At 48.5% G+C, this 71578-nt stretch overlaps 2 protein-coding genes and 1 long non-coding RNA gene across 3 annotated transcripts; 2 read left to right on the top strand and 1 right to left on the bottom strand.

Moving 5' to 3' along the window:
• The first annotated feature begins 7677 nt into the window (after positions 1-7677).
• Positions 7678-15067, top strand: LOC149353931 (uncharacterized). The gene is made up of 4 exons (XR_016289613.1): positions 7678-7968; positions 9229-9336; positions 12639-12686; positions 14955-15067. It is a non-coding gene; the product is annotated as an uncharacterized LOC149353931 (long non-coding RNA).
• Positions 15068-18261: 3194 nt separating this feature from the next.
• LOC149353932 (uncharacterized) lies at positions 18262-24142 on the top strand. The gene is made up of 3 exons (XM_089575884.1): positions 18262-18354; positions 18945-19853; positions 24122-24142. The coding sequence occupies exons 1-3, from the start codon at positions 18262-18264 to the stop codon at positions 24140-24142; spliced, it is 1023 nt and encodes a 340-aa protein (XP_089432010.1).
• Positions 24143-35418: 11276 nt separating this feature from the next.
• On the bottom strand, positions 35419-36771 carry LOC149353933 (uncharacterized). Its single transcript, XM_089575885.1, has one exon. The coding sequence runs from the start codon at positions 36769-36771 to the stop codon at positions 35419-35421; it is 1353 nt and encodes a 450-aa protein (XP_089432011.1).
• Positions 36772-71578: the final 34807 nt, after the last annotated feature.

Below are 71578 nucleotides of genomic sequence, written 5' to 3' on the forward strand. Positions count from 1 at the left end.
TCGTGTTGGGTGTTGCCTGTTGTCGGTCGGTTCTTGGCAACATGCAGAATGATCAACGACCGATGCTGAGAAGCAAGCTCTTCCGAAGGACCGAGCGAAGCTGCTCCAGTCACCTGGGCGGCAAGGCGGCGGAGCATTGATCTTGTCCTGACGAGCGGGACCTGTTCACGGAAAGGAGCCTGGAGCTACCTGCGGCTGAACACCGGACGAGAACTTGGAGGAGCCTGGCGTACGAGAGCGCCCCGCATCCGAGATACGCGGAAGTAGCTCGTCTTCGTGGCGCATTGTCTGGCAACGGTGGTGCTGTTGTACTTTTGCCCACATTCCGCTGGCCTCTCTGGAAACCAGCGCCGCGCGCTCGCCGTCGCGCAAAGCAAGCCCTGACTCTCATCCGACTTGTCGCTGCTTGCAGCGTGAATCATCTCGCCTCGCCGGCGCCCGGCGCGGACCCTTCCTCCTTCCCCTCCTCTCAGTCGGTTCGAACTCCTAAGACGCTTCGCCGGCCGCCCGTTCCAGTCTGCAAGCCTTCAACGGCCGGGCGCCTCTCGACCATTCGTCTAATTTGAACGGTAGCCAGTGCCGTGACCTGATTGGAGAATTTGAACTGCTGGCTGCGGCAACGGACACCGGCGGCTATAAAAACGGAGCCGCGCTGAACCCGAGCAGCAGACGGGCAGCAGGAGAGCCATCACGCCGTTGCTACGCTCGCCGTCGGGCGCCGCCCTTGTTCCGTGTGCTAGCCCGTGGTGCTCTTGGCCCTTGTATCTACCATGTAAAAGCCCTCGTACATATTGTACATAAACTTCATTTGACTCACCGTCGCCTCGACCGTTTCTTGGCTCGGAGACCCAGACCCAACAACACCCAATGCCAGCTAAGTTACACCAGTGGTACCCTAGACTATTCTCTCCGCCATGCCTACACTGTGGAGAGGTAGCCAACCTCTATCACATGGTGTGGGCATGCCAATTTAATCCAATAGTTGACCCATTCCAAACCCCTCAGAGGAGCAGTGGGAGGCTATTCTCGTCAGCGATGTTCCTGACCGTCAGCACTGGCTGATGGGGAGGGCGAGCGCAGCAGCAATAACCAGTGGACTACCGGACTAAGTGGCCCACCCACATTTTCTACGAAAATTCAGTAAATAAATACGTTTTTCAATCAATAAATGCCTCCCTTCTACCAACACCTGCTACGGCATATGGAGAGCCATCATGGGGTATTCTTCTCAGGAAATAAAAGGATTTGTGGCGTCTATTGGAAAAGAAGGCCTTAGTGTGACACAGATGTAGCAATCCAACAGTCTCTGATATCAAGAAGCATGCGGGATGTTTGTGGTATTCATAAATACCACAGATAAGAAAATATTCCCATCTTTCTTGATCTCGTTGAAGAACAGAAAAATTGAAAAAGAAATCCGCTATGGTTATTGGTTTCAATGACATTTAGCTTCCGTCATGTATGTCATAACGAGCCCCTCTTTTCCCTTCCCTTGCGTGCTCTATTTCTCCTGTGGCTGTTTGATTTTTGCTCTCCGGAATGCTCGATTTTGTTCACTTTGCGCTCATTTTGACTTCCATCTTCAAGGCCGGTGCATACCTTTGGTTCAGAAATTTTGCGCACTGCCCGGAATGTGGTGATTGGTGTTCTGTGCACATACTTCGAGAGCCACAATTGCTTTTGCTGAGCCCGCGATAAGCCAGAACCGTATCAACTCGATGTGCGCGAACTCTGACGTCTTTTTCTTAGCTGGTTTGCGGCTCCTTCCGCGTGTAGTGCGGTGGAGAAGGACTCCACCTCGACAATCGCGTCGGGCTGGTCATCGCCGCAGAGCCAACATAGGCGTCAGAGAAATTCGACAGACTTTTCCTTTTGCCATACTTATTAAGCCGATTTTAAAAATGCGAATGAGGAACATTAAATTCAGCCTGCCTATTACTGATTCCCTATTACTGTTGCTGAGAGTTGCCTATTAGTGATGGGAGCACTGCAGTGCGAGATGCGTGTGTTGTGCGGGTATAAATCACAGGTCAGTGTTGCCGTTGGTAGAAATGCTTGTGATAGCTTGCCTAATCTATAAGCAGTACGTGGTTGCATATTTGTTTGGCAAGCCGAAGCGCTAAGGAACCGAGCAAATGTATACTCTTTGCCAAACGTAATCAGGCTTCGCGGTTTGCTTCTCAGTCGCGTATCAAAACTATTATGCCAGTTCTCAAGCTCTAAATATCTGTATGGTAAGTAGAACACCTGTCCTCTCTTTAAAAGAACTTTTGGCTTTTAGGGAAGACGTCAGGGCTCCACTATACGAATGAGAAGCAAACCATACAGCCTGGTTACTTTTGTCAAAGATTGTACATATCTTCTCGCTTCTCGCGCTGCCGCCGCTGCCGTTTGCATGTGCGAGTGAGTGCGGCGCTCCCCTGCACTACCTAGCATGCATACGAAGAGGCCCATCTGTCCACTCCACGAGCGGTGAGCATTCCCATGCGGCGAGCCGTTTTCACCATCTTAAATGTAGTGCACACCGCCTCTCTCGTCGTGTGTGGCGACGGCTGAGCGGAGGCCGTCCGGTCACTGGCTCGATTGTTTGGCTGACGCTAGCCTCGAACATGACCAGGATTCTGGTTCATGCGCCCCTAGTTCTCAAATCTGCCACCACGCGCCGCGTGAAGTTGAGCTCCTCGTTCTCATCTTTCATTCCTCCTTCCTGGTTTGGGAGAGATGCCTTCACATTCCCCCATTGTCCACTTTGTGTGTACTCCCCTCACGTGAACCCAGCTTTTCGGGGCCCCGGCTGAGATTCTCTTTATTCTTTTGTCACCCAGCGTATTCAAGGCGCGCTGATTGTGTGGCTCCCCTATTCGCTCCCTTCTTTGCTGGGGTGAAAGAAAAGAAGCCGGACTGTGGCTAGTGCGGTGTAGACATGCCGACTTCGTCGAGAAATTGGGGGTGGTTTGGCCCTGCTAACTACGAAATATTTTTCGAAAACAAGTTTTTGCATGTGGACACTAGCGCCGCGTACCTGTTTTCTTTCCTTTCGTGACTTTGGCAGAGATAAAAGTTGTTGAAGACGACGAGGTGCAAAGCACAGCGTGAGAGTGTGTTGAAATTTAAAATTTAGCACGCGGCGTGATCGGCTTCTCCGAGAGCATAGTGCTCTCGTGTACAGGCCAGGGAGACTGATCTGTTTGCACCGCCGCGGGTTTCGAACTCAGTCGCGGCAATATTTCTTTTGTTTGTTTGTTCATTTATTTACATAACTACGTTACAGCGCTGCTATGTCACTGCGGACGCTATGTTGAAGTTGCTATGTTCTGGGCACAAACTTACATTTATAGCAAGAGCTTGCTCGGGATTTACACACCGGAACAGTGCTTTCGTACTAATAATGCAAGTATGCATACGAGACAAGAAATACCCAAAAGTTTCAAAAGCCGTTCAGAACTTCGAGACAAGGAGAATGCCAAAGCGGCTGATAAAGACAACCTTGTTGCTGCGACAACCAGACAGTCGCGCCCTAAAAGCCCGGCATTTGCTCTCATTAGCACCATCGACAACTTCTCTAAAGTATGAAGAACAAAGTAAATGCGCATGTACATTCCGAGAGAAAGTGTATCACTAAAAATTAAGAGCCTGCAAAGCTGTTAGATGAACAGTGCATCAAACAAAAAATGGAACCTAAGAAACTTAAGAACCACGCAAACGGATTGCTTTGAGTCGTAGAAAATTGAGGTAGTCTAAACGCCCAGTTTTCTCCCTAATTGTGTTCAGCACATGTTCTACGTGGTACGAATGATTTTATGTATTTACGAAATTATTTCCATAACAGTTATTTGGATTTTTCTGTGAGGAAATAATTTCTGCAGATCACTGTCATATCGACTGATCAGAAACACATGTCGTAAGCTTAAAGCCCAGTTACAGCGTGAACACCTCAATGTACATGAAGTAGTGCGGTCTGCAGGCACGTATGGAAAAAAAATTTTTTCGAGAGTGGCCGGGGTTAAATTTTGAGCTATTGAGGAGGGGCGGGGGGGGGCTTCGATAGGTGCCTTGTGGGCAGTTAAAAATATAACACTGCCCTGTCCGCACCGCCTAAAGTACGACGAGCTTCAATCAAGACGCAGAGGAAGGACCGATTACCTATAGCAGGGCAGATGTTACCCCATGCTATACCCGCCTTCGCACAACTGTTAATGAACAAACTAGTGGCCGCATAAGCATTAGTGAAAACACGGCATTGAGAAATTCGCTTCACTTTTTTTTCTTTTTGCTCGAAGAGGCTGCAGTCATATGGGTCCGTCAGTGTACGCTGATCTCGTATGGTGACCGGATACATGCAGCAGGACATGCGGCGAATTTGGGGTATTTCACACCTACGTATAAACTCAGTCACCATGTTCTTTTGATTTTTCCGAAACGGAGAAACACAATATGCATCGCGCCCGTTTCCTGCATCCGTGCAGAATTATGGATATAGCTATACTAAAACGTCCCTATTGAAAAAACTCTGCGTGAGTTTGCACGAGAACAGTGATTTTTGTACGATCACGTTCATTTTGCACACGAATGCGCAGAAATGTGCGTTACCTGTACGCATTCTGTGCGTCCTGTGTGTACATATGCGCGTACTGTGAGCTGATAGACGTTCACGCACACTCTTTGCGTGTAAGAAATCGTGGACTCTCGTGGAGAACTCTCTGTACGTGGACATCTGCGTGCTGAGAGGGGGCTTGCCGAAGCTGTGCGTGCTTATGTGCATACTGAGCAAGCTCAGTGAGGCTGCGTGTGGCCATGTGTGCGTTTGCTTGCTTAGTAGCAACTTGTCGAGGCTGTAAAGGCCCATTTAGGGTGAAAGCAAACAAAGTTCGAGCATTCAGTTAATGATTACTTCTCAATAATGAGCAATAAGCTCACGTTTTGCTTTTTTATAATTTTCGTCTTGGCGTAAGTACCCATTAATCATTTTCAACTTCAGCAAACAAATAACCAAAAAATATTTTAGTGCAAAATGGTTCCCTTCGATACTGCAGGGACCTGTACATGACAACATGCACACTGAGCAAGAACTTGTCAACATTGCAAGTTCATTGTAAAATAATGTAAAAAACAAGCTGCTAATGACTCTTACAGCATCCTTCAGTTCTTCCTTTAACCAATTCTGAAAGTTACAGATATCTTATAGATGCATGATGAAAGCCATCCAGAGCACTTATGTCGTTGCCCGTCATGCAGACAGCCATATTTCGAAATCAGAAGCAACACAACCATTTGTTGCTTGCACTCGAAAGGAGTCAATCAATGGAATAACTCTGAAAGGGCAACAGTGTTTGTTAGGTGCAACAAACAAGCTTGGGGATATAATCAGGTTCAATCAAACATGACGTGCAGAAAGCGAATTGTGAGCTGTAACAGGAATGTTACGAGGCAATTTCCAAAACCATTTCCAAAGCAATTTCCAAAGTCATTAGCATAAATTTACATACAAGTAAAAGGCCATGTAAGCCTACACGAAAAGACAGTTTTGAATTCACAGTTGGTGTCAAAAGTTCAGAAATTAGTGCCCTCTCTCAATTTCAGTGACAAATCACAGATCGATTAATTAATTCCCAGTATGGCTCCAGAACAAATCCAACGAATCTCAAATGTGCGAAGTATATATACCACACATGTTGCCTGATTAGCACCAGCATTGCATGATGCATGACGAAGTATCACACTCTTCATTCTTCTTCAATCTGTTTTGAAATTTGCACTACCACAAAGACCATCTGGATGGACTATGATTCCATCATATTGCTGAGAGTCACATTTGGAGACCAAGAGCAACACAACAGTGTGCTGCACATGAGTGGATATAATGCACTGGGACAACTGTGCACAGTAATGAACGCTTGTAAGGCGTCAAGTATTTGCTTGGGGAATGTAATCGAGTTCAGTCATGTTTCATGTGTAGAAAGGAAGATAAAAGTTGTAGCAGAACTATGAAATCCAACATCCAATACTGAACTTCCCCAGGTGATCTACACACACATAAAAAGCACGAAAGGATAAGCTCAGCGGTACTGTTAAGTTTGATGCTCTTTGAGGTTTGACTTGCGCGTCTGTATGCAACCATCAGATACCATCTTGAAGTTACCAGAATGCCCAAAACAACTTTGTTGAACTGTTGTACTCTAAACTGAAATACTTTTCCTTAAAACATTTTTTTTTGCGACATGCTGTGTAGCTAATTATAAAATAAAGAAAAGAAGCTGATAAAATTTTCTCATCTCAAGCGTACTGATAAGTACACAAATCTGAGTGCTTTCAAGAGAGGTGACGCACCCGGTATTCAGTGTCCAGAAGCATACATAATGCTGCAGAATCCTATAGCAAGAAAATTTCTTTTAGTTGACAGATGGCTATGTCTGGTTACAAAGTCAATACCAAGTAAGGCGCATATCCTAACCTGCAATTACATGAAGCTGCACGTGCTTCATAGGCTGTAACTCCGCCAATAACTGCTACATATTTCCCACCTCTAGCACGAGTGCGGAATCAATATACAGCATGGAAACAGCAGTTTTGTTGCTTTAGCTTCTTTACTATGCTGTTTAGGCAAGAGACGAGTTGAAATATTTGCATGGGCAGTTCTCGATTGAAGTAACGTAAAAAACATCCGCACTCCTTTCTGCTGAAGCGACTGGTGGACCACTTTTGCATGTCGCATCTCGTATGACTTGCTAAGGGTCCAGACTGACACACGCACTTCGTCAAACCTTCACACAAAACACTCTTCGCTTTTGCTATAAGCTCCGGCCACAGGCAGTAAGTGTCCCGTCACCGTTCACATCGCAAAAGAAGGCAGCGCTCGCAGGCGGTCAGTTTGAGCTGACAGCGACAGGCGTTGCAGGCACACCGCCGACTAAGTTTCCAAGGAAGCCACACTGTAGAAGGGCGCCGTCTTGTAATCGAAACACACCACAGAAACAATGGCCACTGTCGCTGCTTATGAGCCAGGCATTTTTGCAACGAAGTTAGCAGTGCAATAGGCCGAAAGGTTCGACTCATCAAACGACGTCACCGCACTGCTGACCTCATTATCGTTGTCGACCAGACATCCATAGCACATATGCCCCGACGGATCGCTTAATTGGGAGCTGCTACTACTCTTGGATGAGAGCGCGCCCACCGGCAGCACACACCGGTAATCCTTCTTCTTTTGCGATTCCAGCACAGTAACAGCGGCGCGCAAGACCACCCAGCAGCAGCACGAGAAAACAAGCGAAGCTCACGGCGGTGATCTCAGAAACCATGCAGCATGTCGCAACGTTGGCATGTCGGATAGGCTTTGGATTTGACGAGCTAGACCATGCCCACTCACTCACGCACGCACGCACGCACGAATGTACCGACACGCATATTAATGCGTCCATGCGTCACAAATTTCTCAAGTTTTTAATGCTAATATGTGCATAAGAACTTAATTATTTTTGTAACGAAAGTTTCATTTGGTTTTAGTCCTTTGCTATCGCACTGCCCAAAAGCATAGAGCCCGAAAGAGACGACCTGGAGGATTGCCTGGAGGCGATGCCTTTATAAACGGGCCGAAGGAAGCCGGAACTGGCCGAAGCGCTAGCCAACGAACGCAGCGTCTGGGGAGGGACAGCATGGCGGTCAGCGTTGCTACGTTTTTCGTGGTCCTTTGTGGTGCCGAGGGCATGAACCATCGCTGGCATGAGCATTTGTCACTCTTCCGATATGTGATGTGCCGACAGCAGTGAAATTCGCTGGTGCGATGTACGAAAACGTGGTAAGGTGCTGAGTAAACCTGTGTTTATAGCGTGCGTCAGCGGGCTCGACGGATAGCGCGTCGTCCTTTGCGCGCCTTCACTGGAAACGCTATGCTGACGGTGGGGCTCATTTCCTCCATGGCGGAGCAGCTGGTGGGAGACCACTACCCGGGTGACATCTCGCATCTTGGGGGTAAGTTAATTTTCTTCGAACCTGTTCATTATTTCAAAGCCTTTGCGCACAACTGGCCACGTCAACACAGCTAGTACAGAGACGCGAAGACGCAGTGCCTATCGCGGCAGCACGCAGCGCTGAAAGGTTGTTTGCTGGCGGCACACGGGCATGAATGCGCGTGTAGTGTCAGTGGTCACACGGTCATGGTCAGTATGCCATGCAAATATGCACAGCTGATCCGATCGCGGGGTGCACGATATCGGCGCCGTACTGCCGCCGTACTGCCATTCATCTCTCGCCGAGAATGGAATATGTGCCCACTAATAGATCTTCGGCCCGGGCTTTACATTCTCGCCGCATGTTACGCTGTAATTGAAGTAACAGCGCTCGAGCAGTTTAACTACGTAGACTGCGATTCAGCTGTATGCGTTAGGATTGAGCTTCCTCCTCTTTCACTTGTATTTCACTTGTACTTTTATAAATTGTGTATTTAAGGTACGAAGCTCCATATGATCCAGCTGCGTTCGTACTTATAGCCGAGCCAGTGTAGTCGAGCCTTGAATAGCAGAACGGTGAGATAAAAACAAATTGCTCTGAAGTTTTCGCCTCTATTTTGGCATTCGCTTTTTCATACTTTGGCTCGGAGCTGAAATGGTACAAACAACTGCAAAATGCACACAGGTGCCCTAGCTCCATTTGCCCTAAATCCCGAAGTTGCAGTGAAATTTAAGGGTAATTGAGCCTTTAATATGTACGAAGAATAAACTTGATTGTTTCATGATTATAACCAATGGCGCAAATAAATCTGACTTTGACTTAAATATGCTGAGGTACCTCTCCAATACCTTATTTGATGTTAAAGGAAAAAGTGTGATTTTTCTGCAATTGGCACTATTAATTCATCATACCTGTGAGAATGTGAAATCAGTGCTAATCATGCCAGATTTCAAATTGAGGGACGCATGCAAAATTTGAAGCAAACCAGCCTTCTACTGAAAATATCGTTCTGCGGTGGGTCTGTTCTTTTGAATGGTGGCATGTATTGTAGAAACGATGCTGGATATCGATATGCAAGTGATGTCTCGTCTGAGGCTAGCTTGTGAATGACTGCCGTGGTTATGAATTTCTTGTTGCCTGGCCCACTTCGAAATGTGGTTAAACAGTTGTGTTCCATTCTGCGACCGGCTCCTTTTTGTGCCTTGCATTTTGCCTTACATGCTTGATTCTAGTCCATTTTTTGCACTGTGCTGCTGTTAAATGTGTCTTTTTACCTTGCAGCAATCTCCACATAGCTTTACCAGCAATGCCTCTTCCAAGCTGTCCAGTATAGCTGTGCCAGCCTTTCACTTGGTGCTAGGATGCCCAGCAAGCAAGCAGGCTTTTGAGGTAAACACTGAAGACATCTTCCGACACAAGTAGCTTTTATTTTCCTAGTCCACTGCTACTTGTGTGACCCCTCGTTATGTTGATTTTGGCAAGTTAGGTTGCCTATTAAGGGCTCTCTTTTGTTTTTCACCTGCTGCTGTGGCCTACTGCATTGGTGTTCGGCTACTGAGCCGAACACCAATGGTGGTGGCTTCGTTTCGACAAGGCGAAATGCATATTTGCTCGTGTGTTATGCAATGTCAGTGCATGTTAAAGAATCTTTGGTGGTCGAAATTTATGCACAGCCCTCCTCTATGAATGGAGCTATTGTTCAACTTTGAGGCATTAAAGGGACACTGATGGCAAGCTGAAGTTGACCTGTGATGATGAAGTTCCGCATCCTAACCACAAAGACGACACTTTTTCTGAAAGTGGAGCTTTATAAGCCAGAGAAAGCAAAACATACAATTTTCATCAGCACCGGCTGATTTCGGAAGTAAATTGCGATCGCTGACTCCGTTTTTTTTTGGCACAGATTCCAGAGGCTAGGCTGAACTGCCATTCACCTCAGAACGGTTATCATGGAGTCCTTTGTGTAGACTTCATGAGTTCAAATCGAGTGGCGGGAAAATTTTTAAATGTAATTTTTGCGCCAATCATTGTGTTGATGGCCTTTGCGCTGCTGTTAAAAACCGGGATAGCAGTATGGTATCCCATAAAACTAGGTTCAGGAGTTGCAGGAAAGTGGTTTATCACATTCCGCTAGCTTGTGCAAGAAACTACTTCAGGAATATGTGCAGGTGTCTTTAATGTGTTCCTGAGTGAGCACTAACTCGTTAGGGGGAAGGCAGCTTCTAATCTGGCACAACAGTGCCAATGTCGTGAGTGTAAATCATAAGATGACCCATCAGTGTGTACGCCTGATTTCTGTGACACTTCAGTGGTGTATAGAAGTGGTAAACAAATCTGTAAGGTATTTGATGCATATCTCCAAGGCAACGGCTGTATGAATAGCGAAGCCATTAGTCAATCTTCAACAGAAAGAATTTTCTCTTTTAGATGACGTGCTTTTATACCAGTGACAGTTATTTGTTGTCCTGCCTTTCGCTGGTGTGGGTCATGTGTGGCGCATCTTCATGCGAGCCTTCTTTTCCTTTACAAAAAATTCAGTTGATAGTCCAACCTGTTTTCTTCTCTTTTCCTGTGTTGCATCTTTTGGCTGGTTTTAAATCTGTAACTGAGCTCAGACCGTGATAATTACAGCCGGAAGACAGGGCTACTAAATGTGAGCTTGGCATACATGCGTACTGTATGTGTGAAAGTGCAGTTTACAATATTCAGAAATGCTTGACAGCCTGACAAGAATCTAAAATTTTGTTGGAATTCCTATTTGTTCTCTGTTCAAGTGTCGAGAGTTTTTCCGCTTCATCGTGTGATTAGAGCCACTTTGGTACTTAAGCTAAAATCTTTTTCTTTAGCCTGCATGTTTCTCACTTTTGGGACAGAAACGTGGAGGCTAATGAAGAGAGTTCAGCTTAAAAGAGTATAGACACCTAATCTTGGTGGCATGTTTTCTTCTCTATAGGGATGCGGAAGACACTACTATGCATGAATCACAATCTGGTATTCGCGTGAGACCGCTAAATAATTTATAATCAACTTTTTCTGCCATCCTGTTTCGGTGAACAATTTGACTATGGCTATGACATCAAAGAAAGGTTATAGGTCACGTGAGGCGTGGAAAAACTGCACTTATAATCGCTGCTTCATCATTTTAATTCGCTACAGCGCTGACGCCAGCATTCCTTAAGAGCCAGAAGTACCAATTGTATTGCAGTTTTTCATGCCTCACATGACCAATAACCTCGCTTTGACGTCACAGCCATCATTCAGCTGTCGAAACCGAAACAAATACAGCAGGAGAAAGAAATTTGATTATAAATTATTTAGCGGTCATAGGAGGATGCCATGTGGTAATCCGTGTATAATACTTTATGCCTTATTACAAAGAAAAAAACACGTGCCAAACGATAAGGACAGCAAAGTGAGCTATGGAAAGAAAAATGATAAGTCTAACATTAAGAGACCAAAAGGGGGCGGAGTGGGTGAGGGAACAAACGCGGGTTAATGACATGCTACTTGAAATTAAGAGGAAGAAATGGGCCTGGGCGGGGCTTGTAATGGGAAGGCAACATAACCGCTGGTCCTTAAGGGTAATGGAGTGGATTCCAAAAGAATGCAAGCATAGCAGGGGGCGGCAGAAAGTTAGATGGGCGGATGAGATTAAGAAGTTCGCGGGGATATGGTGGCCACACCTAGCAAAGGACAGGGTTAATGTGGAGACATGGGTGAGTCCTTTGCCCGGCAGTGGGCCTAGTCAGGCTGATGATGATGGTATGTGTCGCACCTGCTGCTTCGTGCTATCAGCTGGCCCATGCTTGGCCGACCAGACTAGCCAAATTTGTGATGTGGGTTTTCTATTGCACCTGCATTTGTGTACACAGAGGACTTGAATGGTAGCAGGCGATGCTGTGCATGTGTTCACGCCACAGCACACATGACCCACACTGAAAGCTTCTCTGCCTTTAGTAAGACAGCTGCATCAGTCTGGGGCATAACGTATCCCAGTGCTAGAGTATGAGTAAATTGCTCTGGAATTTTAATCTGGTATCAGGTAGCATAGCGCAAAAGAAGGCTAGCGCGGCTGCCTAATATTCTCTTGTGCAGCTGTGTTGGATTTTCAGTGCCTGTTAGTGTAATCCGTGAAAGTTCACTGTAACCCATTCGTTTCGATGTAAGTTAGGAAGTCCTTAGAGCCCTGTACTTTTTAATGATAATAACAAGGTAATGCAGTAATTCAATTGTACCTGTTCTCTTTCAACACAGTAAAGTGCTGCTGGGTCGAGATCACAGTTTTACTTTGTAGGTGTGCTCAGGCTGTCATCATCATCAGCAGCAGCAGCAGCAGCAGCCTGACTACACCCACTGCAGGGCAAAGCCTCTCCCATGTCTCTCCAATTAACCCTGTCCTTTGCCACTTGCGGCCACTGTATCCCCACAAACTTCTTAATCTCATCCACCCACCATTTTTTCCTGTGTGTGTGTCTTTTCGCCATTCTGAAATTCTATCATACAAATGGATTGATGCATGTAGTGTCAGGTGCGTAATGTGATACCACCAGCTCACCCCAAGCTGTGCTCAGATTTGCCTCATTGCTGCAGGAGCAATAAGGCAGGCTGAGGCTGAGTGGTGCAAAAACATGATTTTTCAAGAATGTCTTTGTGGAAATTGCAATTAATCATGTGAATTTGCTTTCATTTAGGAGCTGCACACAAGCTGTGCGCCTTTCCATGCTGATCATGCTGGCCAGGTACGCTTATGGTTACATTACTAGGTTGTTTTCATAATGGCAGTTGTGGATTTCTGTGTGGTTTTAAAACATAAATTGTATAAGTATTTGGCCTGCCACAAACGTATAGTGGTGCATTCAAGGCCAGTGTTGCAAAGGGATGTTTTGATTGCTGCAAGAACTTGAAGGCCCCTGTGTGGTCACTGTGGAAGGCCCCCTCCCTACTTAGGAATTACTATTTGGGTTACTCAGTCAATTGGCAGAGGAATAGTGTATAGAGATAAGGGATGGAAGAATGCTTCCAACTAAAGAAAAAAATCCAGCAAGCAGTCATAGAAGCAGAAGTACAAAAATGGCAAGGCTTTCTCTAATTTACATAGAATCTTTTTCACTTAGACTTCTTATTGCATACAACGGCTGATGCTTGGCTTACACACATATTTTCTTTAGGTATGCAGTAGGTCTCACATTCTTGTGTGATATGGTCACGGTGCCAAAAAATGATGGTGGTGTTAGAAAACTCGGAATATAGAGGAATTTTATTGCTGACCTTATGGAGAACTATGGTAGCTGTGCAGTCGTTATAAATATCTTCCAATATTTTCACATAACACTCTTCTACACCCTGATTCCACAATGCCTGCATGACAGCTGTGGTTCCACCGAGTCAATTTCTGTCTGGTAGTCAATGAAGGCTATATATTGGGGTTGGTTATATTCTGCCCATTTCTCTATCACCTGATTGATTGCATGAATGTGGTCTCTTGTTGAGTATCCTTTACGAAAGCCTGCCTGATCATTTGGTTGATTGAATTCGAAGGTTGTCCTGACTCTATTAGTGATTACCTTAGTAAATACCTTGTAGACAATGGATAGTAAGCTGATCGGTCTGTAAATCTTCAAGTCCTTGACATCTTCTTTCTTATGAATTAAAATAATGTTCGCATTCTTCCAAGCTCCTGATACGCTCGTGGTCACGAGGCAAGCGTGTACAGGGTGGCTAGTTTCTCTAGCACAATCTCTCCTCCGTCCTTCAACAAATCTGCTGTTACCTGATCCTCACCAGCTGCTTTACCCCTTTGCATTGCTCCTGAGGCTTTCTTTACTTCCTCCCTCGTTACGGGCGGGATGTCCCATTGCTATGCTCTACTGCCTCTCTCCGTAACGTTCTGGTTACATTCACTACTGTAGAGATTTGTGCAGAACTCTTCGGCTACTTTAACTATCTTATCCATATTGCTTATGACATTGCCCTCTTTGTCTTTTAGCGCATACATCTGGTTTTTACCTGTGATTAGTTTTCTCTTCACTGATTTTAGGCTACCTCCATGCTTTAGAGCATGCTAGGTTTTCTCCATGTTAAACTTTCTTATGTTGGCTACCTTGCACTTATAAATAACTTCGATAGCTCTCCTAGTTCTATTCTATCTCTGAAGTTAGACGTCCTCATGCTTTGGCGTTTCTTCATCAGACCTTTCGTCTCCTGAGATACCTTGCAGGTATCCTCTCGAATGATCTGACCACCTACTTCTGCAGCACGCTCCAATGAATTTAAATATGTATTTAAAGATAACAGTTGAGGTGGGAGATTGAGCTTTGAGATTTGCACTTCAACTCGGGAGTTATGCCACTGCTACACAGAATACTTGATCGCCGTAGAGATATTTCATCATCTCGCACCAAGCTGCTGTGGCGCCACTGTCACAGTTGATAATTTTGCTGGGAAGCTGTTGTAGCGCTCACACAGTTTTGAAAAGGTGGTATTCATTGTTTTTGTGCTATTGGCAACAGTGATAATATGCTTGCTGCAGTGTTTTGTGGCTAGCCTTCTTTTTTTTAGTGAAATAAGTTGTAAATTTCATGTTGAGTATTCTTTCAGCGATTAAATTGCTTTGATTTTATTGCTTAGTGTATAGTTGCGAGTGCTCCATGTCTGAGTGCAAATTTCTACCACTGAAAAGCCTTCAAAATCTTAATAGATGTCCACACTGTTCTAGGGACTCAGTGGCTATTGGAAATGCCCATTTAGCTGTATTCAAGTGCCACTGAGTTAATAGCCATTTGAAAGCCTTCAAAATGCCTGTGTGACACGGTTATTAGATTTTGTGCAGGTTTGATGCTGAGCAGTCTGCGTGCTTGAGTCGGGTTTTCCAGTGTCTGTATTTCAAACCTGAAACTTTTCGAAATCATCGTTAGTTCATTAATGGAAGAAGTACTTGTGCCCTTTTCTGGAATTTCCAGAAAACAGATTAACTGAATTTTTTTGCATATACTCCTACCTTTTTGCAGGTGCTGCATAGTGAGAACCTGTATCAAGACGCCAACCTGCTGGACTTGGAGAAACTGAAGAAATTGTTTAGCCACTGTGTGGCACCCATCATGAGGGATGTGGCATTAATAAAGCCGGTTAAGGTGACCTTATCTATGTCCTTTTGCAAGCATGCTACACACATGAGAGCCATCCCACGAAGCACCGTTTCTGCAGAGCTTGTTATCTCACAACATGAATGCTGAATGAGGCAGTGACAGACAGATGAGGAGGCCTTAATGCAGTACATTAGCGTACCGTGTTGAGCAGTGATGTAGGAGCCTTGCAGCCATGGAAGGTATTATCGGCATCATGATGGTAACTCCATTAGACACTGTCTAGTGCTCTGTGAGCCAGACTCGCCTCTTGAACATTCTGGGACTCACCCTTGGCTCTCGGACATTCTGGAAGCCTCACCCGGCTTGCGCATATTACGTGAGGATGTCTCCTGCTGTACGAGCCTTACGCGGCTTGCGCAGTTATGTGAGAGATGTCTCGCGTTTGCGAGCTTGCTCAGCTTGCGCAAATTATGTGAAATATGTCTCGCGTTCTGCGACCTCGTTCAATCGTCGCATTTTGCGTGGCAATAAACACGCAAAGATAGGCACGCAGAATTCACGCTCAATATTTTCAATAGGGGTGTATCCATCTTCATAAGATTTGCCGTTGCATATATGATAGTTTGATGCGCTTACATAGGAATAGCGCTTGCATTCACGGAGCTTTTTGTTGACACACTGCGCTGCCTTTTGTGTGTGTGTGCGCACACACGGACGCACACGCGCACACACACACACACACACACACACACACGCACACCTAACAGTTGACATGGGCCTAAGAGCTAGGCCACTGATAGGCCTCCACCAGCACTGGTGGAGCCTTACCAGCGGTTAGAAGGTGGATCGGCGCTCGCTCGCTCTCTGAGCGAGCGAGCGCGTCGAGACCGGCCGTGCTATGCTTTGGTTGTTTGCTTTGAGAGGTTGAGTCGTGCCACATGAATGCGTACTTTAATCAAAAGTGCTCCCATCGGAGTGAGGCTAAACCATGGGCTGCTGCATAAAGTGCGACAAGAGAGCGCGCCCGGGGTGTATAGAGGAGATTACAAGGACTCTTTCGCGTGATAGGTACATTTTTTTATTAAGCGCGTACAGTGACCACATGGGCATAAGTGACACTTATATTGCGTACGCATTAACAATACAAAAGTAATGAAACTTCCAGGGACAGTCATTCAAGCAGTGAAATGCGTAATCCCCGACGCTCATACTTAGAGCTCACTCACGAATACCTGCATGTGGCTCTTACTCTGTGCATTAAAAATATTAAAATCGTGTATTAATCACTACATTTCAACACTCATGTTGTTGGCCTCGATAGCAGTCAGCTTTTCGAAACTTCTGTCGATGTGGTGAAAATGCAGTTCGAATGCGCTGAGTGAGCAAGTGTTGCAGTATAATAAGCGGCAACACCTGATGCTGCGCTTCATGCTTGTTTCACTGACTCAATGTGCGCGGTACGTGATTTATCCAATGTAACAATTAGTAGTGTGGTAGTTAACATTTTTTCTAGGTTGGTGAAGTGCCTCCGATGGTTATTCGTTCACCGTCGATAAGGGCTTTACCACTGCTGCAAGCAATGCTAGCTTTGGAAAATATGCCAGTGGTGTACGCAAACTATAAAGAGCTAAAGAAGACTTCAGAGAACGGCATGCTGGGAACTATTCCGAAGCGTTTCCCGTCTGTTCGGCAAGAAACTACGCCTTTACCCCGAGCAGCACTCAAGAGTCAAACCTTAGTTAAATGTTGTTGATTATGATTTAAATTTCTTGAGAAATGAAGAGAAGTTATTTTTAGATAACACGACGTTTAAAGCTGACTGGGTTTCTCACTGCGCGGCGGCTTGGCGCTCCACCCCGCCCGCTTGTGCAGTGGGCCGCTCGCGCGATTCATTACCGAGAGGACGCTACATGCGCGCGGCCCTGAATATGCAGTGAATTTACCCGTGACGGATGCGAAGACGTGCAACAATACCTAGGCGCTCGCATGCGAGTGGCGCGAACATGTAATTTTTATTTTCATTTTGCATATGTTTTGCAAAGCTACCTCTGCCTTTTTTCTCTGTCGCTCTGCTACGTACTTCTGGCTATCATCTCCCTTTGCATTTAATTCCACCGGCGGCAGCTCCAGTGTTTGAGGTCATCATCATAATCATCATCATCAGCCTGACTACACCCACTGCAGGGAAAAAGTATTAGATAGTGCTGCCAGGTGTCCCCGGGCGGCGCCTAGAGGACGAAGAAGTGAGGGACTCGCGTGCTGTCGGAGCTGGGGCCAATCCCCCGCCGTGAGTATGTGCCATTCAGCCCGAGGACATCATCATCATCATCATCATCGACTCTGCTTCTCTGTTTGCAGCCTGTGCCTAACCTTTTTGATTAAGGACCCATCTGTGACATTTGTGGTGGAGTGCGCTGGGTACATCGCCCTGGAATATGCCGCACATCCCTCCTAACACCGAGGACCCCAGACCTCTCCCTATCGACACGCCAGTGCATCGGGTCAGTCGCTGCAATCTAGGACTGTCCGCTGAGCATGGGCCGTTGGAGACTACCTCGGCACCTGGCCGGCTGCCTCCTGAGCTCAGGCCATTTGACATTACCTCGGCGCCTGCCCCTAACCATTCATGCAAGGCTCCGCGTACTACACCCTCCACAACCCACGGGTACCAAAATCCTTTCACGGGACTCAGCTGGAGGACGTGGACGATTGGCTCCTCCAGTTTGAACGTGTCGCCGCATTTAACCAGTGGGATGACGCCGCCAAACTGAGGAACGTTTTCTTCAGCTTGGAGGACGGTGCTCGTACGTGGTACGAAAACTGTAAGGACGCTCTTTTGTCATGGCATGAGTTCCGACGTCAATTGCTCGCCGCGTACGTCAGCGCTGATCGTCGGGAGCGAGCTGAACGCGCCCTGCAGTCCCGCATACAGATGCCCAACGAAACGGTTACCATGTACGTCGAAGACATGACGCGTCTCTTCCGACGGGCTGACCCAGCCATGTCGGAAGCCAAAAAGCTGCACCACCTAATCCGTGGTGTGAAAGAACAGCTTTTCGCCGGCCTCGTGCTCAGCCCCCCAAGCACTGTTGCCGAGTTTCTAGCAGAGGCTGTCACGATAGAGCAGGTCCTCCGGCAGCGTTCCACCGCGTACAACCGGCCAGTCCTTGCTGCTTCTGTTACGGAGTCTCTCCCGGCGTTCAACACCAATACCGACTACCTCCGCGACATGATCCGCTCTGTCGTCCGTGAGGAGCTGCAGAAGATCTGTGGTACGTCGCAGCCCACGGCCAGCTCTCTTATGGGCGTTATCCGCGCCGAGGTGCCGCAGGCTATCAGGCCTCAGTTACTACGAGGCGAACCACAGCCAGTACAGCCAGATTACTACCGCCCGACGTACGCTGAAGCTCTGCGACGCCCTGCCCTGAATCCAGCGGCATTTAAACAGCCGATCCAGACGAACTACTGCCGCCCGACGTATGCTGACGCTTTACGACGCCTTGCCCCAAATGCAACGGCGTTTGTTCAAGCCCATCACAACGTCCCGCTACCCTCCGTGCAGCCAGTGCAGCACAACCCGAGTGACCGACGATCCCTGCGCAGAGCGGACGTCTGGCGTGGCCCTGACCGACGACCTTTGTGTTTCCATTGTGGGGAGCCCGGTCACCTGTTCCGCCGGTGCCCATATCGTGAACTTGGCCTGCAGGGTTTTTCCTCCGATGCGCCAAGACCCCGATTTGGTCAACGGCCCCCTGCGATTGAAGAGTACGTGACACAGCAACCTATGTGGTCCATGGCGCGCCGTAAGTCCCGATCAGCGTCCCCTCTCCGGTCATCATTTCCACCGAATCCGCACAACTTTTCGCGAGCGACAGCGGACCGCTCGCCCAGTCCTCGCCGGGAAAACTGAAGACAGCGACCTCCGGGGGCGTGGTCGCTGGATATCGATGCTGTAAGGACCACCTGACGACGCCGACATCCGATGATAGAGCTTTGTCGACGTCGACGACAGCAGGTGAACTAAAGGAGCGATTCTCACTCGACATACCCGTGCTTCTCGACGGTCACAGCATTAGCGCGTTGGTGGACACAGGAGCTGAGTTTTCAATTATTAGCGGCAAATTGGCAGCGCTTCTGAAGAAAGTTACGACTCCCTGCTCTGGCGTGCAGATCCGGACGGCAGGGGGCCATATCATTACTCCGCTTGGACAGTGCACGGCTAGGGTCCAGATCACCGACTCGACGTTCATAGTTAGCTGCCAGGTGCTCCGCAACTGTTCTCGTGACCTGATTTTGGGCGTAGATTTTCTCCGTGAGAATGGTGCCATTATCGACCTGCGGAACAGAACGGTTACGTTTTCTAGAGCGAAAGCCGACGACGCCTCCGGCGTTCGCCAACGCAGCTCCGCCCTTCGTATTTCCATTGAGACTGTTTTGATCCCGCCGCGCGCCAGTGTTTTTGCAAGCGTCGAATGCGATGATGGGCTACCTGATGGACCTGCTGTCGCTGAGGGCAACCTTTCCCTGCTGTTGACACACGACATTTGCTCGGCCCGAAGCCTTGTCCACATCCATAACGGCCGGTCGGAACTCCTAATTCCTAATTTTACGAACGAACCACGTCGCCTTTTCCGAGCTACTACCATCGCGTGGGCTGATCAATTGGCCGATGTTACTGAGTGCTTTGCGTCCGTGGCCATGGTACATCAGGACACGTCCCTGGATCGCATCGATATTAGCTCCGGGCTCTCAGCGACTCAACAGCGCGACCTACGTGCCCTCCTGCTCCAATACAAAACCTGCTTCGCATCCTTCTCGAAAGTGCGGCAGACGGCGGTCACGAAGCATCGAATCATCCTTCCGATGATGCTCGCCCCATACGACAGCAGCCGTACCGCATTTCCCCGAAGGAACGCGACGCCATCCAAACGCAGTAAAGGAGATGCTTACAGACGGCATTATTCAGCCTTCTAAGAGCCCGTGGTCATCGCCTGTTGTTCTGGTAAAGAAGAAGGATGGGACATTGCGCTTTTGCGTTGATTACCGTAAGCTGAACGCCGTAACGAAAAAGGACGTCTACCCGCTGCCTCGCATCGACGACTCACTCGGCAGACTTCGCCGCGCCAAGTATTTTTCGTCGATCGACCTAAAGAGCGGATATTGGCAGATTGAGGTTGATGAACGAGACCGCGAAAAAACTGCATTCATAACACCCGACGGCCTATATGAATTTAAGGTGTTGCCCTTCGGCCTTTGCTAAGCGCCGGCGACGTTTCAGCGCGTGGTGGACTCTGTCCTGGCTGGCCTCAAATGGCAAACCTGTCTAGTTTACTTAGATGACGTGGTGGTGTTTTCAGAAGCCTTAGACCCAACACCTTGAACGCCTTCGGAACGTGCTGAATGCCCTGCGATAGGCCGACTTGACCCTTAAACCCGAGAACTGCCACTTTGGCTACAAAGAGCTCAAGTTTCTCGGCCATGTTGTGAGCGCCGACGGTGTAAAACCCGATCCCGAGAAAACTGCCGCTGTAGCCGACGTTCCCCGTCCTACTACAAAGAAAGCGCTCAAGCGCTTCTCGGGTTTGTGCGCCTACTACCGCCGTTTCCTCGAAGACTTCTCCAACATATCGCTGAACCACTGACCTGTTTAACGCGTGAAGATACTGTTCGTCTGGACTGCCGCGCAACAGGTTGCTTTCACAGAGCTGCGACGACGGCTGCACACTACCCCTGTGCTTGCCCACTTTGATGAAGAGGCTGCTACCGAGATACACACCGACGCTGGCAACATTGGGCTTGGTGCCGTCCTCGTTCAACATCAAGAAGGCGTGGAACGTGTGATTGCGTAAGCGAGTCGCACACTCTCGCCCACCGAAATCAACTACTCCACCTCAGAAAAGGAGTGCCTCGCTGTCATCTGGGCCACGACGAAATTTCGGCCTTATATCTACGGTCGCGATTTCAAAGTTGTCACAGACCACCATTCCTTGTGCTGGCTGACCTCGACCCTTTTCCCGCCACTTTCCTCTTTTTGCATTCGCAATGGCGTACTCTACAAGAAAAACTCAAGCAACGGTGACCGGACCTACCTCCTAGTCGTGCCATCAGACCTTCGCGACGACATCCTTTCCGCGTGTCAGGATGAGCCCACCTCTGGCCACTTGGGATTTGCACGCACGCTCACTCGAGTGCGTCAGGCCTATTATTAGCCTAAACTTGCAGCGACCATTCACCGCTACGCCAGAGGTTGCCGTGAGTGCCAGCGTCGTAAGTCGCCACCGCTAAAGCCTGCAGGTTTTCTCCATCCAATTGATCCACCTCGCGCACCTTTTGACCAAGTCGGCATTGATCTCCTGGGCGCGTTCCCTGTATCATCTTCTGGCAATAAGTGGATCATAGTGGTGACTGATTATTTGACGCGGTATGCGGAAACCAAGGCGGTGCCGCGCAGTACATCCTCTGAAATCGCGCATTTCTTCATGCACCACATCGTTTTACGACACGGCGCCCCGTCCTCCGTAATCACCGATAGGGGCACTGCGTTTACAGCGCAGCTCCTGCACGAGGTGTTCCAGCTGAGTCACACGACCCACCGCAAGACTACTGCATACCACCCGCAGTCAAACGGGCTCACCGAGCGCCTCAACAGAACCTTAGCGGACATGCTCGCAATGTACGTCGACGTACAGCACAGGACCTGGGACGAGATCCTCCCATACGTGACGTTTGCCTATGACACGGCGATTCAGGAAACGACCCGGTTAACGCCGTTTCGCCTCGTCTACGGGCGTGACGTGCAAACAATGCTCGACGCCATGCTTCCGTGCACCCCTGCCGACCAAGCACTCACGTCAGACGCCGAGGAGTTTACCCAGCACGCAGAGTAAGCCCGGCAACTGGCCCGTATGCACATCCGACGACAGCAGGCCACGGATGCACAACGCTACAACCAACGAGATCGACACGTAGAGTACCACCCCGACGACAAATTGTGGGTATGGACCCCAGTCCGTCGCCCAGGACTGTCGGAGAAGCTCCTGAGAGCTAGTTTGGACCGTACAGAGTGCTGCGCCGCATCACGGATGTGACGTATGAGGTCCTCCCCGATGGCACTTTGCCGAGCTTGCGCCGTCGACCTCAGCCCGAGGTCGTGCACGTACTGCGCATGAAGCCTTACTTTACGCAGTAACGGGCGTCGCCTCTTCCGCGTTTTCTTTTTATTTGTGCTGCAGCTGCTGAGCGGCACGTGACCGTTTGTTTACTTGCTTACTTCCTCCCGTTCGCTCAAAGTGCGTCCTCGTTTTTGCGTACTTTTTGGGGGGGAGGGGGAATAATGACGCCAGGTGTCCCCGGGCGGCGCCTAGAGGACGAAGTGAGGGACTCGCGTGCTGTTAGAGCTGGGACTCTGCTTCTCTGTTTGCCGCCTGTGTCTAGCCTTTTTGATTAAGGACCCATCTGTGACAATAGCAATCACCGTGGCCGGCAACATTTTTAATTTCGTTATTGTGTTTTTGTCAGCTGTTGTTGCCTCTGGCAAACCACTACCACTACTAATACTTCTTCAAGGAGGGACTGCAGGGGAGTTGCAGGTTCTTTTTTAGCCCACAAAAGCGGGTTAAGAAGAGAAGAGGGAGCCATTTCCAGGGAACGATTAACATTCTCCCGCGACTTTTAAATCTGCCAGGGCAGCAGCTTGGGCATGTTGGTTACTCATTTCTGATGGAACAGCGCAAAAACCGGTGTCCCGGTGTTTTACTCTGTTCCATCAGAAAAAAAAACAATTTTTAACTGTGCCATGACTTAGGGCCGTTTCACATGCATGCGATTCTCGCCTGCATGTGACTGGGGAGGGCCGTCGGTCTATCCGCAGACGGCCTGCGACCAAGTCAAGTTCCATCCGGTTGGAATTCAGTCGCAGCGTCGGTGTGTTCGCTCTGCGACTGACCAATGGGCAGCGCCGAGAAGGCGCGTGACGTGACGTTACGTGGGAGCTGTTGCCACGCCCAAGGCCGGTCTCGAGGCGCGCGAGCGAGAGAGCGCGCGCGTCGAGACCGGCCGCGGCAACCGCTGCCACGTGACGTCACGTAACGCGCCGTCTCGGCGTGGGGTCACGTGGGAGCTGTTCCCGCGGCCTAAGCAAAACTGTTTGTTCTAATCAAAACATACGAAATATTGCCTTGCATCTAAAAACGCGCTGGTCATAGCATCAACACATTCCGTGCAGCGTTTCTGTCGCGTTTAATCGTGGGTTGCCTATGCGAACATCGAGCAACCTTGCGTGTCCCTCCGACCGAATTCGCTGGGTACGCGTTGCATGTGAAGGCACTGCGCGAAAATCGCACTGCGGCGTCACCGACTAGGCCGACTATTTTCGTTCTAGTCGCAGCATGTGAAACGGCCCTTAAGCAGGAGCCTCCTGCGCAAGTTTGGCTCGGACTCGAGCACAACGGTTCTGTTGAAGTCAGTCCTGTTGACAAACGCCTCGAAGGGCTAGGCCTCCGCGCTTCGCTGTCCATTCATTTGTTTGTCGTAAGCATTGTGCTGCTTCACCTTTACCTCATATTTCACAGCCTACGACACCAAGCACTTGATGCAAGGTATTACATACCACGCCTTAGGCCTTTTCTTTAGGATGACTGTCTTTGGGACGGTGGAGGAGGCGTGCGATAATGGTGGCCTGCTTGTGTGCAGTTTACATCCCTTCCTTTTGGAGAATACTGGCCTAGGTTTCGCTGAATTCGTCTTAATCAAACCTTGCTTGCATTTCACTGTACCCTTCGGAAATGAATTTTTGGCAGTGTTCTTCCCCCAAAGGCTACAAGAACAAGACGCCCTGTTCGCAACATCAAACCCTACTGTAAAAAAGTTCTATGATGCAATATACTCATAGAGGCTTCATCATAGAATATCGTGCAAATTTTATGATATACAATTTGTATGACACTCTATGACATCTCTATGATGACTGTATGATTTTACAGAAATGTATGACATTTCTATGATAATTGTCTATGATTTTTATGATAAGGATATGATATTTGTATGACAAACTGTATGAGTTTATTGCATCATACAACTTTTTCCAGCAGGGAACTGATGAAGACGGGTGAGGTGTAGTATCATGAAGGGCGAAGTATTGATGTGACTCATGTGAGCTGTTGCATAGGTAGGGAGAAATTGGTGTTATTTTTTAAGAGCGGTTATTTTGCAATGGGGATCCGTTGTGGGTGGTAAGGGGGCGGGAGAGAAAATGACAGTAGGGGGGCCCTGTTGTGCCTTTGCCTGCCTTTCTTTTTTCCCCCTTTTACTTTTCCTCGTGTCGTAGAGCGCAGACCGTGGTTGCTTCTGGAGTGCGCTGTTTTTCTGCTCCCTACAGTGAAACAGAACGGAGTCGGCGCCTCTGCGAAAACGGCACGGAAAGGTCTCATATAGGAACGCACTCTTGTCTCTAGGCTGTCATAAAAAAAAAAAAACTTCCAACCCCTATTGTGTCAGTCCTGGCGAAGGGTCACTACATGCGCGAAAGAAATCGCCCAAAAATGACATCAGAGCTTTTGCAGAAGATCAGTTACATTCTTTAATGTCTTCCACCAGCCTAAGGACTCCCACCAGCTTTGTTAAAAGCAGAGCGCGTGGTACGAAGAGTTGCACAAAAACAAATTTCGGACGATTTAGCGCGGTTACTCCACATGCGCAGGTGCGCCCGCACCTCGGTTTTCACTGCGGTTACGGTGTTCGAATTCATTGCGCACGGATGCCGTTGATGAAGAAAACATATCCAAAACACAGCGCAAGAGACTGGTAGTTTAGGATGCGGGATGCTCGGTTGCGGCGATGTAGTTGTCTAAAATTGATCTGTTCGCGCTGGCCCGGGTTCGAAACCCACTCTTGCCCGTAAAACATTTTCGATTATTTAAGTTCAGGTGAAGCAGGCTTCAGAGATACAGACAGACCACGTCGAAATCGAGAATTCAAGTCTTAGTGCCGCACCAAAAAATGCGACCCCGTCAGCTGGCTGTTGTTTTACCAGTTTGTGGAGGTGGCGGTTGATAAAAAAACGGCCGCTCGATGGAACCGCATCACCGAGTGGCCGTAGTTCTCGTCTGCTCAATTACTGAAAAATACGGTACGCTGAAAGGCTTTTCCTAGAGCCTTTACTTAGTTCCTTCTCATGAAACGTGCGTGCACTGTGTTATTATGGCTTGTGTGCAGTATCAAATAAAACAAACCATTGTGAACGGACGAGACCTTTCAGCGGCCACGTAATTGGTGAAAGCTTCAAATACCGCGTGTTCTCGCCTTGTGTGGCTAGAAACCAGTCGAATGTAGCAAACTTTCCGTTTCTCCAGAGATCATCTGGCGACGACAAAGCGTCGAAGCTCCAGTGTCACTATATCAAAAACAAAAAGAAAACGCTCAAAGTAGAACACAAAAATCACAGTACGTGGTTACCACTGTAGAACGCGAGATTTCATGGGATGAAAATCGTATTTCTTATTGCCATTTATTTTCATATTGCTTTCAATACGCATGGCGTTACTATTCTTTCACTCGTGATGTAACTGTGCTCGTACGTTTCAGACGTCAACGCCAACACCGACGATGCACAACCAAGAAACATGCCTTCAACAGCTGTCGATGTTAATACGTCGCAGAGCGTGCACTGAGAATGCAGACAACGAAGGCAGCTCCTTGGAAGATACGCGCTTTCGCTGTGGGTCGCTTGGCGGCCTTGATGTCCGCTGACGCACCCTAGCATACTCTCGACGTGCCTCTATTAATTGTGTCTGAAGTGAATTGACAACTTGCAGAATTGCAGGAAAACTTATTTACATGAAGGTCTCTTGAAACCAAGAACCCTCGTTCACAGACCGCGTTTCCACTTCCTGCTCGGCTGGCTCAAGTGGTTAGCGCGAAGGGGGATGAGTCAGTAGCCCTCCATTGTATCGTTCTTGGAAAAAGGTGAGGGGGGCTGCTCCCTAATATGCCGGAATCTGAAGCCTCGACGTACAGCTCCAGTTACTGTAGCTCCAGCTATCGAGATAGTGTAAAAAAAGTTGCGAAAGGTTACCATGATGGTCAAATGTTTAGGAGAATCCCCAAAGGTGGAGTAGATTTGTAATAAGGGAGTAATTACTCATTGGCATCCACCCGAGCGCAGCCATACGGCTACAAAGGAAAGCTATACAGCTTTCTCAGAAACTGATGTGTTCCATGATGTCCATGATGTCCATGATGTGTTCTCTTGACAAGTACCTGTCCCGACCCGCTCCTCACATCCTTTCAAGAACTTGTCTTATATTGAAAAACGGACATCTCCCCCCTCATTTTTCGAACGAGAATGTTCGGTTGAAAAATAGTTGAGGGCACTCCATATTCTGCAAGTGTGCTCCAAGGGCCCTTCTTTGGCGTACGCGCCCAAGGTGGGCGCTCTTGGAATACCACAGAACGGGTATAAGCATGCGCACTACAGGAGACGTCACCGGACCACCACCGGAACGCACGGGCGCTCGCGCATGCGTAGGAAGCGGGGTCCGGTTTACGACATTCGGGGGACAGCGGGGCTCTCGACGACTCTTTTCTTTATGGCTTGAAGCTCTTTCAGGTTCCCAGAACTTTTCGCAGTTCGAGTTGCCCTTCAGAGCACCCAACCTCTTTTCTTCACGACTCGAAATTACTTCCGTCGGCTTGAGAGCGGCAGCCAGCCAGCACGAAGAACATGGAGGTGCATGCCCTTTTTCGGCGCCCGTTCGGCGTACGCCGTCGCTGTACTGCTTGCAGCATCGGTTCATGTTTGGTATACTTCGGTATGCCAGGCACTCGGGCAAGTGGTTTGTCAGCGGAACGTTTTATCATAGCCGTTCTAGAAGCCGCGCAGCAGCTGCGTTAAAGTGTGGAAGTTAAGCTGAAAAGATCTGGCTCCCGTGAGAAAGTCGGAAAGAGGCAAACACATTGCGTTAGAGCTGCGCTGGCTGGACTGTACAGAACAAAGACCCACACGTACTGGTAGTACACGAATCTGTGTAGGTCGGTTTATTGAAGTGAGCGCAGTTCTAACATTTCAATCGCACCAACTAACCCTGTTACAAGTAGAGATGCCGTGTTTTCGGTATCCGTTAAACTCCGAAAAATGACCCCCATGGCATTTTGATATGAATGCTGGAAAACCAATAAACACTGATTTTGAGCTGTCCTTGAATAAAAGAATCCCAGTTTCAAGTGAAGAAATGTACTCTACTTTTTTTTTCTCTAGTTCACCCGGAACACAGCCGCACTGAACTGTCCTTGGTACCATTCCTTTCAATCGAAACCAAATTCTGTTGTCGCATTCCTTTGTCTTCTCTTTACCAGCGTGACGGTTTTCAAGTGTGTAGGTCAGGCATAAGTTTCCTGTAACGAAGAACGCAACAGGACACGAGAGTACTCAGGACAAGCTCCCCACCCGACAAAATCTTCTGCTCTTTCCGCTTAGCAGTTCTTACAGGTTCCACTGGAATACGGCGGGATTTTCACATTGCCTGCACGTCTCTCTCATTGCCAGTTTCGCAACTTGCCACTGTGGTTTCCCTGAGAGCTGGTGCTTTTTTTTTAGCGTTCATTCATGATCTAGGTTTCTGGAGAGGAATCAAACAAAAGGTGAAAAGCTCGAGAGCCTGCTAGCAGTACTCGCTATCCCCGAAGACATTACTGTATATATAGTTTTTGTGAAGTGTAATCACGTGGTATAGAACATCGAAGCAATAAACACAGCAATGAAATCCTTAGAATCAGAGGAGGCAGTTGTCTGCCGCGTGTACTCAAACCTGGTTCACCTAGCGTGCACCTTCACTGGTCAGTACCTTCCTGAATGGTCAGCGTTTGATGCGAAGACCGATATATTCGTTACTCGACAAGCTATGAAGTCCGCGAGAAATATATGCGCAGCTTCCGCGAAAACTCACTTGATAGCGGTGACTTCTGGCATCAAGTGCAAGTTGTGTACCCGTCCATAGAGCAGGAATTGATAACAAAGAAGTCTTTAATGGATTAGTTTCGCCTGTTGTGAGCTCTGCAGACCACCCGTCTGTGAAAGAGGGACCTCAGAATAACCGCTGTTCAAAATGATATCTGCTGACGTTTGCTTCTACAGCTTATGGAGAGCGCGCTGTAAAGAATGGCCGGTCTTGTTAAAAGCATCTCTTGATTTTCTTGCCATCCCCCCATCAAGCGCAAATGTAAAACGTGTGCTTTCTGACCGCATTCCTCCGATGGCTGACAAATCTCTCAATGTACGTGTCCATTTTTTTTTCACTACGTGTAAATAGAACAATTTATGCTCTTTAAAGCCTTATAGTTCCATTAGGAGAAAATCCGGCGCCGTGCGTTCGTCGTTCCAAGTATTTGCGTGTGTATGTACAGACACTACAGACAATCCAAGCGATGCCATCACTGGCAGAGGCTCAATGCGGTGGCAGTATTCCCAACTACATTCGCGCCAAAATTTTGAATAACCTTACGTCGTACAGCGTTCCGTTGCTGTCATAGCATTTCTCTTTTATTTTTGCTCGTTTGGGCATTAATTCATTCGGTAGGGTGTTTGGTATGTGTTTAATAAAAAAATTCAGGTGCGTTATATTTTCTCCAGTAATTACACAGCCGCTTTACAACACCTATCCCGATAAATGCCGGTTTCTCTCCGGCATTGAAAGTAGAAAGCGAAAAACATCGAACCAAAGACAAAAAATAAACGCCATATAACCTCCAAATGGAAAAAAAAGAAATACAGTCTAGCCCGTTTATAACGAAGCCACTTTTAGCGAAATAGCGGTTATAACGAAGGGATTTCAATTTCCCATTCCCATTTTTGCATTTTCAATACATTTTGGGTCCGGTTTTAACGAAGCAAATAAGAGCGCGTCAGCGGATATAACGAAGAGATTTAATACCAACCGAAAAATAATCTGCCAATCAACACATTTTTGCGTCCTTGAGGCGTTTTTTTCCGCGAAAATAAGAGCAAAATTCGGCTGACGGCGTCCTTTCGTGGCGTCGTCTGTTCTCCTGCGGAGCGAAAGGTTGCTTCACTGCATCGCATGGCACTCCGGTCTCGTGTTGCGCCGTCCTTGAACGGCGTCACGGCGTAGAGCACGCCGCGCAGGGGAAAAATGTGAAAAAGAACAGAGACGATTTTTTTTTTCGTAGACGTCGCAGAGAGCGGCCGTCTTGGCCAATTGCGGTTCTCTATTTCTCCTTGTGCCTGCGGGTCTAAGCCACATGGACTTCGTTTTCGCCGACAAAGACCTTGTTGCCACCGAGGACTTGACGACTGAAGAAGTTGCCGGGAGTGTCATGGAAGAGACCTTGGCGGAGAACGCCTCCGACAGCGAATGCGACGATGCTAGTTGTGCCCCTAAGCCGGTCACCTCCGCAGCGGCCATCGCAGCTGTTGACAGACTACCGATGTACCTCGGGAGTCCGGAGTTCGACCAGATCTTTGGTTTGCAGTTGGATGGTATGGAAGCCGCAATCCTGAAGTCCGCACTCGCGAAACGTGTTCAGGGGACGCTGGACGACTTCTTTCAGCGGCAATAAATCGGTATGCCGATGTTTCCTTTTTTTTTCGTAGTCCGCATATTACGAAATAGCGGATATAGCGAAGCGATTTCCGATTCCCGCCGACTTCGTTATAACAGGCTTAGACTGTACTGAAAACATGGAAACCTAGGTTTTTTAGTGAAACGCCTTAGCAACGAAATAAAGCACCCAAGCGCTTTCCAAGAGGCGCTATATGGTGCTTGTGTCATTATTCCAGAGGACGAGGCAAGCACAAGGGCCCCTGCCTCATTCCAGATAGACGCAATTGCAGGCCAAATCTATTCAGGGTGTTTCACGGAACTTGAACCAAAGATTAAAAAAAAAGGTTGCTGCGTAGCTAGGTGAAACCAACAACATGTTGCTTATTGTGTGACGCTCCTCAGAGTATTTCTTATTTTCGCTTAATTAGTTACTTATTTAAGATCAATTATAGATAATTTTAACGTTTACTATAAGGGAAAATGCATTTTGTTAAGTTGTACAGGGCGTTACGAAAGAACCAATCCAGTTTTTTGTAGCAACGTAAATGGGCCTTTTTTCGAGTTTTCATGGAATTCTCGCTAAATATAAAAGAGAAAAACACTTCATTGAGCTCTTACGCTACTGCATTGTAGCGCTGCCAAGCGCGTTCTGACTGAAGCGTGCGCGCTCACCTTCTGGAAGTGTGCAGCCGACGCCGCTCTTAGCATAATCTTGAAAGTGCGATCAGCACATTCTTCCAGCATGAAAAGCGCACGGCGTGATCTGCCAATTGCGATAGGGCTTTTATGAGACATCGCGCAGGCAAACCAAAAAATGAAGTGAAAGTAGTGAAGTCGTGTTTTCCAGGGTAGTCTTCGTTTTTTTTTTGTGGTTCATAATTTTGCAGCCCGTCGAACTACGCCCCGGCCGCTTAATTGGGCACGGTGAGCGCACACGCTTCGTTCATTCAGAGCTGGCTTGCAACGCGACAGTACGATAGCGCAAGACAGAAAACACGTGGTGTTTTCATATTTCGCGGGCTTTATTAAAATAACTTGAAGAAAGGACCACGTAGAAGACACGCTCCTACAAAAAAATTTGATCGGTTCTTTCGTAACGCTCCACTAGAACTTGAAAAAAAGCACGTTAACCTAAAGTGAATGTTTAAAATTTAGCATAATTAATCTTACCTAATTAACTAATTGATCGGAATTTATAAAATACTCTTAGGAGGACCATACGACGGGAAACACTATGTCAGTGGTTTCACGTAGCTCTGGAACTACATTTTTTTTATCCTTGGTTTAATTTACGTTAATCACATACTATACTTTTTTTCAAGAGCCGATAATCTGAGAAGCTGAGAAAGTCAAAATTGTCGAATAGAACTCAAGAATCGTAATCAGCAAATTCCGCTGAAAGGAGGCCTTCCGTCAAATGCCGTCTACCGGGTTTCACTATCGTCGTGTTTAATCTGCCTAATCCTCAGCAATCCCATTTAACGTGCCAAAACTCGCGATGACAGGCTAACAGGTGCAAGATGTCACGGCGTCATGCCAGTCCATAGGGTGTATTCGTCGTACCATTCTTGAGTTGTATCGATCATCAAGCCTTCTATTCTGCGCTTGCACTTTGGTCAGCCCCACCTCACTATGAAAAACGGAGCTGCTGAGTACCTACAGCTTACCTGGCAGCGTCTTAGTCTGCAGTTCACTGGCCAAACACGTAAAGCCGAATGTGTAGACGCTGAACTGGCATTCGAATGCCCAAATGGCACCTTCTTTCTTTTAGCTGTTTCTTGCGTCTGGCGGTTTTGACTTCGTGGGCGCGCACTTCCTAATAATGGTGGCATCGCAAGATCGCGCGTGACTCTGCCCACCGTTGAAGGCTTCGTTCAGTTCACGCAGGATCAACACATAGGCGCCGCTTGCGCTCACTGTTTCGGCATCGTTCGGGAACTTTCGGAGTCCTGCTTCCGGTGACTGAGACTGCTTGCAACGAAAGATAGCGGCTGAGTGACGGAGCGCTGACAACAGGGCTGGAATGGCCAAAATATGTTTTTTTTTTCAAAAGCTTTTGGAGAACGAAAATGGGCCTTCTGGGGCAACTATGGAACGAAAATGTGCATTCTGATGCAGTTGTGAAGTAGAAACATCGCCATTTCGTATCAGTAATACCAGTATTGTGGAGCTCCAACACACAGAATATTGTCACCGACAAACGCAGCAGAAAAGCGGGAAGCACAGCGTTTCCTAGGACGAAGCCCGCCGAACCGCCGAGCTCATGCAGAACGAAGACGACGCGCGGCCACGCGCCTGGAGCCAAGGTTCGGCCACCAGGTGGCGCCGGCAGAGTGCCAGCAGTGTGGCATTGCCCCCCCCCCCCCCCCCTCTTTCAAGAGGCATCGACCCGATGCCGCACGGGCGGAAAAAAAAATAATGAAGGGAAGGCGGAAAGTGAACGGCGCGAGTGTCTGCGTGAAAAGGGGTTAACGGGAGTAATACGGCTTCAGTCGCGCCACGTGGACTACTTCGGGCGTCGGTTGTCGTGAGGACCGGACAGTTCCTTGTGGGAGCACCTCGTAGGTCACCGCGCTGAGGCGGCGTAACACCTGGTAGGGACCGAAGTAACGGCGAAGAAGCTTCTCAGAGCGCCCCCGCAAGCGGATCGGGCTCCCCACCCAGACTTGGTCACCGGGTGTGTAAATCACTTCCCTGCGGCGGAGGTTGTAACGCTCGGCGTCGCGTTGTTGTTGGTGCCGGATTCGCTGTCGAGCAACATGGCGAGCGGCTTCGGCGTCACGAGCAAATTGGTTCGCTACGAAAGAAGAGGGAGCAGGATCCGGAAGAAGCATGGCGTCCAGCATGGTCAAGGCTTCGCGACCGTGCACCAAATGGAACGGAGTGAAGCGTGTCGTTTCGTGTAGAGCAGTGTTGTAAGCGAACGTGATGTAAGGCATTATCCGGTCTCAGATCCCATGGTCATCGTCTACATACATCGAAATCATGTCGGCAATTGTCTTGTTAAGCCGCTAAGTCAGTCTGTTTGTTTGCGGATGGTAAGCTGTAGTCCTTCGATGGGTGGTGCCACTGAGTCGAAGTACCTCGCTCGTAAGTGCCGACGTGAAGGCGGTACCCCTGTCAGTTAATACGAGTGTAGGGGCTCCGTGACTAAGTACAATGTTGTGAATGAAGAAATGTGCAACTTCGGCTGCGGTACCACGGGGAAGGGCCTTGGTCTCACAGTAGCGGCTAAGATAGTCAGTGGCAACAGCAATATACCGGTTACCCATGGAAGACGCCGGAAATGGGCCGAGTAAGTCCATGCCGACCTGTTGAAATGGGAGGCGCGGGGGATCGATCGGCTGCAGGAGCCCGGCTGGTTTAGTCGGCGGCGTCTTCCGGCGCTGGCACTCACGGCAGGTTCGGACGTAGCGGTGGACAACCGCAGCAAGCCTGGGCCAGTAGTACTTGTGACGTATGCGCGCCAACGTGCGGGAAAATCCGAGGTGGCCCGAAGGAAGGTCGTCGTGGCACGCACGCAGAACTTCGTCACGAAGCGCAGTAGGTACGGCAAGCAGATAGGCAGTGTCCGTTGGGCCGTAATTCTTTTTATAGAGGACACCATCGCGCAAGCAAAACGATGACAGCCCGCGCTTGAAGATTCGAGGAGGAGATGGAGCGGTTCCTTCGAGATACTCGATGAGAGGAAGCAGTTCGGCGTCGGCCCTCTGTTGGCGGGCAAGGGTGGACGCGGTGACAGCACCAAGAAAAGCGGAATCGTCGTCGGACTCGCCCGTGGGGCAGGGAATAGGAGCGCGGGATAGACAGTCAGCATCGCTGTGTTTCTGGCCGGACTTGTACACGATGGTGACATCAAATTCTTGTAGCCGAAGGCTCCAGCGAGCAAGCCGCCCTGAGGGATCTTTCAGATTCGCCTGCCAACACAGAGAATGATGATCGCTCACAACCGGAAATGGGCGGCCATGCAGGTACGGACGAAATTTCGTAACGGCCCACAGCACAGCCAGACATTCCTTCTCCGTGGTGGAATAGTTGACTTCGGAACGAGACAAAGTGCGACTGGCGTAAGCAATCACGCGTTCTAGACCATCCTGCCACTGAACAAGGATCGCACCGAGGCCAACGTTACTGGCATCAGTATGTAGTTCCGTGTCGGCGTCCTCGTCGAAGTGGCCAAGCACAGGCGTACATTGGAGACGGGACTTGAGTTCTGTGAAGGCTCTTTCCTGGTCCTGCCCCCACAAGATGGGTTCAGCGTCTTTCGTCAGGCGGGTCAGAGGCTCAGCTAGTTTGGAGAAATTATGAACGAACCGGCGATAGTACGCGCAGAGGCCCAAGAAACGGCGCAGGCTCCGTTTGTCTGTGGGCTTGGGGAAGGCAGCTACGGCGGCCGTCTTTTCGGGGTCTGGACTAACGCCTCGAGCGCTGACAATGTGACCAAGAAACTTCAGCTGATGAAACGCGAAGTGACATTTCTCTGGCTTGAGAGAGAGACCAGCGGAACGTATGGCCTCGAAAACAGCACGCAAACGTTTCAGGTGCTCATCGAACGTGTCGGAGAAGATCACGACATCGTCGAGATATACGAGGCACGACTGCCACTTCAGTCCAGATAGCACGGTGTCCATCATTCGTTGGAATGTGGCAGGGGCCGAGCACATCCAAAAGGGAGCACCTTAAACTCGTATAAACCGTCAGGGGTAATAAAGGCGGTCTTCTCTCGGTCGCGTTCGTCGACCTCTATTTGCCAATACCCACTGCGGAGGTCAAGAGACGAAAAATAGGTGGCATGGCGCAGGCGGTCTAGACAGTCATCAATGCGTGGCAGAGGGTACACATCCTTTTTCGTGACGTTATTGAGGCGCCTGTAATCCACGCAGAACCTGAGGGTGCCATCTTTCTTCGTGACGAGGACGACAGGTGATGCCCAGGGGCTCGTGGACGGTTGTATGACGTCGTCCTGGAGCATTTGTGTAACTTGGCGGCGGATGGCGTCACGTTCTTTTGAAGATACCCGATAAGGGCGCTGACATATTGGTCGTTGGTCGTCAGCAACGACAATTCGGTGCTTTGTAAGCGGCGTCTGGCGCACCTTGGAAGTTGATGCAAAACAATCGCGGAAGGAATCGATGAGGTTTTCTACGCAGCGTTTCTGACTGGCCAAGAGGTGCGGGTTGACGTCGGTCGGGATGGCTGTAGCTGTCGCCTCGTCGTGGTCTGACGTCGTGGACAAAGAGCACTGCCTGGTACACTCTCCGAGCTCGTCAAAATAAGCGACGACCTCTGTTTTCGTGAGATGTTGCGGTTCACGGGTAAAGTTCGTAACTAAGATGTCGGTGCGACCGTTGGTAAGATCTACTAGGCCTCGAGCTACACAAACTTGCCGAGCGAGTAGCAGCGACATGTTCGCTTCAGCGACGCCAAGGGTGCCGGTTCTGCCATTACACTCGACTGTGACGAACTTGCTGGCTGCGGAGGGATCGTTACATGGTCGTCACAGGTGCAGGCGCCGATCGGCGTCACTACGTGGCCACTGACGGTGCGAATCACGGGTCCACAGCAAGGCGTCAGAACCTTACGGAGAGTCGTGGCGAGTTGACAGCTCATCACAGAAAAATCAGCGCCGGTATCGACGAGTGCGGTCACTTGATAACTGTCGGCGGTTACAAAAATTTCAGATGGAACTAATCGTTCGCAGCACGTCGGTGAGGTCGTCGGAGAGGTCGTCTGATCGGGTCGCCACCCCCCGGGCAGGGACGTCGAATCGTCGGGTGGAGGCTGTTGACTCTGTACAGTGGCGGCGGCCCTACCCCCGGAGGACGCCTTCTTCAGTTTTCCCGGCGAGGGGACGTGCGTCTGAACTGACCAGATGTTGAGGGCCGACTGAGCGAAGCAAAGCGCCTCGGGGATGGCGATCGCGATTGGCGCTGCTGCGAGGCCGGGGGCAGCACGTGAGCGGCGAGGTACTCGTCGATGCCCTGCGGTCTTTCGCCATAGCGAGGTCGAGGCGCGTCGGGCGGGAATACTCTCAAACCCATACGCCGGTACGGGCAATGCCGCAGAATATGGCCAAGCTCCCCGCAGTGGTAGCAGAGCGGGCGGTCGTTGGGCGTGCGCCACACGTGCGCTTTGCTGATAGGAGGGCGCAGGTTCTGCTGCTGCTCGACGGGGCGCACGTAACGGTGGGATGTTCGAGGTCCGGCAACTGGGCGAAACTCTTGCGGCATGGGAGCAGGTCGGCGCAGGGCATCGCTGTAGGAAATGACGTGTGGATCCGGTAGTGGTGCTGGTGGTGGCTGCACCACGCGCTGGATTTCGTCACGGATGACGTCCCCTGCAGAAGGTATGCTTGCCGACGGAGCATCCATGCGGAGGTGTCGCAGTTCTTCGCGGACAATGCTCCGTACAATCTCTCGCAGCGCCTCATCCCCGGGGCCTGGCAGGGGCGCGAAGTATTGCGTGGCCGCTACATTTGCCTGACGGCCGTATTGGGCGCTGCGTTCCAGCAACGAACGCTCCATGGAGGTAGCTTCCTTGGCGAAGGCGGCGACGGTTAGCGGAGGATCGCGCATGAGGCCAGCAAACAGCTGCTCCTTCACCCCACGCATAAGGTGCCGCACCTTTGTAGCTTCTGGCATGGTAGGGTCGGCCCGATTGAAGAGGCGTGTCATGTCCTCTATAAACATGGCCACGCTCCCATTGGACTGCTGTGACCTGGAGCGAAGGGCAATTTCAGCGTTCTCCTTCCGTTGGCTCGAGCTGAATGTGGCGAGCAACTCACGGCGAAAAGCTGCCCAGTTGGAAAAGGACGCCTCGTGGTTCTCAAACCACGTTTTCGCCGAGTCGAGCAGTGCAAAATATACATTCAGCAGCTTCCGCTCGTCGTCCCACTGGTTAAATGCGGCCACACGGTCAAAATTGGCCAACCAGTCTTCTACATCCTCAAACCGGTCGCCGTGGAAGGATGGTGGCGACCGAGGTGCGAGAAGGACGCACGGCGGGGCACTGCCGGAGGACTGACCTGTCTGGCTGCCAGTGGTGAATGTCATCGCTCTGACAGGCCTTGTTAGTGGCTCGAACTCGGGTTGGAGGCCTCGCAGGCGACGGCTCGTTTTGTGGACGGGTGTGGCGTCCGCGGGTCGGGGAGAAGCGTCACGGCTGTCGTCGGGGTCAGCGTACATGGGATGGTACCCCGCACCTCCACCAAATGTCACCGACAAACGCAGCAGAAAAGCGGGAAGCACAGCGTTTCCTAGGACGAAGCCCGCCGAACCGCCGAGCTCATGCAGAACGAAGACGACGCGCGGCCACGCGCCTGGAGCCAAGGTTCGGCCACCAGGTGGCGCCGGCAGAGTGCCAGCAGTGTGGCAATATTTATTAAAACAACCCCTCATGCTGAGAAGTACTGGTGTGGTTGAAAGTTTTGTTGCTTCTCAAACAACTAATAAGCGCTGTGTTCGTCACCGCTTAACTAAAAATTTATTTGCAACAAAATTGGGACTTGCTGCCGGAGTGGCGTCAAATGCTGCTACCTGAACAACCCGACAGAACACAAAACTATGCATCTGAAAACAAAGAGCGCAAACTTGCAGTTACAACGCGTGCAGAACCATTCCTTGGACGCGCGCTCCCTCACGCCACCTAAATATAACCCACCACCCCTGCGCCTGTGAAAAACGAGAAAAAACAAACCGGGCTACCACTCTATGTCATTTCTTTATCCCACACCTAAGCCGCCACGGTGGTTCAGTGGTTATGGTGCTCGCCTGCTGACCCGAAAGACGCGGGTTCGATCCCGGCCGCGGCGGTCGAATTTCTTTGGAGGAGAAATTACAGAGGCCCGTGTACTGTACGATGTCAGTGCACCTTAAAGAACCCCAGGTGGTTGACATTTCTGGAGCCCTTCAATGCGGCGTCTCTCATAGCCTGAGTCGCTTTGGGACGCTAAACCCCATAAACTATGCTAAACTAAACTTTCTCCCTCACCTCCTAATTCCCGTCTCCATCATATCCGGCATTCACTCTCTCTGGCCTGTTATTGATCCACTGACAGCTGAGCAATGGGCTGCCTGCTGTCTTTGCCACAGAGCGATGAAACGACATGTTTCTAAAACGTCAGGTTTAAAAGTAAAATTTATTCGAAACGTTACTTTTTGCATAGCTAGAGCTATTTCTGTGCATTCTGCATTGAAGGAGTGTCGCCCAATCTAGTCAGGTGTGACTGCGCGCATTCATGGAACATCACACATGCGGTGTCACGTCACATGTGACCTTAAGACGTCACGTGACATGTGATGTCGACCGAGACGAGACATTTTGTACAGCGTCAAGTCTAAGTGGGATATTTGAGACGGAACACAGCATTAAGGGTGTCGTGCATATCGCCAGCCACTTTCCCGATCCGAAAGCGATTCTTTTAAAGTGACTATAGCAAACGCGCCATTTACCCAGGTTAAGTACCAAGCGGTGACTTGTCGCTTGCAAGCACGAAATGCTATGTATAAACTGCAGTGTGCCAACTGTGACAGGTTCCGCTACCGCCATGCACCGACAATGCGCTGCGCCTGACGACGACGAAGTTATGCGCCGACACTACGCTGCGCCTGACGACGACGAAGTTGCCCCGCTCTCTTGGTGCTGGCTACGCCCGTCTACGCTGCTAGATCCTGCACGGCGGTTCGGTCTCTTGAGGACGCCTAATAAACGCACCCCTACAAAACTTAGGTCCATGTAAAGTTAAATTTCTGTTTCTTGCCCAGGCAGGTGTGAATTCTTTTCGCCTGAGTGATTACCTATGAGAAATTTAATGTAGAGCACCGGCCTAGAAACACTTGTGCTCGATAGAGAAAGGAATAAAATAAAGCTGGTTCAGCATCCTCCATAACGTCTGATTAATTAATTTATTTATTTATTTATTTACAGTAGACTGCTCGCTTTAATGCAAAGCCTTAAGCAGGAGTGGGGTTTAAAATACGCTCTGTCAAAAAGAAAACCTCCTTCTAGTTTTTAATCGAACAATTAAACGGGAGATGAAAGCCGCGAAACTATTTCATTAATGCTGACATGAAGATCCTTACAAAAGTCCGCTAAAGATAGCAAACATTTGGAAACTATTTCACGCTAGACGACAATTCGAAACGCCTGGCGGTGTCCAGGCTACCGCTGACGCAGAAAATTCATAGAAAATGTTTACATCCCAATCCTTCCGAAAACACGGATTTGTGCTACACAGAAAAGACGATTAGCGGGCAGTGCCGCGGGACGGAGCAGATGGAAGTTGACGAAGACGACGCAATACTATATACAGGGCAAGAGTGCGGTGCAGTTTATTTATTTATTTATTTCGTGTACCCTCAGGGCCAGAGGCATTATAGAGGGGAGTGGTTACAAAAATTTAAGAAAAAAAATGTACAGTGCAGCAAACTAATTAGTAATACAAAAATGATTGCTCCTAGTTATACATTATTAGCTGTTGGGTTCTTGGTGTGCTGGTTAATAGTATATAATACACAAAATACACAAAATACAGCGCAGCAATACAGTGAAAAACAAACAAACAAAACGCTCGTACAAAAAACAACAAGAATATAGAATTAAAAAAAAAGATGATGCTCCTACTTATACAAAGTTTTCTAATGCTGTTTTGAAGCGTTGGTTGTCAGTAATGGTAGCGGTAGATGCAGGAAGGTGATTCCACTCAGCAGCTGTGCGCGGAAGAAATGACTGAAACATGGCATTGGTTTTGCAAAATGGAATTCCGACTTTGTTATTGTGATCTAGCCTTGATGAAATGTATTGGGGAGGGGAGATCAGTTCGTGGCGAAGTGAAGGATGATAAAATATCTTGTGGAAAAGTGAGAGTCTAAGGGCTTTACGGCGAGATGCTAAAGATGGCAGGCTGAGATTTAATTTCATTGCAGAGATGCTGGCAGTTCGGTTATAATTACATACAATAAAACGAGCAGAATTATTCTGGACCATTTCTAATGAGTGAATTAGGTTTTGTTGAAAGGGATCCCACACTGCTGCAGCATACTCTAGCTTTGAGCGGACCAGTGTCTTATATAGAAGTAGTTTTAGGGAAGAAGGTGCCTTAGAGAAATTACGTTTTAGATATCCCAGCATGCGATTAGCATTATTAATTACGTAAGAAGTGTGAATGGACCAAGTGAGGTTGCTAGTAATATGGATACCAAGATATTTGTAAGAAGAAACAGGATCTAGAGGGACATTATTAAGGTGATAGGAAGGTAGCTGGCCGGATGCTCTTGATACACGCAGAAATTTACATTTTTTGATGTTTAATTCCATTGACCATGATTGGCACCAAATACAGATAGCGTTAAGGTCTGATTGAAGAGAAGATATGTCATCGTCGCAAATTATTTCCCTGTAGATGACGCAATCATCTGCGAATAAATGAATGTTAGAGGAAACACAAGAGGGTAGATCATTAATGTAAATTAAAAAAAGTAAAGGACCAAGTACCGACCCTTGAGGTACGCCAGACTGTACTGTACTTGGCTGCGAGGTTGAGTCATTAGCAGAAACAAATTGCGAACGGTTAAAAAGAAAGCATTCGATCCAAGCAAGCAGTTTGGGATCAATGTTAAGTTGATGTAACTTAAACATTAGAAGGTTATGGCATACTTTATCAAATGCTTTCGAGAAATCTAAAAATATACAGTCGGCAAGTGAACAGCGGTCAAGGATGACGTTTAGCTGATGCGTGAATGATACTAGTTGTGTTTCACATGAATAAGTCTTGCGGAAGCCATGTTGCGATGGTGAGAAAAATGAATTAGATTCGAGAAAGCTAGCTAGATTTGAGGCAAGGACATGTTCTAGAATTTTACATGGGATGCAAGTGAGCGAGATAGGCCGGTAGTTAAAAGGACAATGCTTGCCACCTGATTTATGGAGTGGGATCACCTTCCCTACCTTCCATTCAGCCGGCAAAGAACTTTTTTCGAGCGACTGCTGGAATATCTTTGTTAGAAAAATGGAAGAATAACAGCTCGTGTTTTTCAAAAATTTCGCGTTGATCAAATCGTGCCCAGGAGCGGAAGATGGTTTTAGAGATGAAATTATTGATTCGATGCCTTCTGCTTCAATGGTTATGGGAAACATTGCTGGATAAACATTGTTGTGCGTAGATTGGGGCGTAATATTGGTAGTTGAAGAAAAGTTGCGCAGGAAAACTTCGTTAAGTACAGACGCACATTCGTTAGCTGGAATAACATTGGAAGAGCTGTCAATCAAGGTTATCATGTCATCCGCTTTGGGGTTAATCACACGCCAGAATTTTTTTATGTCGGTTTTAAGCATTGATGGCAGGGTATTATGAAGAAAGTTATTCTTTGCTTGTTTAAGCGCGGTTAAATACTCATGGGCTGCCAGTTTGTATTTAGTCCACCGGGTAATGCTAACAGAACCTTTCGCAGATTTGTAGAGACGCTTTTTTTTATTAGACAAGCGCTTGAGACAGGTGCTGTAACATGGAGCGTTATGGTTACAGACAAGGGTGCGAAGTGGGATGTATTTGTTTGTTAATTCAGCAATTTTGGAAGAAAACATATTCCAGTTAGACTGAACACTACGGCAGTCAAAGTCTTGTAGAAATACGTCAAGGAAGACTGATAATTCAGTATTAATGGCTTCAAAATTAGCTTTTGCATAATTTCGAAACGGTTTGAATTTTTTAACGGTTTTTGGTCGCAAGATATTCAAGTTGAATGAAAGGGCCGAATGGTCGCTCAAGCCGGGTAAGTACGTGATGTCGGAAACAAGATCAGGTTGCGCTGTTAATACAAGGTCCAGTGTGTTTGCGACAGATTCCATAATTCTTGTAGGCTGCGTAACAAGTTGTGAAAACGAAAAAACAGAGCACATTTCTAAGAACTCATTGGCTAATGAAGAAAAAGGCTGTAAGGTTGGAGATCCAGTGTTCCATACTATATTTGGTAGGTTAAAATCGCCAAGCAGAAATAAAGGTAACGTGGGATAACGGCATGTAACGATGTTAATGATATCATGTACCTCATTTACGAAGTTAGATGAATGGTTTGGGGGGCGGTAACAAACACCAATGATTATCTTCTGGTGGTTTAGTTCAACGATGGCCCAAACCATTTCTAAGTCAGTAGATACATGAATACACTGGGATGCAAGATCTTTCGAAATGGCTAAGAGCACGCCGCCTCCCTGTCGCATTGTTCGGTCACAACGATAGAGTGAAAAACGATGAGCGGTCTGAAAAAGTTCGTGATCTTGAACCTGTGAATGCAGCCACGTTTCTGTAAGCACTAAAATATCGGTATTGCAAGTATCTAAGACAGAAGTTAAGGAAGCGCGTTTATTCATGATGCTACGAATATTAGTAAAAAAAACTGATACGTGGGACGCGTCTTGTCCACTTCCCCTCGCGCTTTCCTAACTTGGGACGTGTTCACAATCAACATGCTCGCCGCTATCTCGTGGTTCGTACGCGGCATTTTCGCTGATGGTGTCTGTTGCCGGGTCATAGACGAACTGTTTTTTATTCATGACTAGTTTAGTGTATCTTAACTGGAAAGTACATGGTTGGGGCTGGCTTTTAGCGTACTCAATGAGTTTTTTTCGGGCATGGCGTGTGGCGGGCGAAAAATCTTCGGAAATAGAGACATCATTTTCTTTTAGCTTTGCTCGCGCAGCTGAATACGAGGCGTGTTCAGCTGCGGCGATAGCCTTAGTTGGAGCATCATATATATAGGCGTAGGACCTTTATGACGAAAGAGGGTTTCTGCTGGACTGGTTTCCGCTGTTGAGGAGGTGTCTATCGTTTCCGCCCTTTTAGTTCTGTTCTCTTTTGTCAAGCTAGTGCACCGCAGCCACTACCTGAGGGCTTTGTAAATAATCAGTTATAGCCCCTCCCTATACATGCGTAACCTCATGTAGTGAGTGCCATGTTGAAGAAAAAAAATGCGGCGATATCCAAGTAGTATCCCCGCAGAAGCCTTTGAAGCAGCTTGTTCGCGTCGCCACAGGTTCGACTCCCATTCGTGGATAATGATGTGATTTCTTTTTCTGCCTCTTTTTTTTATGCTCAGCACGGAGTGGACATACATCGGCAAGAGACGATTTTGCTAGGCTCTGAACCTCCGTCTTAGTGCTTTCGCACTCATACATGCGGGAATAATTTTAGACAGCCCAAAGAACGCCACTGCCTAGGCGGGCCGTTGTCTAGAAACGATAGGGTGCAGAAACCATGTGTATCTCGAAGATTTCAAAGTCAGCATTTGTAGAAATTCGCGTACCAGGGCTATGACTTGACGTGAGAACGTATCTTTAGCGTGAATCATTAGGAGCTACGTTTGCAGAGTACGCTCCTAGTGGTGATAAAAAGGAAGATAAGAACTGGACGGTTCGAGCGGCCATCATCCCTTGCGTTCTCCTAACAACATACCTTAATTGCCTGCTCCTTATGGGTGATAGAGTTATATAAGCTGCCTTCCTTGTGCATAAAATCTAATGGTAGTGGGCTGAAAACGAGGCAGCTGTGGTTGACTGCATGCGAAGTTAGTTTCTTTTCGACTTGAGCGATTCGCGGATGAGTTGTCGTCACGTATGAGGTTATATACACAAACTGCTGACTTAGCAATAACACTTTTTTTAGTTTAAAATTCTATAATTTAGCTACAAATGAGAGCAGTTCATTAGGAACCGGTTGCGTCTGAGCTCTGACAACCAGAATGTGTTCAGCGGTAAAAGGAAAAAACAAATTATTACAGGCTTCAGTGTATTTCAGTTTCTTGCAGGATTGTTTTCACTCCAGAGAGTCAAGAAAACTGTTACCACGACGCGACTTCCCTTCCATTTGATCAAAAGCCGACTAAAATGAGTAGTTGCAGATTAAATGAATTCATCTGAAAGAGTGAAGACACGGACTGGGTGGTAGGCCCTATAGGTTAAGAACTACACCTCCTTTCAGCAGCAGCAAGCAAGCCATTAAAAATATTGAAATAGTTCATAGCAACCGTCTTGATCACCGGAGGATACTGAAAGAAACTATTAAAAGAAACCGGTTTTCACTTCTTGCAGATTTAGTAGGAATATTTCGTTTCCTTTCGTTTATGGGGGCTAAACGTCCCAAAGCGACTCGGGCTATAAGAGACGCCGCAGTGGAGGGCTCCGGAAATTTAGACCACTTGGGGTTCTTTAACGTGCACTGAAATCGCACAATTATTTAGGACGAATGTAAGCGTATACTAAACCGCAAACGCTGACCTGAAAGGAATGCAACAAATAACTTTATTCTTTTCACGTTTTTCGCTTCTGTTCTGTTTTGTAAATTTTATTTGCGTGGCATTTCTTTTTTATTTTGTCAGCTTCACTGCGCGTTTTTCAGAGTTTTCTGGGACGGCTCTGCCGCGAGGCTGCTATTTTATCACCGCGCTTTTCTTTTCTTGACGCGCCGAGCATTCGCCCGGGCGTTTGCTAAGAGAATGCCTCAGTTGCGTCGTTTATTGCTTGTAGCGATTTCGTTTTGTCCTTTTAATGTTGTATTTTCACCTGTTAGGTGTACTCAGCTGTAGCGGTTAGGGGTCTTCTCATGTGTGTATAATTTAAACGGAGTTTGTGTTTAATTTGCTTCATACTTGCTGAGCTGTTGTTTTTCTCTTACTCGTCCCTCACTCCATATGTTTTGTGGAAAAGATTAAGGTCTATACAGCAGTCTTGTAATAAAGAAAGCTGGTGCTGCATGTGTATTGTTTAGTCTTCGCTGAAGCATGTCCCTCTTCGATGGGGAAGCTATAGGACGTGAAGATAAAAATATAGCACGTGTTGCAGAACTCATCAAGGACATGTGGTAATTCAGAAAGAATTCCGCTGGGATTCAAGCCATAGATTTAAAACTTGGACCTAAGTCGTACTTGGTTCTGTGGTCTGGTTTTACTGAAATTACGAAGAAAATTATTCGGTGATCGTGAACATTTTCACAAAAAACAGCGCGTACGAAAGTACGGATGGCAAGAACACGTTGCATTCCATGATCCCGTCACTGTAGTTGTTTGAAAGTGCACAGTCATACTATCAGCTAGCAAACGGCAAAAAACCAAGCAACTTTGATTGCGACGTCATGAAACGCACACACAAACTGGAAGAGAAAACTCTCTCCCTTCCGGCAAAGGTTACCACGACTGCCGGCTTTCAAAACCACTGCTGAATTTTTGAGCTATGACAGGCTTATTCCTGGGCGCTGTACACAGTCAGTGACACTGAGTAAGGTGCGTACTAAAGGCGCCCCTGTTCCCTAACCAAGGTCATCCGACCAAGTCCGGGAAGCCAGCGTCGAAGGCGCAGCAGAGCTGTCTGCAGCGTGGAAGGCCGGTGTCTAGGAAAATAAGAATGGTTGGCCGGGACGCACACATGTGCACGGAACTATACTGAGTGAAGTGTTAACAATGTTCAAAGCGCCGCTACCGTGGCCGAGAGGTTCTCACCTCTCGGCCTCGGTCATCGCCTCATCGCTTTTTCCTCTACGCTGACTGCGTCCCCGAGCTGGTTTCCCGTGGAGGCAAGAAGGTTTGTGCTGGCTGAAGCTCCCTCACACCGGGGATTGTTTGGCGCCCCCCCCCCCCCACGGCCTAGCTGTAACCATAATGACGCTGTTTGTGACGTGTGCACACTGTACCCTCGAGAGGGCTGAAATTCTTACTCTCTGAATTCTGCGTCGCGGAAGAGAGGCGGACACATCACGAGGCGCCTTTAAACGGGAGAACACAGCCAGTGAAGGAATGCTCAACTTCTTCCGAACCGGCTCCGTGGGGAAAGCGATTTCGCACACCTAGTTGAGCAGTTGAGATCCTTCGACATGACGTTGTTTACACCAGGGGAAGGTTTTCTGGAAAGCACATGTTGGCTCGGAATCGCGCTGGGCATTGTGGTAAGAACGACACAGACTTATGGGGTGAGGTGAGGTTTGCTAGAAAATGCGATGTTTTCGCAAAATTAAAGAAAGAGGTTGGCCGGGCCACGTGTGTGTACGTAGGTTCACTCATTCCCACGTACAGGTATGTCACAGAGCTGCTTCCTGGCTAACAAAACTAGGAAGTGTGTCACCGTGCATATCACCCCCAGTACCCCTTGCCCTCACCTCCTGCATGCACCCTATAAATACGGCATGATTTAGCTGCATCGCTACTGCCTGTCATCAGCTGAATCTGGACGGCCAGTTCCCTGCGTCCATTGGCTTTCTTCTGCTGAAGTTCTGATGTATCACCTGGTCGAGAGAGTCGTCGCCAAAACAGTAACTATATTTCCAAACCTTTTCTGTAAGCGCGTGGGTGCATGTTGTGTTTTGTGTTTATTGCGTATTCTGATTACACAATTCAGGACGCTCTGTAGAGGTTGTTAAATTTTTTTAATACTGCTGCAGTATGACAATTGTAAAGTTTACATGCGTCTGAAAAAAACGGTGTATTTGGTTTATAATGCGAAAACATGTCCAATTTGTGTGGCAGGATGGTCACGGCAAATTCAATGTGCGGTCATAGTTGGTTTTGCTGAAACAACAGTTAAAAGGTTTAGGCGGAATTCGAACTACTACAGTTAGGTTGCGATACAAACACGCTACCGACTAGGTCACGCAATGCACTCTTGAATGGCTTGCGAACAAGAAGCAACAAAAGAAGCGTCTTCGTTTGGAGCTCTCCACGAGGGCCACGATTAACCGTTAATTCTTCCGTATTTAATGATTTCGCAAGCAGTCTGCAGTTTCCCCGCAACTGCCTAACCTAATACTTAGATATATTTCCTGACCGCACTCCCCCTTATCCTTTCTGGCTGTCCCCTCTTTTTCATTTCATTTCATTTCTCCAGTCTGCCTACTATCCCTTTATTTCCGCTGCCCCAGCTAAGGTGCTTCCCGCAGCGATGGCAGTTGCCGGGGCTAGCAAAAATCTTTTATCATTTGGATAAACCTCAATTACTACTTCTACATAGAATTCTGCCCATCATAGTTAGCATTCAACTTTGTACATGCAAAATGTGACACGCTGCCGCGGTATCTCAGTGGTTATGGCACTCTGCTACTGGCCCGAAATACGCGGGTTCGATCCCGGACGCAGCGGTAAATTTCGATGAAGGCGAAATTCTAGAGGCCCGTGTATGCCAGTGCACGGTAAAGAACCCCATGAGGTCGAAATTTCCGGAGCTGTTCACTACAGCGGCCCTGATAGCGCGAGTTGCGTTGGGTCGTTAAGCCCCATAAAACAACAAAAAAAGAGCTAAACCTGATACAACGTTTATGGATGGATGGATGGATGGATGGATGGATGGATGGATGGATGGATGGATGGATGGATGGATGGATGGATGGATGGATGGATGGATGGATGGATGGATGGATGGATGGATGGATGGATGGATGGATGGATGGACGGACGGATGGATGGACGGATGGACGGATGGACGGATGGACGGATGGACGGATGGACGGATGGACGGATGGATGGATTGATGGATTAATGGATGGATGGATGGATGGATGGATGGATGGTAATGGCTTTACCCTCTGTATCGGGCGGCAGCTTGCGTCACCTAGCCTGTACTTCCCCCATTGTTAATTGATTTTTCTTTTCCCTTTCTTTCAATTTAGGTCTTACAATGTCTAGTCTGTCTATCTTTTTCCCCTCCAAATTCACCTCTACCTTGATTTCCTCCACCAATCTTCCAACCTCCCCTTCGTCAATGTCACGCTTTTCCCATCCACTCGCCCGTCCTCCCCAGCAAATCCCAGCGCTGTCTCTATGTCTGTTGCTGTCCCCTCTGGGAGGGCTGGGCGGAGTTCTGCGCACCTCAGAACCAAGTGCTCTATGGTCAGAAGAAACAAACCGCAAAAGGGACAGGACGAACGAAGAAACAACACGGACAAGGCGCTTCTGAAGCGCCTTGTCCGTGTTGTTTCTTCGTTCGTCCTGTCCCTTTTGCGCTTTGTTTCATCTAGTCATGTACCAACTCGCCCACCAATCGATTCTGCTCTATGATCTCTGTATCCGTTTTACAAGCAGAGCACAAAATATCCTTATTCAAATTTGGACCTATATGTTTTTGTTCTCACCCTGTCCTAGCCTCATAAAGAAGTGAATGGCTCCGCGAATTATCGAATAACTGCTCTTTTTTGATGTCCTGTTTTCGTGTCCTATATATACGCTGATTTTTCCTGCATTCTTTCTTTCCACATCTTTCTTTCTGTCTCCTTTACCTCCGCTTTCACGCTAGTATTTTGTTGCGTCCCATCCCTCACCCGTAAATACTTCGTCCTTAGCTTTCGGGTTCTATTTGTCCATTTTGTGTTAATACTTTTAATGTATAGATACATACACCTTTTTTGCCCACCTTGTTTCCTCCATTTGGGTTAGTCTCTCATACCTCATACCTATTATAGTTCTACAGTGCTCCATGTTTCATAATGTCTGAATTCCTTTTTCCTTCAGAATCCTCTCATGCTCTTCCTGTATATCTAATGGGTCTCCCCTCTCATCATTATCTGCCATTTTCCCTGACTTCTCTCTACTGAACTGGAGTTCTAGCATGTTGCCCTCCTCACCACAGATCTTAACTAGTTCCTGCAGCCTATCTCGCTTGTCTGCTAGTAGAACAATGTCATCCGCATACATTAGCCCAGCCAGCACTTTACCTTTTGACCTTCCTGCATATAACTCACGTCAACTCCTACCCTACTCTTTCCCAACCTCTTTTCCATTTGACACACGTATACCATGAAAAGTGGGGGTGATAGTGGGCAGCCCTTTCTTAGCCCTCTTTTAATTTTAGCTGGTTTTGTGGTTACTCCCTCCCAGGTTACTACCACCTCATTGTCTGAATATGCACGTTGTAGATAGTCAACCACATTTCTATCGGCACCATACCTCTTCAAATGGTACAAAAGTTTTTCCTGATTTACATCTTCATATTCCTCCTTAATGTCTAAAAATGTCATCGATAGAGGGCTCTGACTTGCCTCAGCTATCTCTAAACACTGCGTAATGACAAATAGATTGTCCTCCAACGGTCTGTCCTTTCGGAAACCATTCTTCACATTCTCATTTTCGCCATCTGCGTTGCTAGCCTGTATATAAATGATATGACCGTAATTGGTCGGCAGGATTTAATGTTGTCCCTGTTTCCCTTGCCTTTGTATATAAGTCTCATCCTGCTCATTTTTCAGTTTTCTGGAACGTCTCCTCCGCCTACTACTTTTTCAATGATCTACCGTAATTTCAATTTGCTTTCTTCGCCTAGTATGATAATTAATCTCATAGGTATGCCGTCCGGTACTGTCGCTGTTCCGATGGGAACCTTGCCTTCTATTCTGTCCCAGTTCCCTGCTGTTCTCTCCCTAGGCTCTTCCTCCCCTGTCCCATTGCTGTCCCTGCTCTCCCCTAGACCATCCGCCACAGGTTCTGCAAATGCTGCTTAGATTGTTTGTCTGATAAATTTTTGTGCTTCCTCTCCCTCTACCCTTTTTCCATCCTGTGTGGTCAGAGTGTGTTGGATGCCCTCTGTCCTCTTCCCTTGTAGCCTTATGTGCTCCCAAAACCTATTTGCAGCATTCCTATCTTTCTTATTTACCTCCATCATCCACTGGACTCCTGCCTTTCCTATTTTGGCTTGGACCAATGCCGCTGCCTCCCTTTTGCTCTCAAGTTATTCATTCCATTTTGCATCCACTTCGCCTGGTGGGGCCCACCTTTTCTTTTCCCTAGTTGCCTCTTGTCGTCGCGCTATGGCCGCCTTCACTTCCCTGTCCCACCAGCTTTTTGGTGTGTGTCTTCCCTTTCTTATTCCACCATTCAATTTACATCGATCTGCATTTATATGTCGGCAGCATTACTGAGAGTAATTCTTAAATGCCCAGTTTTGCGCGCAAAACACGACTGCTTAGTATACAATAACATAGGCGTGGCCGGCTCTTCGAAGCTTACAGCATGCGAACAGCTTACGGTCTTTGATTACATGATTCCAATTGTGGTTTATGCAAGGTATTGCAGGGATCTTTAACGTGCTCTACAAAGCTAACATGCTTCGCAAAGATCCGACTAATGCAGGAATATATCAGTGGCCTTCTGCAGGGCAGGATATATTTGAAGTGCGTAATTAACGAGCACCTTTACCCCTCTTGTTATTCCTAATTTTAGTTCAACATTTTCGGCATAAAAAATGTAGCGCAAGTTAGTACCGACAATTTCACAGCTTTCTTTTGCCATAACTGCAGCTTGTTCACTTTGACGTGCTGAGGCTTTGTAGAGCGCGCGGCTGTTTCCAAAAGCTGTGCGTTGTGAGGAGAAAAAACTTCAATGTAAGATTCTTGATCAGGTTTCTTTTTTTAGGTTTTCAGGTCCAGGTTTTTATTGCCAAAAGTATGTTACATGGCTTGGTAGATTTGTACAATAGTCAGGGATACAGCAAAATGCTGCCGGAACTCTTCTGCTGTGGGCAATCAATGTAATTTTTGCCTCTTCAGTCATAAGCACATTGACATACGTCTACCACGAGTTTTGAACACTCGATTTTCACACTCAGCGGTGATGCCTAGGTCAAAACATTTTTGATATACATTTTTTTTCGCGCACAGCATTACCGCCTGAGTGCAGTAAGGCAGATAACGCGGCTAAGATTTTGAGCAAATCTTCCCCAGTAACTAAACTGTCCTGTAAGGCACTCATCTCATCACAACGGGATTAGTCAACATTTGAATTAATTACCTTCCAATGTCATTGGCCCTTCTTTTGGTAGCAACATAACTACCAGTGCTTACTTTGGCCTTCTATTTCGTTTGGTTCGCTTGCGTATCGCTTTTTCGTTCCTCGGTGTGTGTGTGTCAGTTTTCTTGCGCCAAGTGTTTCACGATGTCGTTTTTTTTTGCTTTGTTTTTACAGAGCAAGGGGTACCTTATAAAATGGAAAGGATATTCCAAGTTGCACTGCTCGCTTGAACCAAGAAAAAACCTGAACTGCGCCTGCCTCCGGGAATTTAGGCACCCAAGCAAGCCATCACCAAGGCGACTGGAAGCTGCTGCTGAAGAGGTCATTTACGCAGTGCAAAAGAAACTCTCCAACAGCCGTCGCTCCAGCGGACTTGTGAAAGTGAACATAGACCTGGACGTCTTTAGGTGGGTTTTCAACAACAAAGGAAGAAGGCTCGAAAGGGGTTGGATTCTTTGCAGCGAGGCACTTTTCTAAGCTGAATCTTCCCTTTGGGTGGCATACTCGAGAAACGAAACTTGGCAGTGTAGTGGCGATTGAGTTCCCAGTGCGGGTGAAAGCTACTGTGACACGACAGAAAGCTGGCAAGCTCTTTTCTAGCGGCTATCCTCTGAAAAGTCTGCAAATGTTCTTTGTGTCGAAGGTTACTACATGCAGAACGTAACGCGTAAAAATATGTCCTGTTTTTTGTTTTAGTGAGTCCTCGGCCTTGCACATATAGTATGTTACCGGCATGCGTTTTGCAGCTTTGTTTTTTTCTGATATTGTGATGATTTTTGCCTTTGAATTTGTGTTGTGGTTTAAAATTCTTAAAAATGAGTTCAGCTGCTTTGTGCTTAGAGATTTCTGAATGTGCCATTTCATTTAAATTGACAAATAAAACAGTTCCAAAAATCTTTAACGACAAAACGCTTTTGGAGAAATCGTATTTTTGAGACAGTAAGCTCTTTGATTCCACATGGCATGCCCGTTCCAGAGAGTTTAAAGGTTGCAGTCGAGACAAGATTCAGAAGCCTCTGCACCTCGGTAGAGTCTCAGCACAGAAAAACTAAGGGGAGAGCGAGAGAGGGGTTCCTTAGAAGAGAGCGCCTTGTAAACATTGCGGTCGATAGGGAAAGTTCTTTTCAAAATCCCAACAACAATATCAAGGACACAATTATTAAAGCTTTACAAGAAGAAATGAAGCGAATGGAGGGTGCATCAGAAGAGTCTCTTGCTGAACTCCGCAAGTCCATTGAAGATTTTAAAGTAAAATGCCTTCAGCTGCCAGAAGAAAACACAAGCCTGTCATCACAAGCTGAAAACTATCGCTTGGCCAAAAACTGTGGAAAAAGGGTCGGGGAAGGTTCGAAAAGTACCGATCAAAGAAAGCTGCATTCTGCAGGCAGCGTGATAGTTCAGGTGCTAGAGGAAATTCTAGAAAGCTATGGATTGAACTTATGCCAGTTGGTTGTAGAATACCTTCGTGGGCTACTACACAAAATTACCTTTTTCTGACGTTGACGGCATATGCGTGGCGCGAGGCATCAAAAAAGAATACTGCGGTAATGGGAGAACCGACTATAAAGATCTTTCTTCCCCCAACAAGAAAAGCGTCCGTGCAATCGCAGCACTCTTAGACAATCCCTTTGTAAGTAACGTTTTTTGGGAAAAAATGTCTTTGGGAAACCGTTCCTGACTTACCCTCGCTGCGTGTCATCAATTCGTACAGGCAAAAACTGGGCGAAAACATTGCTGTATTCAAAACCCCAGAGGAAGCAGCTGGCGCTCAGGTATCTTTTGCGCAGGAAGTTGAAAATGCCGTTGCGGAGTTAGCAGTGAATAGCGGTATGACAGGAGATGAGGTAAGGTCGCAGCCAATTTTAGTTAAAATAGAAGTAGATGGCTGTGTTGTCAGCAGACGAACAAGCTGGACAAATCTCTTTTCTCATAATTGACAGCAGCCGGAGGCTGCAGAGCCACAGATGTCCCCGCCTGCTCGCAGTCGTTGAAGCTTCTGAAAACTATTTTCATATCAAAGAAAGTATGCAGGATTTGATCGAAGAAGTTAACAGTGTTGCGAAAAGGGGCAGTGTCAGTTTGGAGGGGCAGGAAGTTCCCGTCACAGTCTGTCTGGGCTCAGATTTGAAATACTTGCTCATGGTTCAAGGCATGTAGTCAGCGTCTTCTAGGCACCCATGCCCTCTCTGTCGTACAAATGTAAAGCAAAGAAGCAGAGCTGCATGGGGTGAACATAGGTAAGTTTAATAAGCCGCCTCTTCTGCGCACACTCAAAAACATGAGAGAGGACTGCCTTGCTGGAGAGCACGGAATGAAATTAGTGCCCCTATTCAACATTGAACCTGCTTTTGTGGTTCCAGACATTTTAAACATGCGCATTAGAGTCGTTAATCGTCTGATTGATGGATTGATTGTGGAAGCAATGGACAAAGATAACCGCGATAAAGTTATGAGCTTAAACACCAAGGGCATTCACGTGGGAGCCATTGTACAGGCAATTAACAGTTGTGGTGTAAAATTTGAACTGTGGCAGGACGACAGAAAAGGAAATAACTTTGCCTGCATTCAAGGAGACGCCTGCGAGCGCCTTCTCAAAATGCTGCCAGAGAGGCTCACTGGAAAACTCAACCCGGAAACAGAAAACAAAATAATCTCACTTTAGAAAACGCTAAGTCGCATTTTTAACATTTCGAACATAACATGACCGGCGAAAGCATCGAGCAAGAAACGACAAAATTATATAAAACGTATTTAGAGCTTGGAGAACTTGGGCATAAGGGTTACGGGGCTGAGAGAGTGACGCCATATATGCATATTCTTGCCTGTCATGCCTCAAAGAAACACAAAGGATTCCAGTGTTTGGGGTGGTTTTCGAGCGAAGGCATTGAGAAAAAGAATGACATCCTGAAACAATTGCATCATGCAAAATCCAATAAATTGAATGCTGCCGCCGATGCGCTGACGCTAGCAAAACGCCTTGAGAACAGCGGACACATAACAACAAGTCGCGCGTACAAGAAACTCGATCTTTCATACTGGGTTGAGCGTATGATTTTAGAGAGTCGGACAAGGAGGGCTCGAAGCGCTCCTGAAATGCAGCGCGAGGATACACCTCCCACTTGCATCGATGGCATGGACGCGGTTGAACTGCGGACCGAAATGAAAGCCACTGGCATTTCAACCAAAGTAAAATCAGTGCCCAAACTCCGTGAAATGCTTCGCAAGGAAAGAGAAAGCGATGCGTTGAGCAGCCGACTTGAGTTTTACGCTTATTGTGACTCATGCTTATATGTGCTTTATGCTTTTATGTGCATCCGCAGGATTCCGGCTTATGCGCATCGGAAAACCAGTCGCGCCACCTCGCGACAGCCGGCGGCGCGGCGGCGCGAAACTGAATGGCGATGAAAAATAAAAAATCAATATCTCGTCACGCATAACAGTTACAAGCAAGCTCTGATCCTGAGGGGTTAAATACCTCATAAAATTTCTTTTAATAAAGTTTCATCACTGTGGCTTAAATATTGCGTTTACCCTGCGCGATGAGATATGATCGCATAAAGCCTATGACGTGGTCGCGAAAAAAACCCCACTTGTCCTCACTTGATCACTCACCGCTGCCATCATTTACAATATATCTGCCTGCTCTAGGAGCTTTAGGTAGCGAAATGTCCCATCTTTTAATAGATGTAAAGTATTTTACATTTGAAAGAAGCAGCTTTTTTCCCTGGCTATTTTTCTATTCATCATGCATCCTCAGCATCGGCAAGAAACGTGTGGCGCCTTCTCTTGGTGCGTTTGGCTAGGCGCACGTCAACGCTTTTTTTGCTTGCTTTAAGGAGATCAAGTCATGCCTTGTGAATGCGCGCTTTTATTAAAAGTGTCCCCATCGGATGTAGGCACACAAACGTGGGCCGCTACAAGAAAGTGCTCGCAATGTATGGGTATTATAGAGGATTATAAGGAAACTCTGGAGCTTTACACACACATTTACTATTGCAAAGGCATACAGTGGCTACTTGAGGATGAGTGATAGTGGAAATGCGTGAGCATTAACAATACAAAGCCACGAAACTTAGGTATTAGCGCATTAATCGCTACATTTTAAAGCTCCATAGCGGCCAGCTCTTCGAAAGTTTAGGCGATGTGGTCAAAATGCAGCAGGGATGCGTGGAAGTCAGTGTACCTCTGTAGACTCTCTATTGAATATAAAGCTATTTCTGTAAGGGTGCAAGCCCAGTCAAGCCGAATTCGTTTGGCTTCTTCCTGTACTCCTGTCATCTGTACATATATAGATGCCCATAAGCTTGTATGTTGCAAGTACTGCAGGATTCTATGCAAGGAACCTGGTGCTCCGTTTCGTGCCTGTTTCACTAATTGATTGTGCGCATTAGGCAATTTCTCCAGTGTAACAATTCGTAGTGTGGTAATTCTCAGCATTTCTTCTAGGTTGTTAAAGTGCCACCAGTTATTCGATCATTCGCCGTCGCTAAGGGCTTTGCCATTGCCGTAATCGCTGCTAATTTCCGCGTTCATGTCAAAAGTGTGTGCAAACTATGCAGCGATAATGAAGAATTCATAGAACGGCATGTTGTGAGCTATTCTGGCAAATTTGCCATTTGTTGTGCAGGAAGCTACGCCTTTTCCCAAAGCTGCAACCCAGAGCGAAATCCAATTAAAATTTTATGATTATAATTTCCATTTATTTGAGAAGTAAACGCCAGCCGAATAAGTTCTTGTAGGATAGCAGGACGTTTCAAAACTGGCTCTGTTTCTGCTTTAAGGCGGCAGCTGGGCGCTCCATTCGGGCCACTTGCGCAATGCGCCGCTCGCGCTGTCCATTAGCGACAGGCCGCTACGTGCACGCGGCCTAGAATATGCAGTGAATTTACGCGTGTTGTAAACGTGTACAACAATGCTTAGGCACTAGCTTGCGAGCGGCGCGAACTTGATATTTTTTGTATTTTGTGAATTGTGTACAAAGCTTCCCTGTCTTTTCTGCCGGTCGCTTTCCTCCGTACTTTTCCCCACTATCCTCTCCCTGTGACTTCCGCTGGCTGTGAATTCCGCGAATTCCACCGGCTGCAGCTCTCGCGCTTCCTTTTTGTATTTTTTGTCAGTAAATGATTACTACTACTTCTTGAAGGTGCGACTGCGGGCGCGTTGCGGAGGCTTTTTTAAGCCCACATAAGGTCGACCGCAGGGTCACGAAGCTTAAACCGTGGATGTAGGAAAAGGGAGTGGTTCCCAGAAAACATTCAACATTCTCCTCCGTCATCACTCAAATAGAAGGCCTCTGCGCAGTTTGGTTCTGTTTCCACCACAATAGTGCCGCAAAGTCAGCCCTGAGGTGGCATGGCTGGGAAGTACGGCCCCTGCGCTTCTGTTCATTTGCTTGACATAAGCTTTGTGCTGCTTCACCCTTTCCGTCATATTGTTGGTGTCCCCAGCCTAACCCTCGTTAACATGAACCGGACTGCGGTAGATCGAATCGGGGGGTCAAGTTGTGTAAGGTCAGCCCGACTCGACGATTGCATGTTTATATGAACTTGATTTTAGCGAGTCGAAACCGGTTCAACTGCACCGACACCAAGTATAGAGGAGCGCAGCGGGTGAGGGCAGTGGCAGCCTCCAAGATTGCGGAAGTACAAAAAAGCGCGCTTTTTTGTACTTCCGACGCTGAACAACGACAAAGCTGGCGCGTATGGCAAACCGGTCCTGAAAGGTATCATGCATGAACGCATCCTTCCCGGCTCACGTAACAAAATTTAAAAAAAACCTTACAGCTGCTATTGTGTCACTCCTGATGAAGGGTCAGTCCTGAAGCGGTCAAACATTTCCGAAAAATCCCATCGTAGTTTTTGGAGAGAATTAGTTGCATTCTCTGACGTCCTGGTTACGCAGGACAGCCACCAGCTTTGAGAAGAGCGCAGTGCAAGGCACAGAGATTGGCACAAAAACAAATTTTGGTCGATTTGTCGTGGCTACGGCAAATGCGAATTAGGTGTGTTAGCACTGCGGTTTCGATATTCAAATCCACTGATCACGGCTGCAAGTTGATGCAGAAGATACCCAAAGCACAGCGCGAGACACTGGTAGTTTAAGACACGGGATGTTCGGCTGCGGCGATGTAAGAGCGAGTGCTGTGCTACTGAGGTGTGCCGTATTACGTGTCATGTCGATCTGCTACTGTTTTCCATAGGGTTTGAACATGGTTCATGTACACAGAAAAAAAGGCGATAATGCAGTGGTCTGATTTAGTGGCCAGCAAAACTAATCTAATTGCGCCGTCCGGATTCGAAACCCACTCGGTCTGTCAGATATTTTCTTTTAGTTAATTTTATTTAAGGTCAAGAAAACTCCACACATACAGACGGACCTAGGCGAACACTAAGATTGAAAGCCTCACCGCCGGATAAAAACAAAAAACTTCGATCGCATCAGGTCGCTGTTGTTCCACTGCCATGTGGTGCCCCGCCGCGGTGGCTTAGTGGTTACGGCGCTCGGCTGCTCACCCGAAAGACGCGGGTTCAGTCCCGGCCGCGGCGGCTTAATTTCGATGAAGGCGAAATTCTAGAGGCCCGTGTACTGTGCGATGTCAGTGCACGTTAAAGAACCCCAGGTGGTCGAAATTTCCGGAGCCCTTCACTACGGCGTCCCTCATAGCCTGAGTTGCTTTGGGACGTTAAACCCCTGCAAACCAAACCAACCACTGCCATGTGGAGCAAGACTTTTCTGCGGCCACGTAATTGGTGGAAGCTTCGGAAACCACGTGTCCTCAGCCTGTGTGTGAAAAAACCAGCCGTATTGTCCGCGCATTGTCCACTGTGTGCGTCCTCCCCTCACGCCCAGCTTCTCGGGAGAACCCGTGTGCGTTTCTGTTTATTTTTTTATTTTCTCACCCAGCGTGTTCAAGGCGGGCTGACTGTGCGGCTGCGCTTCGTGCTCCCTTTGTTGGCGTGAAAGAAGAGGAAAAGTCGGGTCGCGGCCAGCAGGGCTATGTGCCTTCTTCGTGCGACTTCGAGCGATGATTTGTCAAAAATTACTGCAAGTATACACATCACATAAGAAATAAGTAAACGTCCCATAAGCCGTACAGAACTTTTTCCAGACAACGGGAACGCCAAAAGTGGGTGATAAAGACAAGATTTTGCTGCGATAATCAGAGAGCGGAGCCCTATAAGCCTGACAGTTGCTATCATTAACAACATGGTCGGGAAGGTATCTAAACTGTGAAGGATCAGGTAAATGGGCATAGATAGGACGAGATAAGCTTACGAGCCTGGACGGTGGTTAGGCGGAGAGTGAACTGAGCAAATAATAGAACTTAAGAAGTTTGACAGCCACGAAAAATATACATTTGCTTTGAGGAGCCGGAAATTGAGGTAGCCTAAGCGCCTAGTTCAGGAGTCGTTATTGCGTTTAGTAAACGTCCTACATAACGCTAATTATTTTTTGTGTTTACGAAAGTAATTTTTAGCTCAAATTTTTTTCTGTCTGAAACCAATGTCTGCACGCCAGAAACGGTTTCAGAATCAGCCGGGGCATTGTCATATCGGCTAACAAGAAACATGTGCCATAAGCTTCAATCTCAGTTACAGCACGAACACCTTAAGACACAAGCCTAGTGTACATGAGCATAAAGCGTGGAATAGGAGTCTTTAGCGCTGCACACAACTTCGCCCCCTGGGACGGTCCGCGTTGCCATGGTAATGAGGCTTTTGTTCTGAAGAAAAGCTGACGTACTGAGTTTTGCATAGGGCCTATAGCCATCATGCAGTCGATGACTGAACAGTACTAGCGGCCGTGATGTGCGGCTAATATACGGCATTTAACATCTGCGTATAACCTCACTCACCATTACTGTCAAATTTTTTCGCAACAGAGGACACTTATGTATACTTACGAGCTGTAAATGCGAAAGCATGCCTGCCTGTGTGTGTGCCACGGTAGCTTCCTATTCATGGAGCGGAGGAAAAACGCGGGGCTCGTCGCAACTTTGGCTTGAAGGTGGAGGCCGACCAGCCGGCACAGGACGTGATGCTTTGCAAGTTTCATGGTTCATAAGCGGCAGAAATCCAGAATCACACACGTCTAAAACTTTGATGCACGCTCGTTGACAGTGACTGACAAAGAAGACACGCAGAACGCAAAGCTAACCTTTTTGCTACGCTTTCTCTTCTTGCAAATTCTATTAGAGAGTTTTTAGCGGAGCTGAATCGTTTACGGCAAATACGGGAACGCACTGCCGTTGGTATACCGTTGCTAGGCTTCCCTAGCTTGCCGTACGGTAGCAGATACCCTGTTTACCGTACGGTCGTGCCACACTGCCATTTGCCACACTGTCATGTGCCACGCTGTCGAAAAGAGCGATAAAACTGCACTCTTTCAAAACGCATGCTCGGAAGCTCGTGATAACAACCCTGAATGTGGTTAACTGCATGGAGGGCATCGTTTATCTTCAAGTTAATCCATTCTCCGTGCCCCCCTCCCCCGTTCGCGTGCCGGTTCAGCCTTAAACGCCGTGGCTGAGCAGATGACGTGGTTTAGTGACGTTACGATACTAGGTGACATGGAGATGTCACAGTTTGTTGTAAGAACTGGCCCAACGGCAACTGGGGCTATGATGCGCCAAGCATAACGTATCTGAAAGCATTGCTAGCATTGAAATTACTAATGCACCCTGACGTTAGCTGTGAACGCCATGGCGGCTGCAGACAGAACATGGTAGCAAATGAAAATACAGGCAAGAAGGGAGCCACGCGTGGCTCTACAGCCTCGGATACCAGTCGAAGGCGACACTTGCACTAATACAGACAAATGATCACTGGAGGGACCGCTTTTTGGACCGTTCCCCCCCCCCCCCAAATCGGGTGGTCGGTGCCGCCAGGTATAGCTAGTTTTTCCCTTGCTCCGTCGCCTCCGTCGCGCCGGCAGCCGACGGAGCGCCCAGGGCTGCTTTTGGACCGTTTTACCCCCGAAATCGGGCGGCCGGTGCCGCCGGGTTCTGCTCTACGTTTCCGTCTAGCGGCGGCGACGGAGCCCGCCCCACGGAGAGCGAGCCAGTCACAGCGCGAGCTCGCTTCACGTGACCCACCACTTGCTTGCTGGGACCAAGAGATGGCGCTGGCGAGCGTCGCGGCTTCGGCGGCAATGCGCGGTAGAGTTCCTGTAGAAGCATATGGCCACATTCTCACAGCCGGTTTTTGAAGCGAAAAGCTTCACTAGGATCGTCAACACCGCGCTTCGCGTGACCACTCCTCGGCGCCGCCGCGGCGCGCGCTACAGCGCCACTTCTCCTTCTCGCCACCGATTTACCGGGTTTACCCCTCGCCGCTGCCGCGCGGTCGGCCGCCGCCGCCGTCCCAAGAGAACGTTCTTTCGCAAGGCGTTGCGAGAACGCCTGAACGTCTGCGGCGGCCATAAAAGAGGCGGCGGGCTACGTCGCGCGCCAGCTGTTGCTACTACTCTGATCACCGGACCATCTTTATGGCTATACAGAAAGTGCAAGACATTGCGTCCATTGAAGAAGAAGAAATAAAGAGATTTTAATAGCCTTGTATAACGATTGTAGAAGTTTTGTATACCTAAGACAGCACGTTTTGGGAAAGCTATACCCAAATTGAACCCTATGTATGAAACCTTATCCTAAACCACGAGCATCGCCACGAGGCTTTTCGCTTCGAGATATCCAGGCTTAACACTTTAGCTAAGCCTCAACCTAACTTTTTCGCTTGCTCCGTCACGCCGGCAGCCAACGGAGGGGCTGCGTTTGGACCGTTTTCCCCCCCAAATCGGGCGGCCCGTGCCGCCGGGTCCTGCTCTACGTTTCCGTCGAGCGGCGGCGATGGAGGCCCGCCCCACGAAAAACGCACCAGTCATAGCGCGTGCTCGTACAGGTCACCCGCGGCTTGCTTTCTGCGACCAAGAGATGGCGCTGGCAAGCGTCGTCGGCGGCGGCGGCGATTCGCGGGTGCGCGGGCAGGGAGAAAATAAAAAAAGCCTGCTCTTTTTTTGTACTCTGCGTCGGGAGGTGCACGCGTCTTGCGCCCCGAAAAGCGCCCGCTGTCGAGGAACAGAGCGCGGATGACAGTTTTATTTCATATGGCAATATACGGGGTGTTCGAGCCAAAACGGGTCTGCGAATGAGCATTGTGTTTGCACTAGGCGTGGGATATTCGATGAATGATTTGTTTTTTTCGGAAGGGTAACGAAGTGGGGGACGAAAAGACTGTTACCAGGTTTAAAGCGAAGTGAAGGGGATGGCTGATGCAAAGGGGAACCATCCAGGTGAAGAAAGGAGAAAGGGGCGAGAGAGGTAACTGCAGAGATAACGAAATGAGCAGAAAAAAACAAAATTCCGTTCACCCGTTGCTAGCTTTTGAGGCCTCATTGTTTTTATTAGCCGTTTAAATTGTTTTGCTAGCTTAATTCTTGAATGGTTGTATAAAGACCAATCTCTCAAGCCATTGATAACAGAGTTCATTACCACCCTACATATGTTCAGTTTCGTGCATATTGGCCTGAATACTGTGACTGCGGCACTCATTTCTGCAGCGGCTTTAAAGGGGCCCAGAAACACAATCTTAGTTAACTGTTTTGCCTGTTGATTGCATACAGTGAGTTATAATGGTGCTATTAGCGTCGGTAATACCGCGTACATTCCGTTTTTCAATATTTTCATGTCCTCCCAAAAACAACTTCATGGCTCTGACGGTGTCGCCACACAGTGGCGGGTTTTTAGCAGCGGATATGACATCACCTGGCGCGAGCTTGATGGCCGGACAAACAGTAAATATACTGCAAATTGTGTGAATAAATAGAGACACATTTTGTCACCTGTCTGCGTTTTATATTAGATCAATAAAAACAATTTGTTTGTCTTAGATAAAAGCCCTGCAAACCAAGTAAAATAAAAATATACCACCAGGGGCGCTCTGGCATGGAAACAACGCTGCCAGTCTCACAGAGAGCAGGCAACCATGGAGTACAAACTTCCGCGACGTGCTCTGGCTGGCTGTTTTGATTGGTTGCGCCAGGTGCGGTCATTGGGAGAGCGAAATAGGAGTGGGAAGCACCGCCAAAATCGAGTTGAGGGCAGCGTTTTGTTTCCTTGTATTTTGAAATTTCTTCGCTGAATAACTCCCGTTCCTGTGCATCGATTACTGTAATTCTTTTTAAGTCAGCATCTGTGTGACATAAAGAACCCACCTGAAGTATAGCCGGTATTCCCCCAGGCAGTGTTTCGCAGCCCCTTTAAAAGTAGCTTGCTATACTCATATATATTTGTTTTGGTGTTGTACGCGTGGTGTTTTGCTGCAAAAACAGGGGAGTTGTGTACAGTTAACAAACTAACTTCATACTTTTTCCACCGCTTGCGAGATCGCATCGTTTTTTTTTTCTCCGATAAGAGCCAAGCGAACCAAAGCGCAGGCAGACGACAGACGAATTTCACCACTATTTCGGCATGTCCTTCGTACGCCGCCGAGCAGCGTTTTTTTTTTTTTTCCCGCGGAACAAAAAAAAAACAAGGCACTGACGTAGAGTCGCGTGGGAGCAGCGAGCGCCTGCCCAAACTGGTTTGCCGGTGTCCGGCGCATCTTTCGATTAGAACACAAATCCGTTCCGTTGCGGCCGCGGTTCCCGGCTCCGTCGCCGCCACGCCGGCGATGAGACCGGCCGCCCGACTTGGGGGGGGGGGGGGGGGGGGGGAATGGGCGACGGCGCAAGGGAAAAACAGGCTGTGAGAATGTGGCCTTCACCGCCTCCGTCGCCGCCGCGCCGTAGAGGAGATCAGCTCGTTTAGCTCGCGTCCTCTGCAGTACACCTCGGCGAGCTACATCAACAGCATGATCGGACGCGGCTTGACGGCTACGCCGAAGAGTTGACACATTGGATCTGGCGCGCGCCTCATCTGTGGCGAAACTGAAGGAGAATGGAGCGTTTTTACGGCGGCAAGTCGGAGATTTTCGCCTGACGGCGCGCCCTCGGCTCTTCGCGTCGCGAAAAACGCCCGCCGCAGCCGATCTGGCAGCGTCCGGCGAGGCCGGAAGCGGCTGCTGAAACGAGCCAATAGCAGCGCAGAAAGCCCGCTCTTCTGGTTTGGCTACCGCTGCTGCTGCCCTCGCCAACATGGCCGCGATGAGTAAAGACCTACTCAGTGACTTTGGCACGGAAATGTTAACATGAAACAAGAAGCGCTTCATCGGGCATGAAACGCAGCTTCTTTTAGAAAACACGACTGAATATTTGATCGACACGCCTGTGTTTGCTTCCTGAAGCCAAAGTGTCGAAGAAAACCGCAGCCGGTAGTATCTGCGGCTGAGCGAGCATCCAAAGGTACGAGACTGCATGCATTCGAGCACGCAGATATTCGTAGATACAGATATGCACGCATGCTGAAATTAGAACAGTGGTGTCGAACACTTCTGTGATTCTGACAGAAGAGTCAACGTCACTGCTCTTAAAAGAGCCCCTTGCGCAACGGTTCATAACTGACCAGCTTTAAGGCGCAAAAAAACAGACAAGACACATAGGTAGGTGACAGTCGCTTCGTCCTGTCACTTACCTATGTGTCTTGTCTGTCTTTTGCGCCTTAAAACCACTTACTTATGAATTAAAACCAACTAGCTTGGCAGCAATTGCGCAATGGTGTTTGCCCCTTGTTGATCCCTTTTGCTTTCGCGGCGATGGATGCGCGACGGCGCGCCGCCGCTGATACGCTTCTTGTATCTCCAGCCGGGCGTCGCGCCGCCACGAAGTTTCCAGGTGCGCTGAAGCAGTTAACACCGATAGTAAACGGAGTTTCCTACCCCTGGATGAGTCGTATAGTCAGGAGAGCAAGCTGCCGGGCTAGTTGGCGATGCATTATGTGAAGAAGTTAGCGCGAAAAACGGACAAGGGACAGAAGAAAAGACAAGACATTCACGAGTGGTCGTGGTGGTTTTTTTGCGCTAACTTCTTCACGGAGTCACATAAAGTTTTCCCATCAAAAGGAAATGTTCCTCGATCGCATCATGTCTGCCGTCAACAACGAGTACACACGAAACTACGTGCCACAGACGCTGCATCACGGCCATTGCGAAGGCAGGTGCCGCGCGCCTTTTCTGGGGGTGATTAGCGATTCAGATTGCTGCGACCCCTCGGAAGAGTTCAGCTTCCGGACAGCCCATATATCTAAGAAAAGAACGCTGACAGAAGGCAGGCAAACACCGTTCCAGCTCTGCCGCAAATGCAGGAGTATTGAAGTGCACGCACAGCGTGAAATAGTAAAACAGGCTTTATTACCTCGCTCCATTCGTTAAAAAGATAACAATGACATAGCTGACGTGGTCAAAAAGCGCGGTTTCGTGCGATCACGAATGCGCATCGAGACGGTGCTTATCGACTATAGTAGTCGTGGTCAATATGTAAAATGAATTGAAGAATAGCAAGCGCCAGCGGATTTGCAGCGTATGAAACTGGCCATCTACTCAAGACCTTACCGTGCGTCACAGAAGTGCGCTGCACAGAAGCTACAACAACAATTTGCGATCCAATCATTAGGCAGCAGTGATATGACGGGCTTTTGGTGCCGTCTTTTTGCGATGAGTAGCTTCCCAGAACGTCGCCAGCAGCTGGACGTTCACTGAAAAAATTGCACCATAGTATTCGACACCACACATTACGTCACACCATACGGCTTGGTGGCCCCGATGTAGTTCTTGCAGCAGCATAACCAGACGTAGTCCACAAACTTAACGTAGGAGATATCAGGATTGCCGTTAATCCTGTCTGCTCGTTCGAGCCGTGAGGTGAGAACGTACAAGTCGCGGCCACATTTGAATTCCCGGAGCCATTGATGGAAGTGGACAATGCCTGCAGCAGGACAGATGCGCTTTAGCACTTCGGGAAGAGGAGAGCCTGCAGGGTCACCTCGCATGATAGTGGACAAGCAGAGGCGGGCGAGTTTAGGAGCCACGGGTAGGTTGTAAATGAAGCTGTAGTCAATGACATAAAGGTGAGAGTCCATCTTCAACGACCGCAGCTGAGGCCAGATTTGGGCGATGGGCGACATGTCTTGGTGGTGGTGGGGACGCCAGATGCCCATGTTCCTGAGTCGAAGGTCCCGGAGAGAAGTGCAACCTACCAGGAATCTCAGCGTGTGGGCGTGCAGAAGGCCGCACAACGTGAGGCACTCGAGGTGTCGCAGACTACGCAGGGCCGCGAGCGAAACGTCGTCACAGGTGGTCTGGAGTCGACAGACGTCGCACTTGGACGAACGGTCTCCTGGCAGCTCGGAACCACGGACGTCCAGTTCCCGCAACTTGAAAGAAGCCCGGCTTAGGAGCTCCAGGCGTCTGGGACTGCACAGTGCACATGACGCGAACGCCAGAGACCGCAGGTTGTGAAGGCCTCCCGTGGCGACAACGGAACAGCAGTCGAAGTCCTCGCTAAAATGAAACACGGAGAGGTTGAGTTCGGTCAAGGCAACGCATGACCTGATGAAGTTACAAAGGGCCGCCTGGTTCCGGATATTCTGCTTGTATCTAAACATGCCCTCGCACTGGGGGAGTGCCATGAGCGTCAGGGCCTCGAGATGGTGGCATGTCCAGTTCGTTGATGCCTTCTTCAGGCGGGATATCAAGCCTTCGCCGTTCTCTGCGATGAGGACCGTTAGCTGCGTGTGGTACTCGATGTGTGGCATCGATTCCAGTTCGGCCAGGGTGACACAGTTGCGGCTACGTGGGGGACGCCACTTCACTGTAGCCTGTTTGTACAGTTGCACACTTCTAGCGAAGTCTACAGAAACGTCCTCCGCCGACACAACAGGATACGTAGGCAGAGTCGCTTCGGTTGGCGGGCTGTTGCACGTGTAGGTAAAGTCGTCGAAGTCGTCGCGCGTTGCACCGCGGAAGAGGGAAAGGATGCGACACGCGAGTTTGGAGTTCTTGCCATGAGACATATGTCCATGGAAGTGCAGGGACCGCAGGTGGTGACAATGGTTCACCATAGTTTCAACGAATGTAATGTTAGCGAGCAAGGCTATGGCCTCTACGTACATTATCCTCAGAGTCGCAGGTATGACTGAGCACTCACAGATACTCGGAGGTGGCTTAGTTGAGCCAGGAGGAAGGAATGCATCCAGATTGTCGTTCAACACAGACCAGTGCAGGCACTCGAGTTTGCGTAGGTGAAACCGAAGAAGCAGGGCTACGAAAGCGGGATGCAGGTGGGTACGAACACAGCGGAGAACGACGAGGTTTTCGCACTGCTTGATACCTTCCGCCAGCCTTTGGCAGCCGGCAAGCACGTAGCCGCTTACGTCCAACTCCGTGATGGCTTCGGGTCGAAGTCGAAGCATGACTGTCGTGAAGACAATCGGCGAGTCGTTCAGGGTGAAGCGCGCGCTTTTCAGCCAAGGCCCGTCGTTCACGAGTTTCTTCAGCCGCCGGCACAGGGACCTCATGTTCACTCTGCGGTGCCAGTCTAGTAGGCTTAGTATGATGGTCAGGACGTCGTCCGGAAGGGACATGAGGGCACGCCGTACTTTTCGCTCCCATGCTGGTTGTAGTGGCTCGATGAGTGGCTCGGCAGCTGACACTTTCCAGCCGATCAGGGGCCCGCTTTGGTGTTTGGACATAGCGATGCTTCCATTGCTGCCGTCTTCACACGCTGGCATTGTACGTACTGGGGCTGAACGCTAGCGGACGGTCCTTGAAATAGCTGAATAATAGCGAGTCAGTGCGTGTTATCGGTTCTTTTGTCGTCACTTGTGAAGCGCTGTAAGATACGGGAGGTTGAGGGACCACAATTTAAGACATGTGTTGTCTTGGCCAAGCGGGCGTGACTGGGTGACTAAGGCAAGAGTGTGACGCAGGAAGATTACAGAGGATTTCTGTTGCAGCGGCGATTTTGTTTTGTCCTGAATTTTTTATATTTATTTTTCGAAGCGGAGTTTTGAACTTTGCAGTGAAATCTAATGCCCAGTGTGACGTCAGGAAAGATGGAAAGCGATAGCAAAACTGAACGGCGTAATGAAAGAATTATCATGTTATCCGCACCGAGCAAAAGAATTCTGCTTAATCTGGGCAGTAAGACAAAATATAAAAGAAAATATCTATCAGCTAAAGGAAAAAGAGCGACAAGTTTGCGTTGTATGAAGACTTAACTCAGCATGACGACTGATGATGCCCCTTGCATGGCCCTGGAAGCCCACTATTCCCGCTGCATGTAGGGATAATCAGGCCTTGCAATTTTTTTTTCCTTCCCCTAGATTACTTCGACTCAAATTCCTGGTTGCGAGGAGCGGAAATCGCTGTTCGCTGTAGGCTTTTACATGTGCACACTCGTAAAAAAAAATTCATCGGGGCACTTTGTTGACCTAAACTGCGGTGAGGCGAAAGCCTTAAGCGCGGTTTTGCTGCTTGTGTCACTGATGTGTGGTTAAGATGTTAATTAAGTACACAATTGTTTGTGAATCTTAAATGCTGCAGACACTGGAGGGCGTTTGGGAGGCATCCGTCTGATTCGACGCGTTTCTGCAAACACCCTCCAGCGTTCTGGACAAGGAGAACTACAAATGCGTTGGCAGGAAGTAGCGTAGCCATTAGCACGCTCGGCTGCGGAACGGACCGGAAGGATGGTGGTTCGAATCCCATCGTGCACAAAGATTTTTTTTCTGGTCTGACTAGAAAAGCGTGACACCTCTGCTGACAACCTTCTGTCGACAACGATGAGGCATTGAAGCTTTCGCCTTAATATTACCCGCAAATTTTGGTTTTCCTGTTTGGTTATCTTTCCAGGTGCTACAACAGCACCGAGCGGCCGATGCTGTCGTCGTGTTACCTGGATTATTCTCATTATATCTTGGGATGAGACGCGCTGCCACCTTGGCGGTTCGAAGAAAGTGACTTCAAAAGCCACTCGAATCCAGAACATTGCCCTGTTGCTTAATGTGGGCTGTAGCGTTGAGTCTGTTTAAGTCTGCACAGCATTTACAGCATGTAGAGCTGAACTTTGGTCCCGTTGGTGTAGTGACATATTCAAGAGAACTTTGCGCAGATTAACACAAGACGGAGGGAGAAACACGTCGTACACACACACGAGCGCAAACTTGCAACTGTATTATCGGAAACGATACGTCGCCTTAAGAAGCAGAAAGAGCGCAAGCGTACTACAATATCCAGTGCAACATGCGTGTGAGCACATTGGTATTACAGCATCAGTAATAGGCACAAGTCAATTAATACTCAGCGGAAATGCCCAGAAAGCAGGAACAAGAAAGCGGGTTATCAGTCGCGAAGAAAATCAAGTTCTTTCTTGAGAAGGCCTACCGATGAATTACTCACGCAGCCTTCCGTAGTAGATATCTCGAGGGCCGCCACAATTTCCCGGGCCAGCCTAACGGAAGTTCTCCCGATAACAACCGTAGAACGGAGGAGAGGACGGCTCTGCTGTTTCTTCTTATTCCTGACTATGTAGTGTTTGCATTTAAGGCAATGCAATGACAGGTTCGAGCCGCCATTTGAGCCAAGCAAATTGGCATTCTCTCTGAGCCTGTCATTTAGGCAGCGCCCTGTCTGGCCGATGTACAAGGACCCACAGCTGAGTGGCACCTTATACACCACACCAACAGGGCAGGGCACAAACTGAGTTTGTTGTTTCGTGACACATTTGTTCTTCTTTTTGCTCTCTTACCCTGGCACCTGCTGGCCATGGCGCACAGGCGGGACAATTTCAAAGGGGCTGTAAAGACAACATCAACACCGAACTTATTAGACCCTTTTGACACCGTACGCAGCAAGGCATGCACTATTTACTAAACTGCGCGTATTACCACTCGATTTACATCGTGAGAAAAGAACTGCTGAATGTGTCCATAAAATAGTAACAAACAACCTCCAGTTTTATATATCAATATTTAACAACCCGCCACTTCCAACACAGAGCCGCACGTGCGGCAATTTTAACTTGCCAGTAAAAAGAAATGTATATATGGTGTAGCAACGAAGTGATCCATTAGGCTTTAATAATTACTCGCCACCACACACATTCTTTTTCTACAACACCACAACCACCATTTATTACATGGAGTCGAAAAGGCGGCACACTATATCACCGACCACGGCAAGTCCACAACACAGCACACACTCCCTACACACACACTCCCCTAACACACACTGACTGACAACCCCGTCTCCGTCCCCACCGCGACCGTTCCGACCCTTTCCCAGAAAGGGCATATAATCCCCTCTGAGGTCGTCATGCGGGGAGGTTCGGTGCGTTCGGCGCCCACTAGTCTCAAGGTAAGGGGGTAATGCCCTGTGCGGCTACCACCGTCCGTTCTAACACCCCCCCCCCCCCCCCCCAGAATGCGTGGAGCGCATTCTACAATTCTGTCAACTGCCGGCAAAACGATCCAAGCATCTCAGGGGTCGAAGCGGCCGGCTCCCCATCCGCCGTCGGCACAGTCGTTAGCCGTCTCCCAAGGAGAAAGTTTGATTGGGCTAGGGGGTCGCCCTCTCTGACCTCGTTGTACACATAAATCAATGGCCGAGAATTTACAACGGCTTCAACTTCGAAAAGGATGGTGGCTAAGTGTTCAGCTTCTAGGCCTTTCTTTCCGATCACTTTTCTCAATGCCATCTACACTGAGCGCACCATCCTTTCATAGAAACAACCCCACCATGGCACCCGGTCAACGAAAAACCGCCCCTCAACTTCCGCACATGAAAAATGGTCCACGACATCTGGGTGGCGCAGCGTATTTCACAGTTCGGCCAGTTCGCATGCTGCTCGCTTGAAGGTCTGCGCGTTTGGTAACGGTCCCGTCGGAGCACTTTGCGGTGGAGAACTGAACCGATGACAAGTGACACAAGCACGCACTACCATTTTCGCGAAATCTCTGCCGAGGGGGACCCAACACCTCTCGTGCAGTTGCACGAGTGTGTCTCTTGCTCCGGCGTGCAGCATTTTTCGGTGTGTGTCGATTGACAGGAGAGAGCAATGTCGATGGTCTTTGTGCAGGACGATGGGGCTCATTCCGTAGGTTATCTAACCTTCGTCCTACTTCGTTCTCGCTTGGGTTTTCTGCCGGTGTGTCTCGTTTTCCTCTAATGTGGCTCGCAGAACGATCGCCTGGGCGCTACTCAGTACTGGGGAAGACGAACTGTTCTTTCCGTGCACCGCCCATCCGAAGATCGTCTCCAACGCGGTCAGGCTGCCTTTTAGACGACGAATTTGGCCTGTCACCGCTCCCCAGTAATGGTCTGATCCGATCAGAATATCAATTGAGCGGTGTTCTAGCTCGTTCAGGTCATCGCCTAAACTGCAGCCAAGGTTGTGCAACTCTTGGATACCTTCGTCTGGGCTAGGGAGATCCTGTTCACAGATGGTCGCTGTTTCGAGAGCGTCGATCTCGTACCTTCAGTTATTTTTCCGGCTTCGTAAAGTCAGCTGAACCCTTCGAAAGGTACGTTCTTGTTTATCGCCTCCAAACACGCCGACTGTTAGGATTTCGGTGCCGAGCAGCTTGCAGTTGTGCACCTTTGATAGCTGTTCGGTAATAAAGGAGCGCTTGCTACCAGTGTCTAAGATAATTCTAGCCAGTTTTTTCACCTTCTGGCTCTCAGCCCATGCTGTCACAGTTTGGAGCAGGACCGCCGGTGTCTCGCCACACTGCGTTGCTTGCAGGCTGACTGTACTAGAGCTTTGGTTTACGTCCTTCTGTGTCTCATGCGATCGAGCGTCTCGCCAGTCGGGAATGAAGCTCGGGTCGCACATCGTTGAGGCATGCCTGCCGCGACACTTGCTGCAAGATAGCATGATCTTGCACATCCTTGCCGTATGTTTTGGCCTCGTACATCGGAAACATCGGCCGTTCTCCCGTAACATGCGCTTCTTCTCCGACAGCTCCCTTGCGGTGGTGCAATTCTCCGTTGCATGCTGTTTTGACTTGCACAGGAAGCATTCCACGTCCTTCATTGTGCAATGCAAGGCTGCCGCCGACGAGTGTCGAGGCTTGCCAGGATATGCTGCACTCTTCTCCAGTTCATGCGCCTGATTAAGCGACATGGGCTTACCAGTTGCGTCGTTGTGTTGCTCCCTGCCCGCCCTTTCTCAGCACTCAACTTCGATCCGAAGAAATTCCAGAAGTGCGCGCAGCTCTTTCTCATGCACCGACTCTGTTCTTGTCTCGGAGCTTGTGTCGGTGTTTGAGGTGTTGCCGTTGCTGGAGCCCTATGTGTCCTTCGAGGCCATCATCCTGTTGTACAGCAGGCTCAGGTCGGTCGGAAGCTCCCGGAGCACAAGAGGGTAGAGCATTGCGCAGTACGATTCTTCGCCCACACCCAACGCCTTAAGGCCTCGCATGTGAGCCTGAAGGCTGTCATACCAGCGCCGCAGAGTGTGAGCACTGCCTGTCGATGACACCTGTGCGGCAGCCATGAGGCCTTCCATCTGGTCCTGGATGAGGATTGCTTGATTAGCGAACCGCTGTTTTAGGATGTCAATGGCGTGGTTGTAGCACTCCGTCGTCAGTTGCAACCCCTCGATGGCAGATGCTCCGACTCCAGTGATGGAAGTGCTGCGCCAATTGCGCCAAACTGCGCCAAAAGAAAAATGCTGCTACATGTTGCGCCAAACAGGCATTTTTATTAGTAATTGCGCCGCATCTGCGCCGAAACGGCGCTGCGAAAACGAAGGCAAAAAAACGTCAAGCGTCAAGCCACACAGAAACCGAAAACATGTCTAATATCATCATTATTGAAAATCCAGGGAAGCCTGTTGTAGCCTTCGCCGTAGCCGGGTCAAGCCGCGCCCGCCTCCATGTTTACACGGCGCACGTTGGCAAGCTGTTAGTCGTGTTTCCAGTGTTAGAACACTGTAGTCGTGTTCTTTGTGGGCTGCCTTCAGGTTCGCTACCGGGTACATGGCGCTTTCAACGATCAGAGGTAAGTTTCGACTATTTTTCAGGGTGATTTATGTACCCTTTTGTAAGATCGACACCGCGTTTAAACGTTCTTGAGTTCCTGGTGCAAGTCAGATGGCGATATGACTGAAATTGCGTCACCTTTTCCCGGGCGCGCGTCTCGCCAGTTCACTTTCAGTCACGGTAGCGGTGTTTATCGTTATGCGTCTGGAGTCGGCACTGTGCACGCGGAAACGTCCTCAGTCACGACGTTGTTGCGCGACGTCGAAGGCTCGGTACTTCGCTGTTGTCCATCGCGTATGTGGCAACGCGGTGTTGGCAGCATGAACAGCA

Source organism: Amblyomma mixtum, chromosome 3, assembly GCF_055824585.1.
Source record: "Amblyomma mixtum isolate Tamu chromosome 3, ASM5582458v1, whole genome shotgun sequence".
In the NCBI taxonomy this organism is placed as follows: Eukaryota; Metazoa; Arthropoda; class Arachnida; order Ixodida; family Ixodidae; genus Amblyomma; species Amblyomma mixtum.

What these genes read in the sequence shown, in the direction of transcription:
- LOC149353933 (XM_089575885.1), bottom strand. Translation starts at nt 36,771, where the DNA reads ATGTACGCTGACCCCGACGACAGCCGTGACGCTTCTCCCCGACCCGCG.
- LOC149353932 (XM_089575884.1), top strand. Translation starts at nt 18,262, where the DNA reads ATGATCCGCTCTGTCGTCCGTGAGGAGCTGCAGAAGATCTGTGGTACG. An exon ending in TGGGCGTTATCCGCGCCGAG is followed by an intron (nt 18,355 to 18,944) that starts GTGCCGCAGGCT and finishes GGAAAACTGAAG; the next exon opens with ACAGCGACCTCCGGGGGCGT. An exon ending in GCTTCGCATCCTTCTCGAAA is followed by an intron (nt 19,854 to 24,121) that starts GTGCGGCAGACG and finishes TTTTTCCAGCAG; the next exon opens with GGAACTGATGAAGACGGGTG.